The 72,089-nt window shown below is 37.4% G+C and overlaps 1 pseudogene; it reads left to right on the top strand.

Moving 5' to 3' along the window:
* The first annotated feature begins 34,455 nt into the window (after window positions 1–34,455).
* LOC145030823 (protein METHYLENE BLUE SENSITIVITY 1 pseudogene) lies at window positions 34,456–35,086 on the top strand (annotated as a pseudogene).
* Window positions 35,087–72,089: the final 37,003 nt, after the last annotated feature.

Raw genomic sequence — 72,089 nt, 5'->3', positions numbered from 1 at the left:
AGTGAGAGACCCTAGCCCCCATATTGTTCTTATGAGTGATTTTTACTTGGTGAAGGAAGTTTGGAGCTTAGAAGAAGAAGGAGGAGGTTGAAGAGTGCAAGGAAGGGAGTAGATTCGAAATCTACACTGTGAGAAGCTTCTATTCAGGTAAAAAAGTTCATACCTTGATCGCTAGTTCATTAGATACCATTTTTGTCCCAAATTGGTGGTTTTCAAGCCTTAAAACACCAAACTCCATGTGTTTGTGCTTAATGATCCCAAAGGACTTTAGATCTAGACCTTGTGGACGTATTAGAAGCATAAAGTTCCTATGGATGAAGTGATTGAGGTCCCCATTGCGTGTATGACCTCATAAAGAGCTTGGATTTGCCTTTTGAAGCTTGTAGGGCCATGCATGCACGTAAAGTTTGCAACTTTACGTGATAAGCATGCCCTAGGAACATAGATCTATGGTTGTGAAGCATTGCATGTCTCAGATTTGGTCTATATGGGAAATGGGTCAAGGGACTCGACGAGTCCCAAAGTGGAACTCGGCGAGTTCTTTGAAGACAGCCTTAGACTCGGCGAGTTGGATGAACAACTCGGCGAGTTATATGAAGATTGCCTGGTACTCGACGAGTTGTTCTTCAAACTCAGCGAGTCAGATGAACAGTTACTGAGTAAGAGGGGTTTAGATGTTGAAGGTCCAACCCTTCGTATTTACACGCGGAATTAGCAATCAAACGTGTTGCAATAGTCCCAGAAACCCAAATCCTCATAAGGGATGCTCTGGTGAGGATTTGGAAGCGAGTGGGAGGCCTGCTCGTATGGACTCAGCGAGTCGGATCGTGAGTCGGTTCTATCGTCCCAAGTAGTGAGTTAAGGGTGACTCCGTGAGTGGGAAGAGGGGCTTGTAGAGTAGGACCGGGTTAGTGGGAGAAGGACTCGGCGAGTCGGTGCCATGAATCAGCGAGTCCAGTCAACTGGAAGTTGAGTTTGACCAAGGAGTTGACCTTGGACCAAGGGTGGGTCAGTCATCTGACCTAAGGGTGGGAATGAGTGGCTAATCTATGTTTATGATTTATAACCAGAGGATTACCGATTCAACAGTCAGGAGCTTAGCAAGCAGGCTTTCAGCAACTACTTTTCGAGGTGAGTTACCTTCCAGTAGCGGTGGGTCTAAGGCCACAATGACGGCCTACCAGTAGGAGACGTATGATAAATGATTGTCTTTGTGATATCATCTAGGTTTGTTACTACCTGATATGTTATATGCTAGCATGATATGTTGTATGTGATAGTGGTAGAGTTCGATTGTTAGGACCGAAGGGTAGTCAGACACCCCAGGTACGTCTGCATGCTGGATCATTATGTTATATGCAATAGAGGTAGTAACAGGGGACTAGTCCCCAAGTTTGGTTGTTAGGACCGAAGGGTAGTTCAGGCACCCCAGATATGTTTGATAATATGCTTATGTTATGTTATATGTGATAGTAGTAGTAGGGGGTGAAATAGTCCCCGAGGTTCAGTTGTTAGGACCGAAGGGTAGTCAGTACCCCAAAATGGCTTGACATGGATAGCTAGACACCCCAGAATGGCCGTATGGGTAGGTCGGCACCCCAAAAATGCCTGACTGTATGTATGTGATATGATTGTATGGTATGTGGTACGATGGGGGGACTCACCAAGCTTCGTCCTTGCAGTTTTCAGTTTTAGTTTCAAGTATCTCTTCAGCGAAGGGGAAGGAGCTGGTGCGGTAGCAACACATCATACACACACACATTGGATTTCCGCATTATGAGATGTTCTGGGATCGTACTCTGACATTATTATTATTTTCATGTTTTGGGTTTTCAGACACAAAATATGTTTTATGAAATGATATGATCAGATGATGTTTTACTATAAATATTTTACAAACCACTTATTATAAATGAAAGTTTTGGGTGTGAAAATTTGGTCGTTACAAGTTGGTATCAGAGCCCTGGTTTGAGGGATTCAGACACACCTTCAGGAGTGTCTGAACTCAAATCAAGGGATTAAAGGATTTCGAAAAAAAAAAGTTTTCTAAAAAATTAAGTAAAGAGTTTTAAGAAAGAACGAAGTGTGTGATGTGCGTGACCGACTGAGCTCAAGTAAGTATTCCCCAAAGTACCCATACAATGTTATACTATGTTTATCAGTTTTAGTAAAACAACATGCTAGAATAAGACTAAGGATCTAGGAGGATGCCTTATGTGTATGCTTTATGTGTTCCAGCCTTATGTGAATTGCATGCTAGAAATTGAGTAGACAGCAATAGAATAGTCTATTTAGGTTATGCTTGATAGTATGAGTTCATCATTGTATGCTAGTACAGTTTCTTGATTATGAGAGTAGTTTGCATGAGTATGCTTCCTTTATCCGAATGTTGCTTGCTCTGTGCTTAGTGGGGACTCTGAGTGATGGGAGTTAGCCATGAGGTGAATACGCCACATCACATGTGATCAGTGTTGAATAATCTCAGAGTGCTGGATTTGGCCCTACTGTGCTGCTCTTGTCTAAGTCCAACCGTATTAGGGACGAGTCTTTTACTCGAAGGATTATCCAAGCCTCGTCACATGTGATGGTATTCAGGTGATGGCTAACTGGCATTACAAGGAGGCCTTCAGCAGCTGAGGATTGGTTTAAGTGGAGTCAAGAATTTTCCTAGGGTAAGCCTAGGATAAAGATAGCGGTGATCAGCAGTGGTAGAAAGGGATCTGGTGGAGTCAAGGCAGTCCTTGAAGAAGGTACGAATAGATGTGGAAGGTAGTATGGGCCCGTACTACTAAAAGCAGAGGATCCGTAACCGAACCAAGGAAGGCCAAGATAAGACCAGGGAACTTATAGTGGATGTGGTCCCTCAAGAGGTATCAGTATCGCTAACAGTCATTGTTTATATATTGCAGAATGGTGGTACTACGATCGAGGCCAACAGTTTGCAGTTCAGGTTCGGGATCAGGTTCCAAGCTAGGGATGAGAGGCTACGCGAGTTCATCGCGTCAGAGATCACCAGGGGCATCCTTGAGTCGACTCCCATTATCTTTGGGTCGATCAAGGAAGGGATAGTTGAGTTGATGGAGGATCGCCTCAGGGCATTCAGAAGCGACATGGCATCTAGTCGGGATCTCGCACACTGTCCTTTAAGGACTTCAGGGGCAGTGGTGCGCCAGAATTTCACGGGGCGAAGGACCCCATAGCTGCCAGGCGGTGGATTGCAGACATCGAGTTTGCACAGTTAACTAGCTTCTGCCCCGAGGGGTCGAAGGTGAGATACGCAGTAGGGTGTTTAAGAGACAGAGCTAGAGACTGGTGGGAGGCTGTCGGTGACTCATTGGGAGCCTCGGCTATCGAGGCTATGACCTGGTCGGACTTTGTGACTAGGTTCAGGGCAGAGTTTGCACTGGCTGTCGAGCTTCAACAGCTGGCCAGGGAGTTTTTAGATATGAGGCAGATGACGAAGACCGTGACGGAGATCACCGCCAAGTTCCGGGAAAGGGCGTTGTTAGTGCCCCAGTATGCAGGTGATGAGGATATGAGGCGGACCCGCTACCATGACATGGCACGAGTTGACATCCGAGAGCATGTTAGTTTTTCAGCTTGCAATACCCTGGATTCCATGATTGCCAGGGCTAGGGAAAGGGAGATTGATCTGGAGCATATCCGGAAGAGGAAGGCAGAGGAGGGACATGTTACAGGGGATTCGGGGAAGAACCCCAAGGGATCAGATGCTGGGCCGAAAGGCCGGTCAGGGCCCCGCCGCTGCAGGAAATGCGGCAGGACACATGAGGGGGCATGTAGACTAGGATCTTTGGGATGCTACAAGTGCGGCAAGACGGGGAATTTTAGCAGGGATTGTACTGCCCCTGCACCGATTATTCAGACGTCTGAGTTGCTGTGCTTCCACTGCAACCAGAGGGGCCACAAGAAGGCCAATTGCCCCTAACTGACAGCAGCATCAGCGCCAGCTCCAGCGACCCTGTGGATCACTGATGGCCGGCAGGGCAAGGCAGAGGCTCCAGTGGTGAGGAGCCGGGCATTCCAGTTGACTACCAAGGAGGCACGCGCCGCACCCTATGTGGTGACTGGTATGATTCTTTATTTATGGTTTTATATTATGCTGCTGTAATGTTGATATGTTATATGTATGTGCTCTGCTTAGGATCGTTCCATGTGAACGGTATCCAGTTCAGGTGTTGTTCGATTCGGGGGATACCCGATCATTTGTTTCTCTTGCGCTTAGCAAGAAGTTTCCTGAGTCTTCGTGTAGGTTGGATTTCCCTTTAGAGGTGGAGATTTCCGACGATCGATCGGTGCGAGCATTAGAGGTTTTCCGGGATTGTGTATTGAGATTGTTTGAGGAGCGTTATCTGGTGGATCTGGTTCCCATACCTTTGCGGGGGAAAAAGGTTATTATCGGTATGGATTGGTTAAGCCCCTATGGGGAAGTGATAGATTGCGCGCAGCAGCTAGTGCGAGTAAGAGCCCCAAGTGGGGGAGAGTTGGTGATTCAGGGTGAGAGACCATAGCGAGGGCCAGCCTTATGTTCGGCGGCGAGGGCAAGGCGCTACCTCCAGCAGGGTTGCGCAGGTTATGTCGTGTATGTTACGGATACCCGGGAGGCAGGTAGAGCGACGGTGGACGAGGTGCCCGTAGTGCGAGAGTTCGCAGACGTATTCCCCGAGGAGCTGCCTGGGATACCTCCGGAGCGTCAGGTGGAGTTCAGCATCGACCTAGTCCTTGGTGCGGCTCCCATAGCCAAGGCACTTTATTGGTTGGCTCCTCCCGAGATGCAGGAGTTGTCTACGCAGCTGCAGGAGCTGCTAGACAAGGGATTTATCAGGCTGAGCAGTTCACCCTGGGAAGCCCTGATATTGTTTGTGAAGAAGAAGGACAGGTCACATCGGATGTGTATAGACTATCGGGAGCTGAAAAAGCTAACAGTGAAGAACCGTTACCCACTCCCGAGGATTGATGATCTCTTTGACCAGTTGTAGGGAGCATCTTGGTTCTCCAAGATCGATTTGCGTTCAGGTTATCTTCAGGTCAGAGAGGGGGATGTGCAAAAGACCGTGTTTCGGACGCGCTATGGCCATTATGAGTTTGTGGTGATGCCATTTGGGCTCACCAATGCTCCTGCCGTGTTCATGGACCTCATGAACCGCGTGTGCAGACCGATGCTGGATCGGTCTGTGATGGTTTTCATTGATGACATCTTGGTTTATTCCAAGACGCAGGAGGAGCACGAGGGGCATCTCCGAGAGGTGTTGGAGACCCTGAGGAGAGAGAGCTTATATGCTAAGTTCTCCAAGTGTGAGTTCTGGTTGCGCGAGGTGCAGTTTCTTGGGCACCTTGTCAACCAGGACGGAATTTCAGTAGACCCAACCATGGTAGAGGCCGTAATGAGATGGGAGGTTCCGAAGTCTCCATCTGAGATTCGGAGTTTCCTGGGTTTAGCGGGCTATTATCGGAGATTCATCCAGGATTTCTCCAAGATAGTCGTACCATTGACCAGGCTAACAAGGAAGGTTGTGGTCTTTTGTTGGGGGCCTGAGCAGCAGGCAGTGTTCGAGATACTAAGACAGAGATTGTGCGAGGCGCCAATCTTAGCCCTGCAAGAGGGCATAGAGGATTTTGTTGTGTATTGCGATGCGTCCATATTAGGTTTGGGTGCGGTATTGATGCATAGAGGGCATGTCATCGCCTGCACATCGAGGCAGCTGAAGCCTCACGAGGCGAATTACTCGACGTATGACTTGGAGCTGGGGGCTGTTGTGTTCGCCCTCAAGATTTGGCGTCATTACCTTTATGGGGTTCGTTGTACCATTTACACGGACCGTAAGAGTTTGAGGTACCTCATGGATCAGCCGAATCTAAACATGAGGCAGCGTCGATGGTTAGACGTGGTAAAGGATTACGATTGCGAGATCCTTTATCACCCAGGGAAGGCCAATGTGGTGGCCGACGCGCTTAGCCATAAAGCAGTGCTGATCTGAGATATCTGCCTACGGATGACAGTAGTGACTCCGCTATTGGAGCGGATTCGGGAGGCTCAGCAGGAGGCCATGAAGGAGGAACATCGGAAGAGTGAGCAGATTGTGGGACAGGTTTCCTCCTTCGACTATGCTAGCCGAGGGTTATTGACTCTTCACCGTAGGGTGTGGGTCCCTTATCATGGTGGCGTGCGTCAGGTTCTGATGGAGGAGGCACACAAATCCCGGTTCTCTATTCATCCCAGGGCGACGAAGATGTATAGGGATCTTTGTCTAGACTATTGGTGGCCCTGCATGAAGCGCGATGTGCCTTGGTACGTTGAGCGATGTTTGACCTGCAGGAAGATCAAGGCCGAGCATCAGAGACCACACGGCAAGATGCAGCCGTTGGACATCCCATTGTGGAAATGGGAAGATATTACAATGGATTTTATCACAAAGCTTCCCAAGACCGCGCGAGGAGTGGATTCGATATGGGTCATCGTAGATCGATTGACCAAGAGCACCCATTTTATTCCAATTCAAGAGAGCATATCAGACGAAAAGTTGGTCGACATCTATATCAGGGAGATAGTGGCACGGAACGAGGTGCCAGTATCCGTGATTTCAGATAGGGATGTGCGTTTTACTTCCAGGTTTTGGAAGAAATTTCATGATGAGTTGGGCACTCGTCTGCATTTTAGCACCGCCTTTCACACGCAGACTGATGGTCAGAGCAAGCGGACCATCTAGACTTTAGAGGATATGTTGTGGGCATGCGTGCTAGACTTCGGTAGTAGCTGGGATACCTATCTTCCTCTAGCTGAGTTCTCGTACAACAACAGCTACCACGCGAGTATTGATCGACCTCCCTTCGAAATGTTGTACGGAACGAGGTGTCGGACCCTGATATGTTGGGGTGAGGTTAGCCAAAGGTTCATGGGGAGCACCTATGTAGTGCTCAAGACGACCAAAAAGATTCAACAAGTTCGGAGCAGGATTCAGACTGTACAGAGTCGGCAGAAAAGTTATGCCAACAAGCGCCGTTCAGACTTGGAATTCCAAGTCGGGGATATGGTTCTTCTGAAGGTGTCGCTATGGAAAGGCATCATCCGATTTAGAAAACGAGGCAAGTTGGTCCCAAGGTACATCGGGACATTCAGGGTTGTAGCCCGGGTGGGCAAGGTGGCATATAGGTTGGATCTGCCAGCCGAACTCAGCCAGATCCACAACACTATCCACGCCTCTCAGTTGTGTAAGTGTTTGGCGGACGACTCGGCAGTGGTGCCTTTGGAGGATATTCAGGTTGATGACAGCCTAAATTACATCGAGCGGCCTGTGGTAATCCTCGACAGGAAGTCGAAGGATCTGAGGAACAAGAGGATGGAACTCGTAAAGGTGCAATGGCAGCAACGGAAAGGATTGGAGTGGACTTGGGAGCCGGTGGAAGAGATGATGGAGCACTACCCCGAGCTATTTCAGGATCGAGCAACAGACTTCGAGGACGAAGTCTAAAATAAGTAGGGGAGATTTGTAGCACCTGGTTCCCGATACATATTTCTTGTAATTAAGAATTCTAAATTCATGCATTTTGCCTTGGACTCGGCAAATTGAAGGACCGACTCGCCGAGTAGGAGTGGGATAAGACGCGAAGTCTGAGCCTTGGACTCGGCGAGTCGGTTCCCCGACTCGGTGAGTAGGCCCTGTTGGGAAAAAAACCCTAACCTGAGTGTTGGCACCCTATTTAAGCACACCAACTCGGCCTCCCTTGTCCCTAACACTTCCAGAGAGCTGTAGTGAGAGACCCTAGCCCCTATATTGTTCTTGTGAGTGATTTTTACTTGGTGAAGGAAGTTTGGAGCTTAGAAGAAGAAGGAGGAGGTTGAAGAGTGCAAGGAAGGGAGTAGATCCGAAATCTACACTGTGAGAAGCTTCCATTCAGGTAGAAAAGTTCATACCTTGATCACTAGTTCATTAGATACCATTTTTGTCCCAAATTGGTGGTTTTCAAGCCTTAAAACACCAAACTCCATGTGTTTTTGCTTAATGATCCGAAAGGACTTTAGATCTAGACCTTGTGGACGTATTAGAAGCATAAAGTTCTTGTGGATGAAGTGATTAAGGTCCCCATTGAGTGTATGACCTCATAAAGAGCTTGGATTTGCATTTTGAAGCTTGTAGGACCATGCATGCACATAAAGTTTGCAGCTTTACGTGATAAGCATGCCCTAGGAACATAGATCTATGGTTGTGAAACGTTGCATGTCTCAGATTTGGTCTATATGGGAAATGGGTAAAGGGGCTCGGCGAATCCTAAAGTGGAACTTGGTGAGTTCTTTGAAGACGGCCTTAGACTCGGCGAGTTAGATGAACAACTCAGCAAGTTCTATGAAGATTGCCTGGTACTCGATGAGATGTTCTTCAAACTCGGCGAGTCAGATGAACAGTTACTGAGTAAGAGGGGTTTAGATGTTGAAGGTCCAACCCTTCGTATTTACACGCAGAATTAGCAATCTAACATGTTGCAATAGTCCCACAAACCCAAATCCTCATAAGGGATGCTCTGGTGAGGATTTGGAAGCGAGTGGGAGGTCTGCTCGTATGGACTTGGCGAGTTATTCTTGGACTCGGCGAGTCGGATCGCGAGCCGGTTCTATCGTCCCAAGTAGTGAGTTAAGGGTGACTCAGTGAGTGGGAAGAGGGGCTTGTAGAGTAGGATCGGGTTAGTGTGAGAAGGACTCGGCGAGTCGGTGCCATGACTCGGTGAGTCCAGTTAACTGAAAGTTGACTTTGACCAAGGAATTGACCTTGGACTAGGGGTGGGTCAGTCATCTGACCTAAGGGTGTGAATGAGTGGCTAATTTATGTTTTTGATTTATAGCCGGAGGATTACCGATTCAGCAGTCAGGCGCTTAGCAAGCAGGCTTTCAGCAGCTACTTTTCGAGGTGAGTTACCTTCCAGTAGCGGTGGGTCTAAGCCCACAATGCCGGTCCACCAGTAGTAGACGTATGATAGATGATTGTCTTTGTGATATCATCTAGGTTTGTTACTACCTGATATGTTATATGCTAGCATGATATGTTGTATGTGATAGTAGTAGAGTTCGGTTGTTAGGACCGAAGGGTAGTCAGACACCCCAGGTACGTCTGACAGTATGTGATGATTTGTTTGCATGCTGGCTCGTTATGTTATATGCGATAGAGGTAGTAGGAGGGGACTAGTCCCCAAGTTCGGTTGTTAGGACCGAAGGGTAGTTCAGGCACTCCTGATATGTCTGATAATATGCTTATGTTATGTTATATGTGATAGTAGTAGTAGGGGTGAAATAGTCTCTGAGGTTCGGTTGTTAGGACCGAAGGGTAGTCAGCTCCCCAGAATGGCTTGACATGGGTAGGTCGGTACCCCAGAATAGTCGTACGGGTAGGTCGGCACCCCAGAATGGTCGTACCGTGTAGGTCGGGCACCCAAGAAATGCCTGACAGTATGTATGTGATATGATTGTATGGTATTAGGTACGATGAGGGGACTCACTAAGCTTCGTGCTTACAGTTTTCAGTTTTGATTTCAGGTACCTCTTCAGTGAAGGGGAAGGAGTTGGCGCGGTAGCAGCACATCATACACACACACATTGGATTTCCGCATTATGAGATGTTCTGGGATCGTACCCTGACATTATTATTATTTTCATATTTTGTGTTTTCAGACACAAAATATGTTTTATGAAATGATATGATCGGATGATGTTTTACAAACCACTTATTATAAATGAAATTTTTGTGCGTGAAAATTTGGTCGTTACAGAGTGATTAAGGCTCAGGGTGGGAAACCCTAGCCATTATATTCCCTTAAATAGGGGCTCAAATTTGAGATTAGGGTTTGTCTTTACACATCGGCCACGCCGTGACACTAGCTTAGCGCCCATGAAATTTTGGCATTGGCCACGCACCGTGGGAATCCATCACCACGTCGTGGCCACCATAAATCCAACATCCATAATATTAAAATACTTAAAAGAAACATACCTGAAACTTAGCGTTATAAGGTCACTAAGTTACACGTAATGATGATTTAGGTGGTTAGTGAGACAAATTCTTATGGGTATTTTATGTGTTTAACTATGATTCTTTTGTTTCCTATTTAGATGAGTTTTCTCACTATAGTGTTTAGGACACTAAGTGTCATAGTTTGATAGCTGGTTTATTTGACATTTTGTATGAAAGATTATGGTAGGGCCATAACCAAAAAGGTTGTAGTGAGATTTTAGCAACTCAAGACTATTGTGGGGCTATAATAGGAAATATTACAATGAGACTCTAGAACAGAAGATTAAGGTGGGGCCATAACAGGAAAGACTACTGATGTGTGTAAAACCAACTAGTTTTAATCCTACTAACTTAAACACAAAGACAAACACACGAAAGGCAGTGTACCTATCGATTAGCAGTTTAGTTCAGGTAAGTAGGGTATCGAACACAGGGAACGGTAAACAATTAAAATAGATGCTAATATTATCTAAATAAAACAAGTAATAGAAAGGGAGTTTTCTCTAGTTTTGCAAGACTAGAAACTTAAACAATTAACTAAAACTTAAACTAAGAAACTAAGAGCTAAGCAAATAAAAATCAACTAAATTCAATAATAAAGAGGACTTCTGTTTAGGTACGACTCATTTGTTCACATGGATGATTTTAATGTATCAGATTAATTCTTCAATGGCTACCGATTAAGATAATTAGGTTCATGTTCGCTATTCCTAATTCTTAGAAAACAAATTAACTCAAGCAATGGCCAGTTGTCTAAATTAATGAATTTCCTAGTTTGTTGATTCGGGTTTAGAAAGACTTGTAATTAGCTAATCAAATTGGTGATTCAATTAACCTCTTGTTGATGGTGTATCACACAAGCTCACACATTAACTTACCTATCTTCAAGTTAATTCTAGTTTGACATTCGTTATTCCTAGACATACAACTATGTGGTCACGTAAATCATATGAAATTAGCAACTAAGAGATGTTCATACAACTTAATTACTGATTTATTAACAGAAGAATAGTTATTGTTAACACATAAGGTTCTTTAACAAGCTTAATAAAACATAATCACCAATTAAAATTAATCCTAATCAAATAATCAATCCATGTTCACAAATTCATCTACCTAAACAGAAGTTATGAGTTTTTAATTAGCTCATGATTACAACAGAAACAAGCACAAAAACGAAATCAATTGGTAAAAACATAGTTCAAACAAGAGATTAGGTAAGAGTAAACTTGATTTTGACTTGATTCTCCTTAAAATTGAATGTAGGGTTGATTCCCTTGCTTCCCACGCTCCAACAGCACCTTTTAATCGTTTCTCAGCCTCCTAGGGTTTCTCTCCATGCTATAATATCGATCTAAAAGTCCATTTATATAGATTTTCACAAAACAGAGGCTACTCGGCGAGTCCAGTGACCTACTCAGCGAGTCCGTCACTTAAAACCCGTGTGCGGCAAGTCAGCGCGTCCAGAATCGCGAAACTTCTGGCCAACTCGGCGAGTAATCGACCCTACTCGCCGAGTACGTTTGGAATCACCATTTTCTCAAAACACGAAAGTCGTCTGAAATTGTGTCTAGTTTTCATAACATTTTGAATCTCATCAATCGGAGTTACGGTTCATGAGATATGGCCAAAACACTGACAAGGGGTCAAGCTGTCCAGCAACATCCTTCTTTCTTCAAAATCCAATATCCAAGCTTCCAATAGCTAGTTCTGCTTCATTTTCCTTCCGAGCATGTCTTTGTTGTTAAAAATGAAATATTTAATCTAATTAAGCACCTTTTGTTCATTAAATGAGACAAAATCAACATAAAGTATTAAGATCATGCATGAATTTTATAACTAAATATGCCCATATCAACTACGGTGAATTGTAGCAAAGAAAATGAGTGCAAGATAATGGTGGGATCATAACATTCACAAGAGTATGTGATATCTTAGGTAACCCACTAATCTTTATGTTTACTCGTTTAATTTTAAATGTTTTCAAGTTGTTCTGGCAACAAAAGGAATGACATAGTTTGATAACATCGTATCCATGTATATGTTTTGGAGACTACAATTGTTGGGTCTAAATCATGGTTTATACTTTGCTTTTCTAGGCAATTGTAATTTCCCGTCTAGGACCGAAAAGAGTTTACGGCCCAATGGGTGTTTACGACCGTAAACCCATTTACAGCCCATATTGAATCGGTGAATTACGGTTTGAGTTCTCTTCTTGATACTCGTGAGTTTCTCTTTCATTGATTCGTTTTAAAGACAATTTTCTTTATTTTCTTATAGTTTTTCGTTAGTTTTGTTAATCGGGAAGTGATATCAAGAAAGTGATAACGGGCAGTCTAAAATATGTGTATGGGACAGAATATGAATTGTCTAGACTCTATGTTCAATATGATGGTAGGCACAAAGGATTTAATAGTGTGGATTTAGATAGGATTGTTTGGACTGACCGTACGACGTTAGGGTAGATTGAGCAGTGAGATAAACATGGGAACCTACGAGATAAACTAAATTAATACGCATCTAGAACAGTGGTTCAACTTTTCCTTGATGTATGGACTTATGTCCTTAATTTTGGTTCTAATAGGGCGACTGGGGGTTCTGATAAAGTTGGTTTGTAGAAATTATTTTCTAGCTTTCTATATGTCAGTCATATGTTGCTTCTTCTACACGATTGGAAGAGATCGGACCTGGATTGCAACATATGCAACTCTAATTCTACGCACGTCCTTATCTATGAAATTCTTTCTATCTGTTAGTCATATGTTGTCCCCTTTGTGTGATTGGAAGATCCGACCTGGGACACAACATATGCAACATTCTACCTCTCAATCCCTCTATCTTTGTTACTCATATGTTGTCCCCTATGAGTGATTGAAAGAGATCCGACCTGGGACACAACATATGCATCTATCTCTGAATTTGTTTTCCTCCTTAATAAATGTTTACTCACTTAAAGTAAGGAGTCCTTAGGATGTTCTTGATAACCAGGGTATATCGGGAAATGGGGAACACGTTCTAGTGCAACGAAAATTGAACCATTTAGAGGTTGTCAGTAGATCTTGCTGCTTAATTTAAGTGGATAAAAATACTCGTGGTTGTCGTCAGCTAAATGGTATATTTGGAAAAGTTTGTCATTATTCTTCATGTTTAAGTGGACCACGATACCAACAATTGACCAAATCTATTCATGAAGGTAAAGGTACTGATAAACAAAGTTAAGACTGTCTCACAACTTTGATCCCAAATATTTGTGTTTTTGTTAAGTTTGTTCATAGTTTTCCTCTACGCATAAATGTAGGGGGAGAATTAAAAAAAATTTCAAAATTCAAACAAAAATCAGAAAAATTAAGAAAATCCAAAAATAGTGTTATTTCTGTTTTATTTCTTGTTAAAAAAAAATCTTATTTCTATTTTTATTTTTCTAGAAAATATGAAAAATCCAAAAATATTGTGTGCTAAGTTTTCTTTTAGTTTTTGCTTTGTCTTGAAAAGTGAATTCAGATGTAGATGAGACTCATGGAGACTGTATCGAGAATTTATGATCCAAGGCTTCATTCGTGATCATCGAAGAATTCTCATTCGAAGGAGAAAGAAATGAAGACTATTCTTTCAACATTCAATCCTTCAACCCCTGAAGCAAGGTGAAGCTGTAATTGAAGATTATGTGATGGATTGCATTGAAGCCTCCTCAATCAGTCTGCTGCTATCTATGAACCTGCTGAAGTGATGCAGAAGATTAGTTCTCTCTGATGTTCTCTCTGAAGATTCTCAAACTGAAAGCGTCATCTTTTAAGAATCAGTACATCAAGCCTCCTCCCCCAATGTGTGTTCAGAGTCAAATTTTGAAAAAAAAACAAATTACTCAAGATGAAGTTATTCATTGAAGATTCATCAGGTTCATCTTGAAGTTGTGAAGAATTTGAAGATTAATGCTGAAGCCAAGCTCCCAATGAAGATTAACAAGAAAATAAAGCTATAAACCAAGGGGAGATTGTTGGGTCTAAATTATGGTTTATACTTTGATTTTCTAGGCAATTGTAATTTTCCATCTAGGACCGAAAAATGTTTACGGCTATAAACCCATTTACGGCCCATATTCCCCAAGTATATATAGGTGTTAGGTGGGTGAGGAGTGATTAATGAACAGAAGAGAGTTTACGACCAAGAGAGAGAAGAAAGGAGCTTAAGTGTGTGTAAGGTGTGTGTAAATATTGTATTTGGATCTTCATTCTAATCAAATCATACAAGATTCATCATCATCATCTTCTTCTTCTTCTTCATTAGATCTGGTATCATCCGTTTGATTGGGATTCCGCACCATCAAACAGATATAATTGATGCACAAGCAGATTTGGGACTTATAAGTGGTATCAGAATTTGGATTGTATCAATCATTTTTGTCAGATCTGGAGCATATTTGATCTTATTTTTGAAGGATTTTTGTGTTTTTGGATAGATCTTGGCAAAATAGGGGGGGTGTTCTTTGCAATTTTCCTAAAAACGAGTTTTGGAGCAAAAGGGGCAAAAATCATTGTTTTTTCATACCCAAAGCTGGTTTACGGCCTGGAAGAAGGGTTTACAACCACATAATCAATTTACAGCCCACAGAAATTTATGGCCCGAAGTTCACGGCACAACGGTGTGTTCGACCTATACTTAAAAAAGAAGGGGATTTTGGGGGTGCCTGGAGTCGAACCCGGGTCCCCTGCCTCATCCTTCCCTACGCCTTAACAGCTCATCTAGCTTGATAGATGATACATTCCTCCCGAATTTAATTTAAAAATACTCCTTTTCGAATCCAATTTTGCATTTTTTACACTGCCCAAAAATCAATTTCTTTTATTTTTAAATTTCATTTTCAATCTAAATAAAAAGGGGTAATAATAATAATAAAAAGTTCAAAATTTTTAAATTTTGACTTTTGACCTTAAAATTTTGACTTTTATTTTTTACTTTTGACCTTAAAACTTTGACTTTGACTTTCAAGTTTGACCTTTGACTTTCTCGTTTAACTTTTAAAATTTCAAATTTAGCTTTTCGGTTTGACTTTTAAGTTTATTTTTTTTAATTTGACTTTTAAGGTTGACTTTTGAATTTTAAGTCAAAGGGCATATTTTTAAAACAATGAGTTCCTCAAACATTCTAGTCAATGAAGTTTCATATTCTCAAGCTTGCATTAAAACTGTTAAATATTTACATAGACACATCAATTTATTAAAAAGAGAAAACGAGGAACTTAAATATGAGGGGTACCGACTTAGGAAAAGCCTAAAACCATTAAAATAACAATTAGAGGCCAAGACTAATGACTTTAATAAGTTACAGTCAGAGTATAGTGACAAATGCGTTCATTATAGATATCTTAAGAAAGATTTTGATGATGTGATTGCTGAACTTGATGCATTAAAAGCAAAATATAAAGATGTTGAATTCAACTTTAAGAAATTTGATGTGTCAAGTGAGGTAGTTGCATCGATGATTGAAAAACAATTAACATTTGTCACACCCCAAAACCAGAACGGTGGAAAAGTTCGGGGTGGAAGACGTCATGTTTAGTATAACAAGATATGCATCATAGTAATCAAAGTAATAAACAACCATTTCATTAGAAAGAAAGTGTTTACAAAGTTTGTGTTCACAAAACATAGAATACATAAGCAAATAACAAAACAAGACTTGAAGCTATGCTGCTCTATCTTCTGAATTCCCAGCGCGAGTACCTGTCTACTAGTTCCCTGAGAATACAAGTTATTTTGAAAGAGTTGATCAGGAATTAAGCTGGTGAGTTCATAAGATTTTAGTGATGTAAGTACATTGTAGAAAGTTGTAGTAAGTTGTAAGTTAAGTTTAGAAAAGTTCGCCTGCTCCTCCAGAAAGTCCTATATTTCCTGCTTTGTTGAAAGATAAGTAAAAATGACTCTACAATCCTTTCTATGAGTACTAAATGGATACAAGTTATATAAAACTCAGAGTAAACAAACAATCGATTATATGTATCTGCCATAAGCCCACAACCAAACAAGGAACATGGATTAAGGCGGATGGCACACATCCCATTGGTTGTTAGGTCCTTGTTGTATATAACCCTGGTGTAATCACTTGGTACTCACAGAGTTAACTGTAATAGTTGCTTTATATTTGATGAAAAGATTCTTTAAGAAAACCCTTATTTCTTATAATAAAATAGTAACCACAATGGTTCCTTCTATAATCACTTAGTTTATACTAGTTATATATAATCTAATATCGAATAGATAGTTAATTGTATGAATCTACCCTAAGCCCACAACCAAACAAGGAATAGGAAATGAGGCGGAAGACACACATCTAACTACCTATCAGGTATTAATTATATATATAACCCTAATGTATAAACTAAGGTATTATAGAATTAATCACCTAAGGTCCTTTAAGCTTTACTGGTTTAATAAAATGGATTAAACCCTTTACTAGTAAGTTTTTAGTTTTGTATACCAAAAGTTCTTACTTGGAAAGTATGTTTTGTACTAGAAAACTATGCATTGAATTAGTGTTATATGACCTGACCCATACCTGGTACCCCTTATGATGACTTAATGTGTACGGAATCCATATATAACTAAGATCAAATGGATAATAGGTTTGGTGAATCCACTTTAATCCCACAACCAAACAAGGAACAGGAAATAAAGCGGAAAGCACACATCCTATTACCTTTCAGATCCTATTAGTATATATCCCTTGATGTATACATTAAGGAATCATAAGTTTAGCATTATGGTCCCTTTCTACTGAATGTACTAGACTCGACTGTTCTGATTGTCGTTTGTAAAATGTAAGTTTTCCCTAGTTTATAACTATCTTGACTCGAAAATAGCTTGCATTAACTTTCAAGTGGAACTGTCACTTTATGAAAGAAATGGGAAAATGTAAGTACTCAGTTGTCTTTTAAATTGACAACCTGGCATACTGATTTCCTTAAAAACATGTTTGTTTTATTAAGGCCATAATGTGAAGGCTAGTACCCATACTATAAGCTCTCACTGTCAAGAGATTCTAGGAACCAAACGCGACTTCCGGAAACCAGTTGCTAGGTTGCATATTCCACCTTAAAGTTATGTGATCATGTATACCCAATTTAACTATCACCTTTTGTTTAGAACAATGAGTTAGTGATTCATTGGTATAATTAGATCATGTAGTAGTTCCATGTTATAGCAACTTAGTATGTTCGTTCTGTTATATTATCTTAGTATGTTCTTCCTGTTATCGTGTATTGTATCTAGTATGAACTGAACCTCTAAACTATACCCCTTATATTTTACTAATGTTTTACTTGAACAATTATTGAAAAGACTCATTTTACTACTAAGTTATGCTTGTACTTTAAAAATGGAGTTTTGTTAAACTAGACAGTAACATAACTTGAAAAGAGCTTTTGAAATGTTTTGACCACTTATAAAAGACATAAGAAATCTTTTGAAATATATTTATAACAAACATTAACACAATTATCATTGTGTTCAACTTGTATTCCCCCTTAAAGCATTTAAAACAGTTTAAAAGATTAATTACGAGGTATGAACTCACCTGATGTGGGTGATTCAAACTGAGATGTGTGTAAGGATGAGAAGTTCCACGAATGAACTCCCGAGACACAACTGAGTCCTAAATGACATATATGGAAAGTATTTGCATGAATATAGTGTTTATAAGTAACCAATATGCTAAGAAACACCCTTGGGGACTTGGACTAGTTGTTTAAATCACATGTGATTGATCAAGGGAAAGTAGAATGGCACTAACATGAGTTTACGACCATGGGTTTATGGCCAAGGGAGTTTACGATCATAAAGTCATGGTCAAACATGCATATGTGTGTGTTTTAAGATCCTACAACATCCATTAAGGGTTCAAGGTCTAAGGCTTGGTTATTAGAGGTGTGTGTGGCCAACATGGCACACTTATAGAGGTTTACGGCCATTGGAGATGGCTTGGCCGTAAACTCCTTTTGTTCTTGCATTTTTGATGGTTTCATGGTTGTAATCAGGTGTTTCAATTAGATAAAAAGCTAAGGAGAGAGTACTTACGATATAGAGGCTTGAAATGGTGATTAAGGTCCAAGAACACTAGTGTGTGTTCTTGGTGTTTCTTGAAGATCTAAGAAAAGATGATTTCCATGGATGAAATCATGAGATGGTACTAGATTAAGAGATGTATTAGTAAATCAAAGGAAGAACACTTACATTTTTGAAGATCAAGGGTGAAAATCAAGATGATAGTTGAGAGAGAAAGGGAAGTTCTTGAGGTGAAAGTGAACTAATGAATGAAAGTTGAAGGATATTAGCCTATAAGGAGGGAGTTTACGGCCCACCTTGAGTTTCGGCCGTAAACTCAAGTGTTGTGGTCGTGAACTCCATTTGATGAGGATTAAGGCTCAAATTTTGAACAGTGTCTCTAGCAGGTACTTCCTAACACTTTTTCCTTAAGTGTACCAAGCTAAAACTCCTTAGAATGACCTTTAACAAGGCTAGAACTCATTACAAATGAGTCTGACACTCAGCTGAGTTGACTAACTGAGCTTCCAAAGCAAAAAATTTCAGGTTGTCACAACATTCAAAGATAATCAAATTAAGGGGTTAGGGTATCACAGTGTACCACCTCCCTTTAATGACAACTATATCCCACCCCTTGAGACCAACAACGAAGAGACACCTACTCAGTTTGGCCAAACCCTTGAACCAGCTTCAATTAAGACTGAACGATATGGGCCAACTGAGGGTGTTGAGGTGAAGAATACCGATACATCTACTTTATGTGCAGGTTAAGTAGCGGAAGATGAGAACACGGAGAACACTATTGAACAAACCACTGTATCCTTGAACTCTGAATCTGTTGCTTTGAACTCAGTTGCTACTAATCAACCTATTGTTGGTAAATACATGCCACCAATTCAAGCTAAACAGAGTGCATGTTGCAAGTGTGCATGTGGGAACAGCCATAAATGTGGCAAGGGTACGCCACCAGGAGCAGGAAGAAACTGTTGGATTAATGTCTAAGTCCATAACTATAATTGGTAAGACTTGACTCGACCCGGCATGGTCCATTTGGGTTGCATGGCATCATGCACTTGGATAGACTATAATGAGAGAAATAAGACACTTACGGTTATTAATATATTATAAGTTCTAGTATATTAATAATAAGAATAATGAGATTATTTAATTAGTATTGATCAAGAATTAATCTAGAATTAATTAAGTGATCAAAAGAAGACTAATTAAATATATGGGTTGATTGTGTAAATCATTCATTCTTATATATGTGGGCTTGTGATCCAAGATTCCTTATGTTGGACTAAGTCCATGGGGTGACCCATGGATACTCCATGGAGGTTAAAATCCATGGAGCATAAGGAATGGGTAAAGTCATGAGTTACATGGTGTAACCCTAATAGCCACCATATAAAAGAAACCCATGGCTCAAGAAATCGACACTAACACTATGTGTGTGTATGAGGGCTAGACGATTTCATGAAGTGTTCTAATTTCTCTCTAAGTTATTCCAAGTGCTTATGGTGTTGTGTGAACCATTTGAGGTGTCACACTTGGGGCACTAGGCACTCAAGCTACATGAAGACAAGCACCATCAAAGAGGTATGTATTCTATCTTGTTATATTGATAGTTTTGTATGCTAGATTAGGATAATACCTTGGATGTTCATATTTGCATGTATAATAGAGAAAACATAGATCCAAGGTATTTAGGGTTGCATGTACACTTAGGAGTGTTAGAATGCTCATAACCCAACAGTGGTATCAGAGCCTAGGCTTGTTTTCTTGTTATACCTGCAATAGAAGCTGAAAAATCGAGTTTTGATGCTGTCAGCCCAGCTAACTCGCCGAGTCCATGAAGGGACTCGACGAGTCCAAGGAAAAATGCATCCAACTCACCGAGTTGTGTTCATGCACTCGACGAGTTGGACCCCAGACAGCATATCTTCGAGGTTTTTGGCTAGAAATGGACTAGGAACATTACCCTAAGTTGTTTTGAACTTATAAACTTGTTTTTAAATGTGGTAATGTTCATGCTAATCCATTTTCAAAGATAATTGTCAATAGATTCATGTTTTGTATTAGTTTAAAGGTTAGACTAATTACATGAAAAAAATTTGATTTGAATTATCTTGTTCTTATGAGTTGCTTAGATTAATAGAAAAGTTGAGTGAAAAGTTGTTTTCAATCCAAATTAATCTAAGAGTTGATTCTAAAATGTGTTTTTGTAACTTGTCCTCAAGTTATATGAAAAGTCACATTTAAGTTTCATAAAAACTCATAAAAGATGGCAATGGTTACAAAAGATGAAGAGTCTTGTCCTTAAGTTATGGAGGTTCAAGAGTCACTTCATTAATAAATAAATAAATAAAAATGTAACCTTAATTAATTCCATAAGTTATAAAATAAAGAAAAAGTTAATTCTTTATTATTTTAAAGTCTTCCATAATTTGTCCACAAGTTATGGAACTTGAAGAGTTTTTGGATTAAAACTACTTTAAATACATAAGTTATGGAATTAATTAGTTTTGAATAGTTTCAAAACTTGCCCTCAAGTTTTGGAATTTGTAAAGTTTTCTCTTATGAATACTTTAATTCCAAGTTAGCCCTTAGAATTTTAAAAGTTAAAATTCAACCCTTGTACTTTATAATATTATAAGTTAATAATATTTATATGTATAAGAGTAAAGTCGATCTTACCGCTAGTACGCCTCATTCACGAAGCCGGTCTATAAGGTGGGTATAAGGTTGTTGCCTATAAAATGGCAACTTAATGGGTGTCCACTCTCACCCACCGCTTGCTTGACTGGTGGAGGGTCGTTAGCCGAACGGGTTTGACATGACTATAATTCTCCCTTCATTAAAAGTATTAATGATAAATACTAAGTAACTAAACTCTTAATAATTCCCAATCTTAGTTACTTAGGAAAATGTGAATAAGGTGCTAATCCATGAAATTACACTTTGCACTTTGTTTAAGTCGGTTAGTGGAGCGTGTGTGGTTAACCGGCACACTAACTCGTATTTAACAAGGTAGGCAAAGGGTAACTTAATGTTTATCATAGTATCGATGGAGCGTGTGTGGTTAACCGGCACATCGATTGAGGGGTAAACACTTAAGGGTACCAAGTAATTTGCATGGTTACTTCACACCTTGTTTTGTGATCCTCAGCATCCCAGTCACAAAACCTGAAGGGCACACTCGAGATTGAAACATGCCATTGAACAGTTCAATGAATCTCAAAAGATCTAGGAGTTTCAAATCCAATTAAAACCTAATAATACATTTCGTTTATCTTGGTGGAAATTGGTGAATCGTCATTCACCTACCTTCAAATTGTTTTATAGCTTGGATTACGGCATACCTCTTCTAAGTTATAAAATAGTTTGTTGGGTCCTAGCCTTAATATTTCATATTGGGTGTCATATTAAGGACTTTAAAATCAACTATCTTGATTATCTCCCAAAAAGATGTCTGGTTTAGACATTTATGATCTTCCCAAATCTCTTGAAACAAGCTTTCCTAAATGAAGATGATGTCCCATGGAAATCATACTTCTGTCACCTCCTCCAAATTATTCTCCCTACCCCACAAGTTCTTTAAAAGTTTAAGGTCACTCAAGCCCTAATGGCAAGGCAAGGTCTAGGTGTGATCACATCTTGGAGATGTAGTCACATATTGACAAGCCGGGAGAGTTGGGTGTCAAAGTCTTGAGAAAGTTAGTGGCTCAACTACTTTCTAAGTCACATAGTGAGTTCTTTTGGAACACCTATGAAACAGACTATGACAAGACCCTTAATGATCTTATCTATTTGCTAAGATCAACTTCCTGAAACTTTATGAACATTGACAATGGTGACACTGGAAATACAGAAAAAGCATTCTCTTCCCAATGGAAAGGGATCGGCCATAGTCAACTCGGTTGAACAAATGGTAAAGAGAAAAGCTAAGTCTGTGATAGTCCCGTGTACCATTATCAAAGGGTCCATATGTTTATATTGCCAAAGAAAGGGTCATTATTTGCGAAGCTGCCAAATTTACCTAAGGGTGTTAAAGTCAATAAGGTTGACTCTACTTCAGGTAAAGTCCACTACTCTAACTCTGTTAAGTTTCTATTATGAGATTCTTGATGCATGATGTGACTGGGTCACATGGTAATGTTTTAAGAATCAAAGAAAAGTAAAGGAACTTAAAGAAAGAATATGCTGAATCTGATCGCATAGATGGATTTCTATCGCGTAGTTTGAAAAACGGATTCTTGAGCTACTTCTTAGGAGTTATGAGATATTGCTAAGGAATAGATAACAACAAGTTTTCATATGGATTGTAAGGATAAGTTTTCCGCATAGTTTAAAAATAAAAGAAAATTTTTGATTTTATTTATTTTAAAATATCCTTACAATGGCATTTGAGGAAAAATTGTTGCTTATATGATTCCATTAATAGCAAGAGTGGAAGTATGAAATTGATTCTTTCATTTGTGGTAATGTCTAAATTTATCAAATAAAGGAAACATTCTCATCACCCAAGTCTCAATTGGACCGGGACTTGGAATCATGCAAGTTGTATAGCATGATGAATGAGAACTTTTCAAGTATTGGAAAAATTAAGACTAATTACTCATTCACATGGATGTGTGAGTCAAGTAATGGACTAAGGGATCGAGTACATAGTGATGTGCACTGATTAAGTCCACCACAAAAGATATAAGGCTATTTGTCATATTTTACTAGAGTTCAGTAAATATGATTATACTTACAAGCTTAAGTGTAACTCTGAGACATTGGAAAAGGTTCCAATGTAAGGCAGAGCGAATAAGAAGAATCAACTTAGGCAGAAAGATAAAAGTTTCTCAAATCTGAAAAGATGGGAGAGTACTTTAGTATCAGTTTTGTGATCATCTTAATGATTAAGATACCATATCAAAATTAGTTCTCTAAGAAAGTCTTAGTTCATTCTTATGACTAAGAAGAAGGGATCTTGAATTGTTGAAATGGTTAAATCAAGAAGATGAGTCATACTTCGTTTCAATACAAGTCTTAGAGTCATACTCCAAGATTGTAATTTGAGTGACATGTCTCAAAGAAGGTTTAAAACACTTGACAAATGTAAGAGTAAAAGTTTTCTACTCTTGTACATTTGAAATTGGTAAGTTGTGATGTTTTGGATAAAACAAAGACCAACTAAGGCCAATTGTGTGAAGTGTTTGTCTTGATTAGAATCCGCACTATCTCTTAGATGTTTGACAAGGAAGTCTTATAGGTCAAGAGGACAGTGGGAGTCTTAAAGGTCTTGAAATTCTCAAGAACTAATCAAGAATGAAACCTGAAGTTCTTCACTAGCACACGACTTGAGGTTTATAACCTATCGTGTTGACATATTCTGTGCCCATTCTAGTTAAAGTTGGCTTTGCATATGAGTTCTTAGAGTTCTCAATGTGTTGCACAACAACTTGGAAGCAATGGTAGGCCCTTGAGCTGCCAGGTGGCAAGAAATTAAGATTGAGTTCAATCCATATGGTTTTGGATTTGTCATTATCCTTGTCTTGTGATTATGGTTTTGACAAATTCATATGGGTAGGAACTCATACACCAATAAATCTAAGTGTCATAAGGTTTCTCTCTGATTCATGAAAATGATGGTGAGGAAACACTTCCACTAAGTAGATTTTAGTTAGATAGCAATTGTAATATTTGCATTCTCAAAGTCATTAGTGGAGCGTGTGTGGTTTACCGGCACACTAACTTGGACTTGTGAGAAATGGCAAAGGTCAAAACGATCAAGACTATGATTACGGCATCCCTTTTCATAGTTCTTAAAAATTGTTTTGAGACACCCATGAGCTATCTAAGGGAAGGTGTATGTTTTTGATAAAGTCTTATCAAAACAATCTAGTATCAGAAATCTGAACTTTGGTAAGAAAGTCAATAAAGTATTGATTTCTAGAAGTCCAGTGATTTCTGAGTACATATCAAAACTAGTGGGAGCATAAGTGTTATGCTAATAATCATCATGTTAGTGGGAACATGATAATTACGATAAGTATTGCAAGCTAGCAATGTTAATTATAGAAAACAAAAGGTTTCAATTGGGAAAAAGTTGTTTTGCTATAATTAAGGGAGAGGAAATTATACTTCATCTCAAATCTATAAGCTTAGATCGTGAGGTTTTAATCATTTAGTCAAGGATATATATGAATTTCATGTTGGAATGGCTCAACATAAGGAAATTCTATATATGGGTCCATTATTTGCGTTCTAAAATTCGATTATGATTACGGCATCCCTTTTTCATAATCTGAATTATGAGAACTTGGCAAATAGAAATGGAAATGTTATAGCAAAAGACTGGTTTAGTCTTTATGTGAGACATCATGAATCGTGTCCCATATGCTTCGGATATAGGATCGATTACATGTGCTATATTCATCCTTTCTAAAAAATTTCCAAATGCCTGGGGCATTAAGAAGGGAAAAGGTTTAGAACTGGATATGACTAAAAGGATTAAACAATTGTCGAGGACAATCTAAGGTTTACCAAAGATTGGTTGCTCAAGGACAGTTAGAAGTATAGTGATAATTCTGGAAGGACCATATTGACATAATCTGTAAGGAGGCAACTCTTGTTCAGAAGTGATAGTCGAAATGGAATCTGGAAATGTTTCAAAGTTAGAATTTTCAATCTGTGTAAGATTAAGGAAACTTAATGCAAGAAGGATGGTTCCAAGGACTTGATCTTCTTTGGAATGCTCTGTAATGATTGTTGTTAAGTCTTTCTGACTTTGTGCATAATCATTACAAGAGGATCGATGCATATAAGTTTAGAATCTAACAAATTTCAGTAAATGACATGAATTTGGAATTCTTGTATTTACAGTAAGGATTTGGGAGTGTGAAAAGAGAATCATTGAAGCTATGTTCAATTGATCTAGTTCACAAAGTAAAGATCATAGACAAACATAGTATGCATACTTGGTGTATGGCATAACTAGTGTTTAGAAAACATAGTGTACATGCTTGGAGCATTGGACAACTTTTGTTTTAAATTCAAGAATAAAAGTTGATAGCTGAAGCAGTATACAATGAATAATGTGTAATCATATGGTGATAAATAAAAGGTGTTTTATTTATATTCATAAGTTCTGAGACCATATTGGATTCAATTATTATTGTGTTTCACTTTGCATGTTTTGACTTCCCGAATAAACTAGGTTATTCTTCCGGAATGACTAAGTTATTCAAACCATCCATAGTCGGTCATATGTTGGAAGTAGATATGAATTAAGACTGTCATGGGTTGGCTTGTAGAGGTCTAAGTTGTTGGACAAAGGGCTACAACACTCATGAGTGCTCATAAGTTCTGAGTATTGGATTCAACCCGCGCTCATTGGAATCACTTCATGGATTTTATCACGAGTGATCATGAGACGATAATATCTTATATTCTTCAAACCTAGAGATATGAGTTGTTACTATGAGTTGATAGTACATTGATTACACGAAACGCATTGGTAACTCGATGTTATAAAACGTGTCTTTGTGTATGATTCAACAAGTAGTAGAACAAGCCATATGAGTCGAAGTTTATCCATTCCTTTTACCTTCGGGATGAAAGCGATATCTGTGGGCCCCTCGATGATTTGATGATGACAAATGGAAGTGCTCGGCCGGGCCAGGACTGATTTGATTTGTTCAATTAGTCAGTCGTCATAAATCGGAAATTGGGAAACAACTAATGGACAGAGAGAATGATTATAATCCATGTCTCAGTCCATATGATATCTAGAATGGAGGAATATATGATCCCTTATCTAATGGACAAGTCATTGACAAGATCAGAGTTCATCTACAAGGTCAGAGTTCGACAGAAGCTTTTGAGAGCTACGATTGCCAGTTGGTTCCTGAAGTCATACGCAATAATAGTTTTAGACTTATCCAAGTGGGAGACTGTTGGATTAATGTCTAAGTCCATAACTATAATTGGTAAGACTTGATCCGACCCGGCATGGTCCATTTGGGTTGCATGGCATCATGCACTTGGATAGACTATAATGAGAGAAATAAGACACTTACGGTTATTAATATATTATAAGTTCTAGTATATTAATAATAAGAATAATGAGATTATTTAATTAGTATTGATCAAGAATTAATCTAGAATTAATTAAGTGATCAAAAGAAGACTAATTAAATATATGGGTTGATTGTGTAAATCATTCATTCTTATATATGTGGGCTTGTGATCCAAGATTCCTTATGTTGGACTAAGTCCATGGGGTGACCCATGGATACTCCATGGAGGTTAAAATCCATGGAGCATAAGGAATGGGTAAAGTCATGAGTTACATGGTGTAACCCTAATAGCCACCATATAAAAGAAACCCATGGCTCAAGAAATCGACACTAACACTATGTGTGTGTATGAGGGCTAGACGATTTCATGAAGTGTTCTAATTTCTCTCTAAGTTATTCCAAGTGCTTATGGTGTTGTGTGAACCATTTGAGGTGTCACACTTGGGGCACTAGGCACTCAAGCTACATGAAGACAAGCACCATCAAAGAGGTATGTATTCTATCTTGTTATATTGATAGTTTTGTATGCTAGATTAGGATAATACCTTGGATGTTCATATTTGCATGTATAATAGAGAAAACATAGATCCAAGGTATTTAGGGTTGCATGTACACTTAGGAGTGTTAGAATGCTCATAACCCAACAGAAACAACTCCTACGTGAAGAAGAAAACTTTCTTTCATTGTGGAACACCTGGACACATTGCCCGAAACTATCCAAATCATGCATAGATTCCCTACTATGCACAAGGCTGGCAAAATGCGCCAAGTGGGAGATTTTCCAAAAGAACCCCTTCAAGGTCACAATCGCGCAATGGTAATTGGAACACGCAGAAGGCGAAAAATCAAAATCCCAAGGACAAGGGAATGCCGACCAAGAATCCAATTTCAAGAAATGCTCCAATGAAACCAAAACTGGCTAGCTCAAAGTCATCCCGGTAGCCGACTTCAAGTTCAAAAGCAAGTACCGAGGCACCCATCGGATCGAAAAAGAAATGGATTAAACCCGACTATAGATAGGTTCCGAAGGTTTACTCTCCCAAATCACCTAATGATTCTAATATTTATTCATCTTCTGTTTGTGATAAACAGGATATGACATGGGAGAGAGTGCCTTGCAAAGATGACAAAGGTCAACCTAGTTTCAAAATGGACTGGGTTCCAAAGACCAACTAATCGTGCTCTGTGTCGGAACAGCTGTGGAGGCATATCATCAGACTTCAGTTTGTTGATAGTGACTGTTCCATGCACATGATAGGGGGCATCTCTCAACTGTGCAACACTCAGAACTTTGTTCGAGAGTATGTGTCCTTTGCGGGAAAGGAAGAAAGGAAGGGATCACATATGGGATTAGTGCTTAATGACATGAAGAATTTCCGGATCAGTTATGAGATTATGCGTGCTGTTCTCAGACCTTTTGGATGCAAATTGAATCCGTGACTTACGGTTTGAGTTCTCTTCTCGATACTCCTAAGTTTCTCTTTCATTGATTCATTTTGAAGACAATTTTCTTTATTTTCTTATAGTTTTTCGTTAGTTTTGTTAATCGGGAAGTGATATCAAGAAAGTGATAACGAGCAGTCTAAAACATGTGTAAGGGACTGAATCTGAATTGTCTAGACTCTGTGTTCAATATGATTGTAGGCACGAAGGATTTAATCGTGTGGATTTAGATAGGATTGCTTGGACTGACCATATGTCGCTCGGGTAGATTGAGCAGTGAGATAAACATGGGAACCCACGAGATACACTAAATTAATACGCATCTAGAACATTGGTTCAACTTTTCCTTGATGTATGGACTTATGTCCTTAATTTTGGTTCTAATAGGGAAACTGTGGGGTTCATATAAAGTAGGTTTGTAGAAATTATTTTCTAGCTTTCTATCTGTTAGTCATATGTTGCTTCCTCTACGTGATTGGAAGAGATATGACCTGGATTGCAACATATGCAACTCTAATTCTACGCACTTCCTTATCTATGAAATTCTTTCTATCTATTAGTCATATGTTGTCCCCTTTGCGTGATCGGAAAATCCGACATGGGACACAGCATATGCAACATTCTACCTCTCAATCCCTCTATCTTTGTTACTCATATGTTGTCCCCTATGCATGATTGAAAGAGATCCGACCTGGGACACAACATATGCATCTATCTCTGAATTTGTCTTCCTCCTTAACAATTCTTAATTCACCTAAAGTAAGGAGTCCTTAGGATGTTCTTGATAACCAGGGTATATCGGGAAATGGGGAACACGTTCTAGTGCAACTAAAATTGAACCATTTAGAGGTTGTCAGTAGATCTTGCTGCTTAATTTAAGTGGATAAAAATACTTGTGGTCGTCGTCAGCTAAATGGTATATTTGGAAAAGTTTGTCAATATTCTTCGTGTTTAAGTGGACCACGATACCAACAATTGACCAAATCTATTCATGAAGGTGAAGGTACTGATAAACAAAGTTAAGACTGTCTCACAACTTTGATCCCAAATATTTGTGTTTTTGTTAAGTTTGTTCATAGTTTTCCTCTACGCATAAATTTAGGGGGAGAATTAAAAAAAAAATTCAAAATTCAAACAAAAATCAGAAAAATTAAGAAAATCTAAAAATAGTGTTATTTCTGTTTTAGTTCTTGTTAAAAAAAATCTTATTTCTATTTTTATTTTTCCAGAAAATATGAAAAATCCAAAAATATTGTGTGCTAAGTTTTCTTTTAGTTTTTGCTTTGTCTTGAAAAGTGAATTCAGATGTAGATGAGACTCATGGAGACTGTATCGAGAATTTATGATCCAAGGCTTCATTCGTGATCATCGAAGAATTCTCATTCGAAGGAGAAAGAAATGAAGACTATTCTTTCAACATTCAATCATTCAACCCCTGAAGCAAGGTGAAGCTGTAATTGAAGATTATGTGATGGATTGAAGCCTCCTCAATCAGTCTGCTGCTATCTATGAACCTGCTGAAGTGATGCAGAAGATTAGTTCTCTCTGATGTTCTCTCTGAAGATTCTCAAACTGAAAGCCTCATCTTTCAAGAATCAGTACATCAAGCCTCCTCACCCAATGTGTGTTCAGAGTCAAATTTTGAAGAAAAACCAAACTACTCAAGATGAAGTTATTCATTGAAGATTCATCAAGTTCATCTTGAAGTTGTGAATAATTTGAATATTAATGCTGAAGCCAAGCTCCCAATGTAGATTAACAAGAAAAGTCAGCTACCTTTTTAAGGGGAGTTTGTTGGATCGATTAGAAACGAAAGCTATAAACCAAGGGGGATATTATTGGGTCTAATTTTCCATCTAGGACCGAAAAGTGTTTACGTTCCAATGGGTGTTTATGGCCAATATTCCCCAAGTATATATATATATATATATATATATATATATATATATATATGTATATGTATATGTATATATATATATATAGGTGGGTGAGGAGTGATTAATGAACAAAAGAGAGTTTTATGGCTGAGAGAGAGAGAGAGATGAACTTAAGTGTGTGTAATTTGTGTATGAATCTTGTATTTGGATCTACATTCTAATCAAATCATACAAGATTGATCATCATCTTCTTCTTATTCTTTTCTATTTTGATCTAAAATCATCCGTTTGATTTGGGTTCCGCACCTTCAAACAGATCTGATTGATACACAAGCAAATTTGAGAGTTACATCAATTGATTTGATTTTACTATCTTTGTTATCACTTTGGTTTTTTTATTATGGTTTGACATATTTGAACACATGGTTGGTTATCATACTTTTTGGAGTTAATTAAAGAAATGATCCCTATGGTTTGATCAAATTCACTGTTATGGTCTATAATTGAAATTTTTTATAGTTTGCATCCCTTTGGTTTTAACAGATTATAGTATATCCCTTTGTCCAAATAAAAAGACCATTACATTTTGTTCACTTGATTTTTTTTTGACATTTTGTTCAAATAAAATTTTCTAGTTTTTTTAATACGTTTTTTTAATATTTTTTGACGTTTTTTTTGTTTAAATTTTTGTAAATCATTTTATAAATATTTTTTATAAAAAGGTTTGTTAAATGTGAATATGATTAACATCGATTAGGAATAACATTAATATTTTAATAGGATTAATATAGAAGCTAACCGGAATCCAAAACAGGTGTCAAGTTATACATAAACTAATCTAATTCGTACAACTTGAAAACAAGTTTCAATGTTTTCGAGTTAATTTTTTTTTGTTTTAAAAAAAAAATGTTCGTTTTCGAGTTATACAGATTCCGATAAGCCTGCGTATAATTTTACACTTATTTTCAGATTCCAGTTAGCCTGTAAATCAAAACTGCAAAAATGGTCCCTATGGTTTTTCATTTAATATGGTTAAGGTCCAACCCTTTAAAAAGTTGTAGATTTGGTCATTTTGAACAAGTTTGGTTGTGATTTTGGTCCATCTTCCATTAACTTTATCAGTTTGGCTGTTAACTTTTTTTAAAATGACTACTTTACCTTTAGGGACCATTTCTGAAACCAAACTATAAGGATCATTTCTACATATCTTTTTCTTATTGAGTTATTATATATTAATAAATGTTATTTTTAATATATATTATTTATATATTAATAAATATTGTTTTATTAGATTATTAATTTTTTTTTTAATTTCTTTATTATCGGATATTTTAATTGGATTATTATATAGAATAAATATTACTTTTACTATATAACATTTATATATTAATGAATATAATTATATTGGATTATTAATTTAGTTTAGTTAATTTTGTTTATTGGAGTATTTCATTCTTAATGGATTATTATATATGAATAAATATTATTTTAATCTATAAGATTTAAATATTAATAAATATTATTATATTGGATTATTAGTTTATTTTAGTTAATTTTGTTTATTGGAGTAATTCTTTTTAATGGATTATTATATATTAATAAATATTATTTTTAATTTATAATATTTATGACCTAATAAATATTACATTATCCGATTATTAATTTATTTTATTTTATTTTTTAATTCCTTTTTTGGACTAATTCCTTCTTATTGGAATATTACTATTAATTTATTAGTTTTTATATAATAAATATTATTTTGTTGAATTATTAGTGTATTACTTTATTATTAGTGTATACTATTAATTCTTTTTAATTTTAGTAGTTTCACCATAAAATCGCCAAAACACGCAAAAGTGTCGCCTTTCATCATCAGAAATCATCGGGATTACCACAAAACATCTTTATCGGAGGTCGGACAGAAACCTACCAATATTTTCCAACCAATGATGACGGTAGTCACCTATAATAACACTACTACGATCACTCGATCATCACCGCCACTTTTTATAGGAGTTTGTTGTACATTGTGTAGGATTCAAGTGAATTGTGAAGAGGTTGTCGTATGTGGCTATTGGGGATGTTGGGTGCGAAAAGTTAGTGGGATTCACGTCAGACCTCCGATAAAGGGTTTTGGCGGTAATCCCGATAATTTCGTTGATGAGCAGGCGACACTTTTACGTACTCCGACAACTTTGTGGTGGAACTAATAGAATTTAAAAGAATTAGTATTATACAATAACAATAAATTAATAATATAAAAATAATATTTATTATATAAAAAATAATAAATTAAAAGTAATATTCCAATAAAAAAGAACTAATCTAGGAAAATGGAATTAAAAAAATTAACTAAAAGAAACTAATAATATGATAATTTAATATTTATTAGGATACAAATATTATACATTAAAAATAATATTTATTAATATATAATAATCCAGTAAAAAAATTACTCCAATAAAGAAAATCAACTACAATAAATTAATAAACCAATATATTAATATTTATTAACATAAAAATATTATATATTAAAAATAATATTTATTTATATGTAATAATCCAATTAAAATATCCGATAACAAAGAAATTAAAAATTTTAATTAAAAAAAATTAATAATCTTATAACATAATATTTATTAATATATAAATAGTATATATTAAAAGTAACATTTATTAATGTATAATAATTCAATAAAAATGAAAAGAATATATATAGAAATTGTCATTGTAGTTTGGTTGCAGAAATAGTCACTGAGAATAAAATACTCATTTTAAAAAAGTTAACAACTAAGTTGTTAAAGTTAATGGAAGAGGGACCAAAACCACAACAAAACTTATAGAAAATGACCAAATCTACAACTTTATAATGGTTTGGACCTTAACCACATAAAATAAGAAACCATAAGGACCATTTTTGCAGTTTTGTCTAATCATATTGAAATAAATAATTTTATACCTAATCTATGTTAATCATATTCACATTTGCCAAAACTTTTTGTAATTTTTACAAAAAATATTTATAAATTTTTTTTACAAAAATATAAAAAGAAAAATGTCAAAAAAAATTTATTTTTATTTTTTACAAAAAATATTTATTTTTATTTTATTATTTTTTGTTTTTTTTAAATATCAATGAAATTATAAAAAAGTTACAAATTTTAAGAATATAAAGTAAAAAAAAGATTTGGGATATCTTAGTATTTTTTTAATATATATTTTTATGATTTTTAGGGTTTTTTGTTTTCTATATATATATATATATATATATATATATATATATATATATATATATATATATATATATATATATATATACACTTAAATTTTAAATGTGTAATAATTTTAAATGTTTAATAGACAAACAAAATGTTATAAGAAAGTATTAAATCGTCTTTTAAAATTAGATAAGATGTGCAGTGTAATATCTTTAAATCAGAATGATTCATTCTTGTTAAATCTTTAAAAGTTGGAGAAAAAATATGTATCCAACCAAACCACATGGACTAAAATTGTAATTTGGCTCAATTGAGTTTTGGATTTTTATTATTTTAAAATTACAACTTATTTTTTGTAATGTTATTATCACTTTTTAATCTAAAAAGAAATATTTTTCATAATTATTAATACTTTTGTGAAATTTGTGTTTTTGTGGGCCTTAATTTTTCTCTCCCCCGGGCCCAAAATGTATTTGGACCAACATTATATATAAATTTGGGCTACGTCTAATGCCTCGTGTGTATACATATATAAAGACAGAATGTATTTTCTTGAGTTATTATGGAACAATGGTGGTTTAGTGTGGGACTTGTATATATGTTTATTGTGAGTTATAGTATAAAGTATGAGTTTGTTATATAATATTTATGTTTGAAATGAATATTAACTTGAAAAATAAAATTATTTATGATGAAGTCATATGAACTTCATGTTGAGACGGAAGGGTAATATGTTACAAATAGTTTACGATCGGTTGTGGTTTATATTTACGGGTATCAATTGTACAAGTACTTATAGTCAATGTATTAGTGTTAAGATAAAGATAAAGTACGGAAGATGGATGTTGTAGTATTAGATGTTTATATTAGTTCATATCTTTTTATACTCAATGAAATTGTAATTAACGATATAAACTAGTTGATTAAAAAGGAAAGGAATTCTTTTAGGTAAAAAATTTATATACTATAAACTAGGTGTAATACCTGTATATTATACGGGTTGATTAAAAAAAATTAAATATTAAAATTTAAATAATAAATATTTTTTAAGATAAAATTTTGAAATAAAGAATAAAGAAATATATTAATTATAATTTACTATTATATTTATTACATTCAATACTTTATATATATATATATATATAAATAAGTAAAAGTATTATGTAGCCTTTTAATTTTAAAATGAAAAAAAACCTATAAATTAACATGTAAATATTATTTATTTAAAAAATATGACAAAATAACAAACATCAAAACTCATAATAAATTGACAAGAACAAAATTATTTTCATTTATTAGGGAGGACAAGTATCAAGCTCGTATTTTTATAATTTGTTAAGTATGGGTGTTTTTGGAATTGCTTATTTACAGTGTTTATTAATTCATTTGGAGATTATTTATTTAAAGTGTTTATTAATTTATTCCGATTTGAATCATGTAATAAATATTCTTAGGCGTTCAGTTATATTATAACAATAATAAACTAATCCAAATATTTGTTTCTAAAACCTTGTTTACACATCGAATAAATTAATAAAACATATTTAAATAGCATAAAAGATTTTAAATAAGCAATTCCAAACCCCTCAATTTATGTTTTAATATTTTTGTTTTATCATAAATCAAATCCAACCTTTCTTCTAGTTAATTTTATTTCATTAAAACATAAACATAATTTCAATACTATTCTCAAACGAGGTCACAAATCAGAATCCAACAACTCAAACTCGATCCTATTTGCTATCATATCCGAAAAAGAAGAGAAAAAGAAAAAAGCTATGTTATTCTAATTATTTAAAGGCCACCAATTAGGGTTCATCACTTGTTCGCATTTCAATCTCTTGTGTTTATCCGCTTCCCCTTTTCTTCATTTCCTCTCTTCTCTCCTTGTCGTCGATCGAAACCCTAGCGTCCGTCGTAACAAGCAAAAATGACAGGAAAAGCGAAGCCGAAGAAGCACACGGCGAAAGAAATCCAGGCGAAAGTTGACGCGGCCACGACCAACAGAGGAGGCGGCAAGGCCGGAGTTGCTGATCGGACCGGTCAGGAGAAGGGAGGTCACGCTAAGTTCGAATGCCCTCTCTGCAAGATCACTGTACCGGATGTTAAAACGATGCAGATCCACCATGAATCGAAGCACCCTAAGCTTCCGTATGATGAATCAAAGATAACTAACCTCCATGCCGTGCTCGCACCCGTTGCGGATACATCCAAGGGTCGCCCTGGTGTTCGTGGTAGTCTCAAGAAGTGAAGATCTTCGTCGATTATCATGGGTGAATCGTCTATCTCCTCTGCCGATTCGATTTAGGTTTAATTTCTCAATCTCGTGTTCGTTAAATGGATGATGGTTTCTGTTGGTGTGTTGTTGAAAGCTAAGCTATGCTCTTATACTTATTTATATATTTCGATCCTAAAATCTATTATCTATCCTTTAGATTGCTGATTATTTTTCGTTAGGTAGTAGATAGTTATGATGATCTTGTTTGTTTAATCTCATTTCTCCAGCATCTTTCTAATAGGAATCATGTGTTCAAAGTTGCGATTTGAGATAAAACTTTTGTTCAGAGTTCTTGATTTCTACACCCGATGTATTAATCACCCCTAAATCTTTTCTATGGTATTAGATTTCCCAATTAACAAACGTGAAAGTTGCCATAAATGTAAAGTTTATACACCCAAAGTATTGATCATATTGAGATGTATGCTATCAGAATGATGTACAAAGAAACATACTTTTATATCAAAAGATAGTAAGTAATGATTTTCTTATTTGTTAGGATCAAAATTAGGAGATTTGGTGAACAGTGTGTGAATGAAAATTGGTTAATTAAGATGAAAATGGTTTTCTTACTTGAAAATAAAAATTACATAATTAAAATTAGAAAACAAAATTAGAACATAGTAATCTTCAAAATACATCACGCCAAATTTTCTTCCGAATCCTAAAATCCTTGATTTTTTAGCATTTTAATAAACTCGATTTATCTTTAAAGGACTCCTTTCTTGTTATAAAACATAAACTTTGAGCTTCTTGTTCTTGATAATATAACACAAAGTTTCTTGTTCTTGATAATATAACATTGTTCTTTTTTCTTAACTTTCTGATAAACGTTGTTTTCTGTGATGACATGACAACGTATCCTATGAAGTAGACAATAATGATGACGTGAATTTGGTAAAATAAATTTGAAAGTTGTGACTTGTGAGTAATTGTCTTGTGATGGAAAAATGAATGAGTGTTGGAATTCATAAGTTTGTAAAAGAAATTATATATAAAAATGGGGCAACTACTTGAGTTCTAGAGAAGAAGAAATAGGATGTGGTTTCTAACCTCTTTGAAGCGATCCTTAAAGAAGAAGAAATAGGATGTGGTGTCTAATCTCTTTGAAGTGATCCTTAAGTGTCGTTTGTTTTTTCGAAACGAAAATATCTGAAATTTGATGACCATCTTTGCAACCTTCTGTATTAGAAGATGAGTACCAAACGGATGCAGCATGTAATAAAAGTTTGTTTGTTTGTAATAAGTTAAAAGCTTCTAAAAAACAAACAACTGTTTGTATTTTAACCTCGTTTGAAACATAGAGTCTTGTGTTGCGCCGTCCAGTACACGTGCAAGTGTGCAACAGTTTTTAAGTCAAAAGTCTTTTAAAAAACAAACAGTTGCGAAGGGCTAAGTGTTATGTATGTGTTGCGTGGCGTAATAATAAATGATTAGAAAAGGTTTGTTAAAAAAAAAAAAAAAAAACAAACAACATCTTAATTATTCACATTTGGCACAACCACGTCACCCCATTGTGTGGTAGCTGTGGGGTACTCCTTTCAGTCTTGGGGTTTTTGTTTTATGTCATACTTTTTGATTGTCTAATATACAATTTTTGTTTTTCTTTTAATAATCAAATATTAAAAAATAAATAAAAACTTAAAAGATAAATATTATATTAAAGGTAATAACAAGGTTCAGAAAGACTTCAGGCTTGTCGTCGCGACAAGACCAATCGTAAAGCTTTATAAGCCGCATTAAGAAAATGATGTTTTTGAAGGGGTAAATGTTACTGTAGCATATCAAAGTTTCGTCAATTATCCGATTTGATCACTAAAGTTATTTTTTTTGCACTTGAGGTCATTAAAGTCATGTTTTACCTAATCCAATAAACCATTTTGCTCAAATTTAGCAGGTTACCAGGTTACAAGACTGATGTGATATTTATAATTAGTTTTTATTTATTCTTTATGAGCCACATCATATAATCCACTTAGATAAATAACAATATACTTTTAACTTTTTAAAATTTAAAGAAACCACCACCGTGAGTGTTATTTCTTTTACCCACATAACCAAGACTACCTTCATGAAACTGAAATCAATTTTGGTGGCTCCTCAATTAAATAAATAGTTAATTCGTAATATACTGATTGCACAGATGAATTAATACAAGAAAACGAAGAACGAATATCGATTTGGTGGCTAGAAAGATATGCTACTCCGCCATCGGCCTCTACAACCTCAAGCAAGATCGTGCTCCTCTGATACCATCTCGCCAACGAGATCCAAGCCGAAGAACTAGAATTCAAGGGTTAATGGTAGAGGAGGTTAAGTCGCCGAAAAGGGTTGGTGGTGGAGGAGGTGGAAGTTACAGGGAGATCGTGTTGTGATTGGGGGTTTGTTTGAGGCGACGATTATAGCTTCACCAGATGATATTTAGGCCAGCAACCGAAATGACCAAATCCTAAATCGGAAACCAATCATTCAAATACAGGCCCTAAATTCTGATTTCTTCAATCTATGTTCTTGAACAAATACACAAATATATGCCCTAAATTTCAATTTCGTCAATCTCCCACCACCACTTTCATCAACCTTCTAACATCACCATCTTCAACCTCACACTGTTGTCATCGTCCCTCTAATCCAAGCCCTAAATCGATAGATCATCGGTGAGAGTTCTTCATGTCTTTCATCTTCCCCTTTTCTTTCATTGATGAACACAATGAACATCAAGTGTTCTTAGTGTTTGTATGTATAAGAAAGATTGGTCCAAAACCAAATGATTTACGAGAAACAAACAGAATAAGCCCCTGCCACTTACTTGTATATAAAGCCACCATCCTTGTCTCTTCATTACAACCTACCCTTCAACAACAGACCATCCTTATTTTCTCTATACCAGTCACCATGGCCATTATCAACCTTTAGATTTCGATACTGAGAAGAAGAAGAAAAAGGGAATTTGATTCCTTGTCGTTGTGGAATCTCGCACATATACATAAAAGTTGTGAAGAAGATGTAAGTGATCGTTGATTGGGAACGAAGAAAAGGGGGTGTCGTTCAGTGACTAAGACGTTTGATCGATTGATAGATGGAGACAAAAGAGCAATGTTGATCTCTGGTTTGCTTGGGGTAAAGGCTACGAACGCAGAAGAAGCACAATCGGGATGCAGAAGCAAGCACAATCACCGGTTGATTTTTGTGGTGGGGGGAACCGGGAAGATGACGTACTGTTCTTCTTGGGTAAAGGGTGGGTTTTTTTTTTTTTTTTTTTTTTTTTTAAATTTTTAATTTAGGGTTTTAAAGTGGGGGAAAAGCCACATATTAGAAAAAAGAACAATAAAGCCACATAGGCTTGGTGTAACCGGGTAAAATTTGGATAATTCCCTTTTTTACCTGTTAAACAGGTAAAAAAAATGAGTTTTAATGGTTTATTGTGCAAAAAAATAACTTTATTGACCAAATCGGATAATTAACGAAACTTTGATATGCTACAGTGACATTTTCCCTTTTTTAAGTCGTGATACAAGACAACAATTTATATTAGTTTATAATTATATTATCATATAAATATATAGATTTATATCTATGGCACTTTACTATTTGAATAAAATCGAATTGGAAAATCTGCATTCAGACTATTTGGTTTGGATATTTGGATTTTTTAATTGGTTTTCAGCAAAACCGAATTATTGCTTTGGATTTGAAATTGGTTTTGATTTGCAAAACAAGAACCGAATAACAATTTATTATTTATTTAGTTATTAGGTGTGAGATCCGTATATTACACGGGTTGATTAAAAAAGTTATATATAAGGTATAAACATTAAGTATTTTATAAAAAAACTTTGGAAATAAATATAAATGAAATGATGAATAAGTAATTCAATCTATACTAATAAAAAACTATTATCATGTTTAAAAAATCATGTTAAATATGAATGTGTAAAAACTAAGTATTTTTTAAAGTAAACATTCAAAATAAATACAATAAATAGAATAAACCACAAGGATCATTTATGTAATTTGTCTTAATTAATCTATACTAATAAAACTAATTAATATAAATTCACAAATGGAATTCATTCAATAGAAATAATAACTCACAAATTGAATGATGACTATATACATTAATTTACATTAATTACCATAAAATGACATTTAATAGGTGGAAGTTGAATAAAAATGAAAAAAAAAATGTAAAAATGACAAGTAGAAAAAAAAATAATTTTAAACTTCTAAGAAAATAACATGTGTCAAATTCAATAAGAAATTGAAATTTGGCAAAATTATTTTTATTTATTAGGGTAGTTATTATTTATTTTTAATGTAGATCATAATAATTTATAAATTTACTACAGAAAAAATTACATAAATGGTCCTTGTGATTTACCAAAATTTGCAAAGTCACTACCTATTAATTTTTTTTTTGATGCATTTGGCCCTTGCGATTTGCAAAACTTGCAACGATGGTCCTTTTTCTTAACGTACAGCCAGTTTAGGCCAACTAAGCTAAAAAAAGGTGGGGTTATATTGGTCTTTTCACATCTAGCCTTCTCCATCCCCTTTAAAATCCCCTTGATAACGTTCATAAAGTTCAAACTGGACTATCTGAAAATATCGAAGCTCTACTCTCCTGAAAATGGTGATTTTTACATGTAGAAGCTTAGATGTAAGAGTCACATCTTGGATGGTGTAACATCCCGAATTCAGGTGTGTCTCTTAAACCCTTCTGCTTTTCCCAAGTTGTCAAGATAAGCCCCTTAAACGAATTGTTAGGCTTTTGAGTATGCTAGGTGTACTGAAGAGTACGATGCGCGTACTCGCGCGCTTAATTTTGGACGCGGACTCGCCTAGGTGCGCTAGGCGTACCCAGGGTTACGCTAGGCGTAGCGAGCCCAGGTGTAAACCCTATTTGGGGCTTGTGCACTATAAAGGGAATGTTATGGCCTTGACTCAACCCCATTTTAGAGAGTGAAACCCTAATAGAGAGTCCTCCTTCGTTTCTAGCTAGTGTGTTGGTGTTCTAAGCTTCAAAGTGTCATTTTAAGGTGGTGGAAGAGAAGAAGAGGCCATTTTGGAGGCTAGGAGTTGTGGGCAAGAGTAGATCCGAGCTTTTCAGAGGTTGGAGCTTCTTCCTGAGGTAAAAAGCTCAAATATTGACTTGTCATTTGTGTGGTGTGCTTCTTGGACCAATTTCTAAGGTTTTTAGTCCCAAGATGGAGACTTTATGAGCAAATGGTCTCCATTGGTCTAGATCTATCATATTTCAGGACTATAAGAGTTGTATCTTCATCTATACTCCAATAGATGACTGGATCATCAATAACATCTATAACGAGGCCTCTCTTTATTTTATTTTGTCACACAACAACTATTACATCTACCAATGTTTTACCTAACACATTTTGTAGATATAAAATACATATAGAGTTTAGATCATTTAAAACATGTATAAAATTGGTCATCCAACATAGATAGCAAGTATACAGATAATATGTACACACAGCACGTAATTTATATAAAATACTTCATATCTATGTGTAAGATGAAAGTAACTATGCAGTCACTTGGTAAGGTGGTGATTCCGAATTCAGACGGCACTTCGCTTCTTAAAAAATAATTTCCTTTGTCGAAATAGCGGGTTTTACAAAAAACCAGGCTTTGCTTGGAGCAGCGTTCCCGAGCCAAAAAAAACTCTTCTTATCGGAGCCTTCGAGCACTTCGGGGCTTCCGCCTCGTGCTAGGGAGGTTCCCTAGGCTTTTCGGGGGTTTCGGGCCTAAAGAGAGGTTCTAGAGAGAGAGTAAAGAGAAGAAAGAATGAGAAAAGTGTGAAGAAAATGAGGGTGGGAGAGATTATATTTATAAGGTGAAATGTGGCTGAACTTGGTGCCACATGTCACCATCTGGTGGCAAGACTTGGGGAGAAAGCAATGGCCAAGATTGTGCCACATTACCCATTTTCGCACAATACACTTCTGACTTCTAAAACCCGTAACTTTCACATACGACCTCCGTTTTTGATGTTCTTTATATCCACGCGTAGGTAAAAATAATATCTACAACTTTCATTTTGACTCCGTCAGCTAATTCTCGAGCGATCTTAAATTTAACAGTACGAGGAGATTATATTGTAAATGTCCGCATAAAATTCATAACTTCTACATACGGACTCTGTTTTCATCTGACTTTTTACTGTTGAGTTCCTATTAATGAGATCTTCAATTTTCATTTAGGTCGTGTAGGCCAAAAACCGCTCGATCTAAAATTCGAGTTTCGGGCTGTGCACTATTAAACCAAATCTTAGAGAATTCATAACTTCCTCATACGAAGTCAGATTTGGGCGTTTTCTTATATGTTCTCGGTTTAACGTATACTGCAACTTTTGTTTAAATTTTTAAGTCTAAAAAGTCCTCCATCTTAAATTCAATATTTACGTCTCCTGGTGTCGTGTCGGTTTTGCTGTAAAACTTTGACGGACCATAACTTCTTCGTTATGATTCGGATTTCAACGTTCTTTATATGTACGGAACCCTTGAGACGTATTGTAAAACTTGGTTAAGATTATTTATCCTAAATAATTTTTGTCAAAAATTCATTTTTGACCCCTATTATCTCTAAATTGACTAGCCTGGATCTACGAGCGTTACAGTATGCCTTCAAGACTTTTGCAGCTTCAGGATCTTCCAAGCATCTGAGGTATGGACCTACCATAGATTTTCTTATAAAGTTTACCTTTGGTTATTATGAATCTTGAGACTCTTATTCTGAATGATCTTTCTCTTTTTTCCTCTGTTGGTATCATGCCATTTGGGAGATATTCCATAATGGGTTGGATCCATGATCGTGGACTTCTTCCATGATCTTGTTCATCGAGATCCCTTTGAGGAGGTATCTGAGGGTCAAGATCCTTGATGGCTACTACGCTTTTTGGTTTCGGATTTATCGGAAAAGGCTTCTATAGCTTGAGTTATTATGCGGGTTATAGGGATCTTCATTTATGGTGGAATCCTTAGGGAGGATCCTAAGTTGGCTAATGCATCTGCTTTTGTGTTTTCTACTCTGGGAACTTGGGTTAGGCTAAAGTTTTCAAAATCGGAGGGTAAATTTTTTAGGATCTCCCGGTATAATGCTAATCTTTCACCTTTCACTGCATTAGATACATAGAAGTGATTACCTAATAATAAAGAATCAACAAATACCTAAAGATCCTTGATTTGAAGATCCTTAGTCAATTGTAGTCCCATGATGAGTGCTTCATATTCTGCTTTGTTGTTGGTTGTGTGGGTAGGATGTCCCCCTGTGGCGATTTTAGTATGAACCCTAGCCATGTTCCTTTTTGGTTAGAAGCTCCATCCTTGAAAAAAGTCCATTTTCCCAAGTGTTCATCTTCTAGCTAGGAGTTGTTTGGCTTCAATGTCTACTTCATTTTGTAGATCATCACTAAAGTCAACCACGAACTCTGCTAATGCGTGTGACTTTATGACAGATCTTGGCTCATGTCGAGTTTTCTCATCACGTTCTTAATAGGATAATTAGTTTTCACATGTATAGTATATGTCTCGAAATAATATCTTAACTTAGTAGAAGAAGTTACTAGTGCACGAATTAATTTTTCGGGATGAGAATACATGGTCTCAGGATCCATAAGACATTTACTTACATAGTAGATAGGATGTTGGACACCGTTAAAATCCATGGCTAAGACAACACTTAACACATTTAAGGATACAGAGAGGTAGAGGAGAAGTGGGTCTCCATCTATAGGCTTCACCAACAGCGCCGCGGAACTTAAGTATCTTTTGAGTTCCTGAAAAGCTTCTTCATGTTCTTCGGTCCATTCAAACTTCTTGTTCTTCTTCAAGATATTATAGAAGGGGTTACACCTTTATGAGAATCTTGAAATAAACCTGTTGAGTGCTTGTAACACCACGTTTATTAAATAAACAAATAAGATTAAATTAACTAAATAAATAAATGAATCACGAGATGAGAAGTGTATATTTTATATTATTTTATTCGGTCCTTAAATCCATAATAATTTAGGGATGTTAGCCATGGGAGTTAATTTTCATACTTGTTAGAATGGTGGGGTTAAGTGTAAAGTCTTGGAGCCACTTTGTAAAGATTTCTGAGGGCAAGTGCTAAATGGTAATTTTCGGATTTAATTTGAGGAGATTTTTGGAAGGCAGGGTACAAAAGGAAAATTTTGGACTGTGGTTGAAAAGATTCTCATGGGGAGGGACTAATTTGTTAAAGTGTGTAAAGGTTATTAAGGAGCGGGACTTTAACCTAGCGTATCCCTCATTCCTGTTACATTGCTCAAGCCTAAACCCTAAATCACCATTTTCCCCATCCGTCACTATCCTTTGAGACTCCTTCATCCACCCCTGCTTCGCCGGGGATTGCCGCCATCGCAGCTTCGCTACTGGAACCGATGTGTACAGCTGGGTTGGCCGCCAAGACCGACGACCAAGCTGAAAAATGTTGCTATGGGATTCATGAGTGACCGGAACCGCTGGTAAGCCCATCTACCACCTATCCCTCTCCTCTCCTTTGTTGTTCTTGGTGAATCGACGTGGTGTAAGTCAGGTGTTGCCGCCAGCAACCCTACAGCTGCCGTTTTAGCCGCCGCCGCTGTTGGTCACCGTCTCTATGGTTCCGGTCGTCGCCTGCCACCCGTAGTGACCGAGTTGGAGATGTCTTGCCCTTCAGACCATGTTTCCGAGTGTGCACATGGGTTTGATTGATTGGGATTCAAGAGAAGCCGTCGACTATTATCGCGAAACCACCACCTGCCGCCTCTCCGGGGTCCTACCATCGCTAAATGCCACCAGGTGGGTGGCTGTGTTACTGTTATGAGAATAAAGTAATTGTGTGTGTTATTCAATGATGTACTGTTGGGTTTTTTTGGCCGGAAAAGCCACCGTTGCCACGAGCCACCGCCGGCCACCACTAGGTTGGATGTGTGTGTATTATGTTAGTTAGTGTGTGTGTGTGTGTGTGTCTATTTTTGGTTTAAAGCATTGTATCTGTAATTAGCAAAGAATAATGAAAAAAAATAAAAATAATAACCACTACCGTAAGGTGGCCGCTGCCGCTGTGAACCGCCTTTAACCACCACTACTCGAGGTGGTAGTGGGTGGTGCCTCACTAGCAAAACCCTAATGGACCTAGCAAAACCCTAATGGGCTTAACAATTAGTTTTGGGCCTATTGGGCCATGTTTGGGATCAAAAACCCTAATTAGGGTTTAGAAAACCCTAATTCTTGATACGTGGGCCTTGGACTCATTGGGACCCACTTTTGGGCCATTGGGATTAGATTGTGTATTAAGCCCAAATTATTCCATATCATTTATCTAGTATAGCAAAGGACTTAATGGATTAAGTCCTTAATGGGTTAAGTGAGAAACACTTAACTCTAATCATCATTTTATGTGAAACCTTAATTTCACTTGGCTTTATGTTGGGCCTTTCTATTAGGCTTTGGTGTTTGAGCTAATAATAGGCCATCCAAGATCAGTCACTGGACTAGAATATTTAGATGAGCTTTAGGGTAAGGTCTATATGGGGGTGTGGGCCCAATTTGGAAAATTGGGCCATAGTTTGGGCCTTAATGGTTATATGATATTAGGCTATTAGAAATACCAAATGTTTGGACTGGACTAAGTAGTTGGGCCTTTAATTATGACCATGTAAAGGTTTGGGCCCAATTTGGAAAATTGGGCCATATGTTGGGCTTTGACTCATAATTGACTGTTGGGCCTTTAAATTGGGCCATGGGATTGGATCAAGCTAAGATTGGGGTAAGGCAGTCTTTTACCCCAAGCATGGACTTATGAGTATATGTGATGGAACCCAATTATTAATTGGGTGTTATTTTGATGTTGATAGATTCGGGAATCTGTCATCCAGCATCTAGGGTTTTGTCAACGGGACTTCAGCAGTGTGAGGTGAGTTTTCCTCTGGTAGGAACGGGTCTAAGGCACCACTGCCGACCCATTTAAGTTGTTATAATATGTCGGGGTAAGCCCGATTCCAGGGTTATCCCGATGCAGTTTATATGTTTTCGGACTTCGGTCCGATGTTGGGGCGGTCCCGAGAAGTAGCTATGCATGCTTGATGTCTGTGTGATTCATGCATGTGTATGTTATGTGTTATATGTTCTAGACTCCGGTCCTATGTCGGGCAAGCCCGATGCAGGATATGTGATTATGTTATATGTTATGTGTTATGTTATATGCAATATGTTATAGGTTCCAGGCTTCGATCCGATGTCGAGGCAAGCCCGATGCAGATTATGTGATTATGATATGTGTTTATGATATATGTTATGATGTGTATGTGCCGGGGTAAGCCCGATGTCGGGGTGAGCCCAATGCCCGATGTAGTCGGATGCCGTGGTGAGCCCGATGCCATACAGGAGTCTGATGTCAGGTAAGCCGATGTCGGGATTCGTCCCGATGTAATTGGGAGTAGTCTCAGAGTTATGTTATTTGTTATATGCTAAGTGTATGGAATGTGGTAGTTTGGGGAGCTCACTAAGCTTCGTGCTTACAGTTTCAGTTTTGGTTTCAGATGCTTCAGCTAGCAAGGGGAAGGGCTCGGGTTGATGGCATGGCACACACCACAGTTCTTTAGCATGGGAGATTACTCTGATATTTTATATGAGATTGTGAGATGTTGACATATTTTATGAGACTTTAAGATACATGGTTTATGATTTTATACTATGATGATGATGTTTATGTTTATTGAATGATTTTGAAAATGAAATTTTTAGACAATATTTTTGGGATGTTTCAGTGCTGTTACTCTTCTGGTTATCATTTGGATGTCTTTTGTTGAAGACGGAGATTTCAGCTCGATGATTGCTTTGATCTGCACCGGGCTTGATTCTATTCTTCTCTTGGTTACCATATACCCAAGGAACTTGCACGAATTCATCCCAAAGTGGCATGTAAACGGCTTCAACTTCATGTTGTATTCATCTAGAATGTCAAAGGCTTCTTTGAGATCCCTGAGATGATCTTCAACTTTCATGGACTTAACCACCATGTCGTTTATGTAGACCTCCATGGTGTTCCCCAATTTGTCTTTAAACATCCGGTTCACCAGTCTTTGATATGTTGCACCTATATTTTTAAGACCAAAAGGCATTGCGGTGTAACAATATATACATGTTGGTGTTATAAATGTTGTATCTTCTTGATCAGATGGTTCCATCTGGATTTGTTGGAAGTCTGCTGAAGCATCTATGAAAGTTAACAGTTCGTTGCTAGCCATTGCATTTATCATGGATTCAATGTGTGGTAGAGGGAAAGGATTCTTAGGACAATCCTTGTTAAGATCCATGTAGTCTACACATACTCGCCACTTCCTGTTCTTTTTCTAGTACGACAACTACATCAGCTAGCCATCTCGGGAACTTCACTTTATTGATCATCCCTGTCTTGAGGAGCTTTCCCACATCTTCTTGGATAATCTCATTTCTTTTGGGTGCAAACTTCCTTCTCTTTTGATGTGTCGGTCTAAAAGAAGGATCAATATTATGTTTGTGAGTGATAATACTCTTGTCTATACTTGTCATATCTTCATGTTTCCATGAAAACGTCTTGCTTCTGGTTCGAAGGAAGTTTAACAGGTCTTTTTCGATTTGATCATGTATTAAAGATCCTATGAGGACTTTGGCTTTAGGATCCTCGATGCTCAGGGGCACTTCCTACACTTCTTGCTCCTTCATTTCCAAAACATGTCAATTTCTATGCCTGTTGGGGATTCATGGTAGGCTTCATAGAGGCTTTATAACATTCCTTTGACTCTTTTTGATCTCCCATTATCTTCATTGTCCCCCACGGAGTAGGCATCATTACACACTGATGATATGTTGATGGAACTGCTCTCGTCTCGTGGATCCATGGTCTACCTAATATCACAATATAGGAAGATAAAGTGTCAATAACACAAAAATTTTGTATAGAGTTTACCCTTTCTATGTATATTGGTAGCTTTATCTCCCCAATAGTGTGTTTCGTTTCTCCGCTAAATCCTATGAGGACCGAGGATGTTTTGATTATCTCTGATTTTGAGATGTTCATCCTCTTTAGTGTGTCCAAGAGTACGATGTTGAGTAAGGATCCTCCGTCAACAAGGATCCTTCTAACAAAGCGGTTGGCAATGTACGTTGTTATCACAAGTCCATCATTGTGAGGATCTTGGATCCCTTCCTTGTCCGTCTCGTAAAATGTGATTTCCTTTTCATTGCTAACCAGGGTATTTTTTTTGCATGGTCTATCCTTCTTTGGTGTTTTAGAGATCCTGGCATGTCTTTTTGCTTGAGAATAAGAAGTACAACAAATGTTTGATCCACTTAAGATAACATTAATTATTTTGGCGTTTGGGGGTGGAAATCCTAGTTTCATCGGGATCTTGTGACTATCCCGTTTGTTCTCCTTGGACTTATATCTTTTTCTTCTGAGGTTCTCTTTGAGATGCCCTTGCTACGACGGTAGCTAATCTCCTTTCTTAGGGCTATACAATCCTCCATCATGTGACCAAAATCTGCGTGGTAAGCACACCATTTGGACTTGTCTTTCCAACTGGCGGACTTTTTATCCTTCTTTGGCTCCCTTTCTTTTTCTCCGAGATCCTGCATGACATGGATTAAACCTGAAACATTCACAGAAAAACAATAGTCAGTGATCTTAGAAAGTTCCTCTTCATCTCCTTCATCTTCGAAGGCATTAACCTTGTGATGATTTGTTTTGGAATAGGGCTTCTATTTGTATGATTTTGGGGCCGAGGATTCGGCCTTCCTATTGGGATTCTCGTATTGACTTGAAGGGTTGCTCCTCTTCTAAACTTCTTTCTCCTCTTCAAGTCTTATGAACCTCAATACTCGGCACCTAACTTCGTCTAATCTGTTGCATGGGGTTATCACAAGATCTTCATAGAAGGGTGAATCCTTCCTTAGCCCCATCTTGAAGGCCTCTACAGTCACCATGTCAATGTTGGGGATGCTTAGAGCTTCCCTGCCAAACCTATTAACAAAATCCCTAAGTCATTCATTGGGATCCTGAACCAACCAATAGAGATCCCTAGTGATCTTATAGAAGGTTTTGCTACAAGAAAACCGGTTATTGAAGATATTAACTAAGGTGTTGTTTGTTTTTTCTGAGGCAAAATGACTGCAATCTACAGACCACATCTGTACACCTCTGCAGCAAAAGAAATGGACCAAACGTCTGCAGTCTGAAAAAAGAAGACTGTATTTTTTTTTTTTTTTTTTTTTTTTAAACATCTGCGGGCTATTAAAATAAGCTAAAATCTAAATAAATTGATTGTTCTAACTACAAAGTGATTTTTAATGTTTTTATGAATTTATTATAAATAACTAACAAATCTAGATCAATTTTTATATATTATTATTTAAAAAGTGAAAATAAAATAGTACAAATTAACATATATATTTGATAAAAACCAACAATTTTGGTTGCAAAGTTATACCTAAACATTGTAATTGTGAATCAAAGAATTTGATATATAAATGGATGGAGATAAACTTCGATTTTTTCAATTAAATCTTTTTCAATTAAATCAATTAAAATAGTGCCATAAATATTTTTCCAAGAAAATTGATGATACTGTATTACATAATGTTTTATAAAATTTAGCACAAAAAATATAAGAATATATTATGATTTTTTTTTTTCATATTTATATAAACAACTTCAATGACCATTATTGTAATAAATTTTTATTTATAAATTTGTCAAAAATATCATGTTTGTATTGTCGAACTTTTTTTTAAAGTATTGTAACTTTTTTTTTTCAAATATAAATTCAAAAAAACTAAAAAAATAACGATATATATATATATATATATATATATATGTGTGTGTGTGTGTGTGTGTTTTAGGCTAGAAGATGACTGAAGATGTTAGAAGACTCTGGTCCACATCTGCGCCAAAAAGAGGGCGTGCAGATATTTTTAGGTCTGCAGTCTTCAAAAAAAACGAACAGTCTGCGAAGACTAATGTATGCGCGTGGTCTGCACCGCGCAGACGGAAGAGGCTAAGAAGATCTACGGGCAAAAAACAAACACCACTTAAGTGTTCAAATGAAGTAATAGAATAGGGAAGAATGCTTAGCAGCCATTTAAGAGTTGATCCCGTAAGGGTTGAACCAAAGCCTTTACATAGGCAAGCTTCCTTTACGTGCATTGGGATGGGAATGATCTTAATCCTTTCTCAGTATTGTGCTACGTGCTCTTCAGGATCTGTAGTTCCATCGTAAGGCTTCCTTATAGGAGTCTGGAAGTGTTTAAGAACTTTGGTATCAGCTATCACAGGAGCAAATCTCGAGATCTTGTGACTTTTTGGGGGATGCTTCTGGTATGGGTTAAACTACTTTGGGTACACTTGAGATCATCTGTCTAGACTACTAAAGTTCCCTAGCCATATTTGGACCTATTCATGCATCAACGTTTGTAAAGTTAGTATTGATAGTATTGGTGCTTAAGAAGTTACTAGAATCGAAGTTTCTAGGAGTATTGAAAGGCTCATTGAGATTATTAAGCATAGATGCTCGATTGTTCATAGTTGTCCCCCAGGGTGATACAATAGTAGTAGGAGTTGTGTTCTCCTGATGATTTCCTGAGGATCCTACATTGTTAAGATTCAAGATCCTTGGTTGTACAAATGTGGGTATCGTTTCCTGGTATCTCTAAAATTCCACCTTCATCCTCTACGTTTCTCTAAGTGGTGTTCTATTCTCATCATGCTGTTGAGCCATCTGTTGCGTCATTTTCCTCATCATAGCGAAGAATTCACTAGTAGTGACTGAAGTAGTCATATCCTGTAGTCCTGAAGATCCCAAACTTCCTTGGTTAGTGACTGGAGGGGAATTTTTCTTAGAAGTATCAGATGTTTTCCTCTGGCTAGGGGTCCACTCGAGGGAGGTGGTAGGATTTTGGTTGGGATGGAATCAGCAGATGATGAAGAAAGGATCAATTGTGTAGACATGATCTTTCGAGGATTTTGAACACCACGACCCCATGGTGGGCGGCAAATTGTTATGGTCAAAGATTAAACAAGTATAAATCAACTAAATTGAATGAGAGGTTGTGATGTTTGAATTATGCAATAGAGAAAGGTAAAGAGAATGACATGATTGTTTACAAGGAAAGCCCTTGATCCTTGTTAGGATCTTCGGCACAAAACCTTGGGAGGTGATAATGATCACCTACCTAGATGATTTTATTAGTATAAAATGATGATTACAGAGAGCATTTTCGTAAGAACAAGTGAAAAAGTTTGTAGAGTAAGCTAAGAGTAAGTAGAGTGTGTCTTGTGCGAGATACATGTGTCAAATTATAGTCTAAAATAGCTAACAAGATGTCTGATATTCCTAGGGTCCTCCATGACAAAACTTTGTAGATAATAAGTCTTCTCTTGACTATTTCTACTCATGTGTTAGTTAAGAACAAAATATAACCGTTATAAATATTATTAAATAATAATAAGGGTAATAGTCAGGACCCTGAGATAGTTGAGGATCCTGAATATTTGATGAGGTTTGAGGATCCTGAACACTTCAAGGATCCCTACCCCTAACAACTAGGTTTAATTTAAATTTCCGAAATTAATAATATAATTTAAAATAAACCAATTATGATTTTAATCTTTATCTTTTAACTAATCAAATAATTAAATGTAATTAAAACATAAGGATAATTCACAAATTTAAGATAAGGATATCTGATTACAAAGATAATTACTCATTTTTACATAATTAAAGACATTATCTAAAGTAATTATCCTAATAAATTTTGAATTAAGCAAAAAACAATTTTCACTTATCGGAGGGTTCACCACGTTGTGGCGGAAGTACACCATGATGTGGCACCGCAACATAATGAGGATTTTGTTTATCCTCTAGTTAGGGTTTTTTTCAAGTTCAAGCAATATACATTTAATTGTTAGACAACCATACACTATAATACCACCGATGGGTTTCATATGAAATAACACGGATAAATCCTTATACACTTAAGGGTACATGCAACCTATTAGATCTACTCATAACCTCATTGAAGTAACAAGCTATTGAACAACAAGTACTCTATAACCCTAGGTAATTTCAAAATTATACGAATTACATACCTTTGTGATTATTGTAGTAAACAATCAAATAATCCTTCTTAAAATCACTTGGAAGGTAACACCAAAAATCTCGTTCCTCTGATGGTTTACACCCAACATTAGCAATCAGGATATTTGAAGAAAGAGGAAAAGGTGCTCAAAATTTCAACCTTGTCTTATCATAAAGGAGTGTACAAAATAATGAGGTCAGGGAGGTGTTTATATAGCTGAAGGAAACTTGGGGCCAAAGCCAGTTTTTAGGATAAGGCCTAGATTAATTAAAATAATAATCAACATGCCTTATCACCTCATCCTAAGCCCATGGACGAAAATTTTAGGCTATTGCTAGCTAATTTTCATCAACCCCATCCCATACGGTTCCAGAGTCTTTCTGCTTCAACTTTCTATAAATAACAAAACAATCCATGCACTTTTAATTAATCCAAATATTAATTCTAATCAATTTCTGATTAATTATTAATTAAGTAATACAATTTCTAATTAATATATTATTTTCATAACATATTAATAAATTCATTTTAATTTCTAATTAATTTATTAATCACATAATAAATTAATAAATCAATCTCTTTCTCTAAAAGTCACCCTTTTCAATTACTAGGTTTGAGGGCAGCCCAAAAGGACTTTGCTAATAATTTAAGATTATACTATTTTAGTTATTGGCTAAGACACCTAATCCAACACATTATTACTTTACTTCTGGAGTAGATTCGGGAAGCACAGGTTGAGGTTATGAAGAAGGAGCACCAGAAGACTGAGTGTATAGTAGGTTAGGTGTCTTCATTTAATTATGATAGCCATGGTTTATTGACACTTCATCGGAGGGTGTAGGTTCCATATTGGGGTGGCACGCATTATATTTTGATGGAGGAGGCACACAAAGTCGTGGTTCTCTATTCATCTCGAAGCAAAAAAAAATGTGTTGAAATCTTCGGTTTGATTATTGTTGGCCCTACATGAAGCGGGATGTAGCCTGGTAAGTGGAGAGGTGCTTGACTTGTAGGAAAGTCAAGGCCAAATACCAACCACATCATGGAAAAATGGAACCATTAGGTATTCCCGTTTGGAAATAAGAAGAGATCATGATGGACTTCACTATGAAGTTGCCACGTACAACACATGGAGTGGATTTGATATGGGTCATCGTGGATCGGTTAACCATGGGTGTACACTTTATTCAGATCCAGGAGAGTATCTCGACTTAGAAGCTAGTCGACATCTACATGTGGGAAGTTGTGACATGATATAGGGTGCTAGTTTTGGTGGTTTCTGATAGGATGTTCGGATTACTTCCAGGTTCTAGAAGATATTTCATGAGGAGTTGGGTAGTCGTCTGCATTTCGACACGGCTTTCGATTGGCAGACTGATGGTCAGAGTGAGCAGACTATCTAGTCCTTGGACGACATTCTTCGGGCATGTGTACTGGATTTTGGCGAGAGTTGAGACACGTATCTTCCCTTGGCAGAGTTTTCATATAACAATTGTTATGATGCTAGCATTGATTGGCCTCCTTTTGAGATGCTCTATGGGAGGAAGTGTAGGATCTTGATATGTTGGGGTGAGGTCGGTCAGCTAGTCATGGATAGTATGGAGGTGGTACTTCAGATGACTAAGTTGATTTAGCAGGTTTGTGGTAGAATTCAGAAAACATAGATTCGATAGAAGAGCTATGCAGATAGACACTAGTTGGACTTAGAATTCCAGGTTGGGGACATGGTACTCCTGAAGGTGTCACCTTGGAAAGGTGTCATCCGATCTGAGAAGTGGGGTAAGTTGGGCCCCAAATATATTTTTCATTTCAAGGTTTTATCCTGAGTGGGCAGGGTTGCATATCTCTTGGATCTACCAAAGGAAATAAATCAGATCCATAGAACTTTCCACATCTCTCAGCTGCAGAGATTTCTGGTCGATGATTCCATAGTGGTTCCATTGCAAGACATTCAGGTGGATGATCACCTGAATTATAAAGAGAGACCAGTGTCAATCCTCGAAAAAAAGAGGAAGACTCTGCAAAACAAGATGGCGGCTTTGGTAAAGGTGCAGATGCAACACTGAAAGGGTTCAGAGTGGACGTGGGACCCTAAGGATGAGAAGAGGAAACATTATCCGGAGTTATTTTCAACAGGGAACATCAAGAACAAAGTCTAACTTAAGTAGGGGAGATTTTTAACAATCGATTTTCAGGTACTCTTCAATATCTAGATTTAGTCTTAAAAGTTAAATATTTTTGGTACCTATTACATTGGGCATAACATGGAGTGCACTAGGAGTACTCTCTTAAGTTGGACGTGGGGGTTAGTGGAGTATGTTGGGCGTACCCATACATATGTTGGGCGTATGTAAGCAGGCCATAAACCCCAATTTTTAGGGTTTGACCCCTATTTAAGTGTCATTATGGACCTTGAGGCTGCCCCCTCATCAACCTCTTTCCCTCTAAAGACTCCCCATAAAACCCTAGCCTTTCCTTGTGTGTTTGTTAGCTTTAGTATTAAACTATTAGTGTTTTGTGCATTGTGAAGAAGTAGAAGCTTAGTGATCAAGCATCGGTTGTAGTGGAGCTTGAAGATCCAGAATCTTCATCATCTTGGCAAGTCTCAGAATGTATAAAGTTTCAACCTTGTTGATTTATCTCTTAGATCTAGATAGTTTAGAGTTCTTGTCATATTTTGGTCCCTTAAGTTGTTTCTTATGATTATAAGGTACTTTAGAAGCTTAAGCTGGTAGATTTCGGTGTTTCTAAGGTCCCTTGTGTATAAAAATGCTAGCTTTATGGGTTTAACTCAACTATGCAAAGGTTGATGTTCATTTCATGAGGTTAGGGTGTTAAAATAAGGGTTTGGGGCTTATTAAGTCATGCATAAGCTTAAAGCTTCCAAATTTATGGATTAAGAACTTGTTTTGGAGTAGATATGAAGTTTTGAAAAAAAGGTCTGAAGGGATTAAGCGATACATATAAGGATTGGTTCACAAACCAGTACATCGAGCGTACTTCTATGTACGTTGTGCATACTGGGTTTGACCCCGTATTCTGGTTGGTGTGAGTATGCATAGCGTACACCAACTATCGGTTTAGAAGGTTTTGGGACATTTTAGGCTTTAGGTGATTTTTGGTTTGGGCTACGGTTATTTGAGCTAATTGAGGGGAAAGGTAAAACGACCCTTCTTCCCTAGGAGTTGGGTTTAATGAATTAGATTCTTAGTTATGGTTTATGACCTAATTATTAATTAAGGTATTATTTTATTGATTAGAGTAGGGATTCTCTGGTTCAGCAGCCCAAGCATCTCTTTATTTACCAACGGTTCGAGGTGAGTTTGTTCACTATACTATAAGATATTGATGTTGTACATGCTTGTTGTCTTTGTGACTCTTTTTGTATGCATGTATGCCTATTTTCTATATGTATGTGGGGTGAAATAGACCCGTACGGTTGAAAAATACCGATTGAGTTGAAATAGACCTGGGGCAGAAATAGACCTGGTACAGCCTTGAGCAGACATATGAGTTAAAATAGACTCAGGGGTGAAATAGACTCACTACAGTCTTGAATTTAGAAATATATGTATGGCATGCGGTACTTTGGGGAACTCACTAAGCTTTGTGCTTACGGTTTCTAGTTTATGTTTTAGGTACTTCCGGTTTGAAGGGGAAGACCTCGGGATGATCACATCGTACACACCATGATTTTATGCCTTATTTGATCCTGATGTATTTTTGGATGATTGTTGACATACTCTGATTTCCCTTATGTAATTGATTTTTGGATGATGTTATTAATATAAAAATGAATTTTTTGGTCATAAATGGATTTTACACTTTCGTGAGAGAGAGCTCATATGTAAAGAGGACAATAGGAGTATAATTGACCTCGAAGAGAATCTAGGATCAACCAATGAAGGAATCTTAGAAGACACTGGCTCTTAACCAGAGGATGAGACTCCTATTGAGCCCATTAACAATTCATCACCTCTTCGCCAATTCAGTAGGATTAGCATACCACCTAAGTTTTATTGTTTCCACATAACTACAGATGGTGAAACATTTGGAAGTGATCATACACTCATAAATTTGGATGAGCCATCAAAATACAAGGAAGTGATGGTAGGCCCTAAGGATGCCAAGTGAAAAGAAGCAAAGGACATCGAGATCAAGTACATTGTCTGATAACTATTTTGGTCAAAAAATGATCAAGTGTAATTCGACCAAATTGTATGATAGGTTGTGGTGTTAGTGTAATATAAGTATCAAATAGTAATGAAATTGAGACAAATGAGTTACAAGGAAAGCCCTCGATCATTTGTAGGATCTCCGGCATAAAACCTTGGGAGGTGATAATAATCACATGCCTTGATGTGTTTTATTCATTTTAATATGAGGTTACAAAGACTGCAAAAGTAATACGATTACAAGAGTAATGCTAGGGATAATCGTGTGTGTTGTGTGCTAGATACAAGTGTTATTTATAGTCTAGTGTAAGTAACAAGAAGTCTGATAATTTCGGGATCCTCTAGAATCATCATATGAACATTAATTGACTTGGTATTCTAGGTTTTTTGCATGGTTGAGATGATACTTTATTGTGAATGGGTCTTGTGTTGACTAGTTATGCACATATGAGAAAAATAAAGAACATATAGCCATTACAAATGTTTGAAGTATAAGTGGTAATAGTCAGGATCCCAGGATATGTTTAAGGATCCCGAGGCTTCAGAAATAATTATGGATCCTCAATATGAGTTAAGGATCTTGCCCATAACAATTGCCCCTAAATTATACCTGCAAAATATTAAGGCTAGTTTTCCCATATTTAGAGGTATAATTGAAAAATAATAAATGAAAGAGATAAAAGATTTGCCTTTTAAATTCTAATCAGATAGGGTTTATTCGCCCAATGTTACTCATCATGCAGTCAAATCTTACCCTCTCTCTTTTGACATTAGATTAAATAAGGAAATCCTCTTAACTCCTTTTAACTTTCCCAACACGTCTCCGACCACCTTCATAAGTAATTTCTTCCCCTTGTTTTTCTTTTGTACTCTTCTTTTCTTTGATCATGGGTAAGAAGGTGGTCCTTTCTCGCACCAACATTACAGATCCTCTAGAGAATGAGTTTGTCGATCAGGGGATTCTGGACCATGATGAGGTCTGCTTCTTCAATGACAAGGACATGCGGTCCCTTAAGACCAATGGAGTTTTTCCCTCTGATGCAATCTTCAGGTCCTTTGATCCTTCTATTCAACCTAATTTCGTTTATCCTTATTGGGTATGTTTTCCTGAATATCCCTTTTCTTTGGGATTTAAATATCATTTTTTAGGTATTGTTTCTGATTTCTTTCAAGCTACCAAGCATTCATAGTCTAAGTAATGCCCATTATTTCGAATATTTTGTACTCGATCGAGTGAGTGAATCATTCCCATAATCTAGACATTGGTCTTATTAAGTTATCCTTTGATTATGATCTCTCTACTTTTGGGAGTTCTTGTTTTCTGTTTAGGGTTAAAAACAACAAATCCCATCTTATCTTGAAAACCAAACACAACGATGGAGCTTGGAAGGAAAAGTTGTTTTTTTTGTGAGGCGAGACTCTATCGATGGTGCGAATGTCTTGCCTAAAGCTTGGGTTGAAAATGGTAGGATCTTATTTATTGATCTTGAGGATCCAAGGATTTACGTTTCTTATCTTGTTCATTTTGAAGTAGGTTAAAAGTTTGGTGAAGCTTTTCATGATGTTGAGGATACTGAGGATAAGGTGATGCATTTTCTTACTTTACCTGCAGAAGTCAGATCATTCAAGCTTAAATCTCTTAATCATCAAAAAGGTTCATCTACAACAGCTTTGATGGCCACTGGTAAGGATCCTCCATAAAGTTTTTATCTATTTTATCATTAGGATCCTAACTTTATGGGGGTCCTTATTATTGTATAGGATCCAAAAGCACTTGTTCTAGTGTTTGATTCTTCTTGTCCGAACTTGAAGATGACATGTCTAGTGGTTTGCTCATGGTGAAGAAGGAAAAGGTCCCTCCTTTTTCTTCCTCCTAAGAATACTGAGCTCAACCTCACTGTGAAGACCTCGACATATTGCAAGAGGTAACCATCTGATGCTTGGGATCTTGAGAATCTTGGAACAAAATAGGCGTTAAAGAAGTTGGTCTCCTTCTCTCAATATTTGAGCATTCATGTGTTATTTTCCATTCAGTTTTTCTACCTATTTGCCATGGTTCCTTTTAGGTTGTTGATCATATCTCTCGCTCCAGTAATGATCTCAAAGACAAGCTCGCTTAAGCAAAGCATGCTTTAAGGGAGCAGGAGCGAGTCAATAAGGAGCTCGAGCAGAGAGTGGATAATCTATCCAGGGAGAAAGCTGAAAAGTAAAAGGAGCATGTGGCTGAGATGGATGACGTGATTGTTGAAGTGAGGATGATTGCTATTATTGTTATTTGGGAGGCAAAAATTAAGCTTGCAGAGGATCTTGAGAATGCGGGATACTAGATGTAGCAGGATGGCGTGAAGCCTTGAGTAAGTGGACTGGCGAGTCTGCTGGTGCCAATCAGGATCCTGCATCGCTGTCGAAGGAAGGAGGAGTAAGTGCGGAGATGGCTCTGGGGGGTGGTGAACAATCTACAGCTTGATATTGACTTATTTTAAATACAATTTGAATATATTTGGGCCTGTAAAACAATATTTCACTCTTTCTTTTGTGGGGTTGGTTGGAAACCCCTTTTATGCTATGGTTGTTTTATATTTCTTCTTGTTTGGTTAATTTGCTAGATATGATTGTTGGATTTTTGAGGATCCTTACATAGTCAGGATCTTGGAAAGTTCAAATCTTACAAGAACCTTTTAAGATCTGATTAGCCTGAAACGATTAGTCATCAAACTGGGATCTTACAATAATTAAGATCTTTTAGGGTAATAAACCTTTTTATGCAGGAAAAAATAATTTTAAGGGATATATAAGACTTGGTTATCCTTAGGATTTGCGACCATTTGACTCATGAGAAGTCGTGAAGCTTCTATATGGAAAAGATATTTTCTTTAGGAATTCATCATGGAGGATCCTCAACTTAGTGAACTAGGAAGGATCCCATCTTACAAATCAATTGGAAATAACACCATCTTGGAGAAAAAACCAGGAAAACTCTTGTTTTTGTATGACAATGTCACAAGCCTTGCATATTTTCAGGGAAATATCCCAACTCTAGTTAACATGTTAATGTTAGAGTTCTTAGCAGATCACGGGGAAAATCCCCATTTCAAGGCAACACTTTGGTGTTATAGGCTTTAGTAAATCATTGGGGAAAATCCCAAATCGGATGATAACATAAAAATGTTATACATATTAAGTTTTTTTTTTCTAGGGAAGATCCCAACTTTGGATAACACATAAGTGTTATTAACTTTAAGAAATCACTGAGGAAGATTCCAACTTAGGATAACATGTAAGTGTTATAGACCATATATTTAAACATTAGGATCTTGACATATATTCAGCAATAAAAGGGTTGCCAAGTCACTGTTGAAGATCCCAACTGTCACCTTATTATATGTAAACCTGGAAACTTTATCCATCTAAACATCATATTGATTCAGATATAAAGTTTTGAGACTTGGACTAAGTGGATTAAGTTGAAAAATATGCACTTTTGGTCCCTTTGAGACTTAAAGACTAGATATTGGTTGTTTGGACCATTCTCGTTGGAAACTTTATCCATTATGGACTATTAGGAACCATAAAAATGTAATCTTGGACCTTAGTTTCCTTCCATGCATGATCTTGGATGTCTTAATGAGTTAAGAAGTTAGGGTTTTTAGTATTGATCACTTAATGGCCATACAAGATCATAAATTCGGAAACTTTATGGTTAAGGACATCATTTGAGGACTAGATCTAGAATTTAGATGAAATAGCTTAAGGGATTAAGCTCTTAACAGAAGGAAATGATGGTTGAACCTACGTTGGGTGTATGTTATTGTACACAGGGCATACGAGGTCAACACCTTGTTTCTAGTCCAAGCTTGAGTATGTTAAGCGTACAAGATGAGTAAGTTGGGCGTACTCAGCTGAGTTGACTTGATTGACTTTTTGACTTTTCAACATTGACATGTTTTTGACCAAGTTGACTTAGGTGTATCCTGGGTATTTTGATTATAAGTTAATTTTAGTCATGTTCCAATGAATAAGTGACCGGTAGAGCTGATATTTGGAGCAGTGACATGTTTAACGATCTTTCAAACTGAGAGGTGAGTTTACTCACTTTACTCTAGGACACTAGGGATTGTATGTTCTTGTAGTCTTCGTGACTCGTGTTGTATGTATGTATGTATGCCTATGTGCATGTTTGCTATATGTATGTAGGGTGAAATAGACCTAATATAGCCTTGTGATGACATATGAGTTAAAATAGACTTGAGGGTGAAATAAACCTGGTACAACCTTATGCTGACATATAAGTTGAAATAGAATCGGGGGTGAAATAGTCCCGGTATAGCCTTGAGCTGACGTATATGTATGGTATGCGGTATTTTTAGGGAACTCACTAAGCTTTGTGTTTATGGTTTATGCTTATTGTTTCAGTAGTTTCAGTTCGAAAGGGAAGGGCCCAACGTGATCGCAGCGCATCCACCCATGTTTATGCAACTTTATGATTGTAGGACTGTACTCTAGATGAGCGTCTCGGGGCTTTTCGGGCCAAGATTTAGGAACGTGAACTCCCTCATTTTTGTGAGTTTAAGGTTTGTAGAGCTCCATGGTTCTTTCGGGCTAAGGGCCCCATTTCTAGTTGTTGATGGATTGTTGACATGGAAAATGCTTAGCAGGCGAGCTTCTGCCTGGTGGGGACGAAGGTGGGTTTTGCATCTTGTCTTTGAGGGACTGAGCCTGTTATTGGTGGGAGGAGGTCAGTAGGGCATTAGGATCTGCGAATGTGGTGGATATGTATTAGGAAATGTTTTTCATAAGATTCCAAGAGGAGGTTGTACCATCGATTGAGGTGTAATAGCTGGCGAGGGGGTTTAAGGGCCTTTGCCAAATTACTGAGACTGTGGCAGAGATCACTGCTAAGTTTCGAGAAAGGGCTTTGTTAGTTCTGCAATATGCAGAAGATGAGGATATGAAGAAGGTGAGCTATCATGATATGTTGAGGGATGACATTAGGGAGTTTGTGAGATTTTAGGGGTGTAAGACCCTAAATGATATTTTTACTAGATCCTGGAAGAGAGAGATTGATTTAGAGCACCTCGGGAAGAGGAAGCCAGAACTGGTGTAGATAGTTAGGGGTCCTACGAAAAGGCCCAATATTTCTGATCAACAAGTGAAATTCCAGCATCACTGAGGTGAGTGTAGCATGTGCAGGAAGCATCACGATGGAGTTTGTCGATCTAGGGGTTCGGGTTTCTACAAGTGTGGTAGGCTTGGTCATGTCAACAGAGATTATCCCTAGGGGATGGGTTCATTATGTTTCCACTGCAACCAATTAGGCTAAAAGAAGGGCAACTATCCAGAGTTAATGATGGGAGTAGTGTATGCACCTGCTTTAGCCACTCTGAGTATTAATGATAGTCATGAAGGCAGGGTGGATGTTCCCATGGTGAGGAGTCGAGCATTACAGTAACAGGCCGAGGAGATCCAAGTTCCACTAGTTGATGTCACAAACATTTTATTTTGAGAATATACATATGCCATTTTTCATACCAAGAGCCATGCTTAGAGAATATTTGAGTGAGCCAGTTTTGGATTTCGATGTGGGAGGCATTGACCATCGTCAGAGCAAGCTTTAAGTCATAGAAGAACAACAACCTGTTTGATCTTTGGTGGTATCAACAAGGAAATCAAGGATTCCGCAAGGTGGGCATGTTGGGTTTGAATGCAGGATTTGTAAGGGTCTTTCGTGAATATGAGGTAATAAGGAATTGGTTTGATCGTGGGTATAAGATCGATAAATTTCCAGTTCATACATTCGAAGTGTGGTCAGTTGCGGGTTCACATGGGAATTACTCTAGCTTAAGTAGGATGTTGAATTGACTGGGTACCCGTTTCGATAATTGAGATTTTCTTCTTTTTCATCTGATGAAGTCAGCGAGGATTTATAGTGGATTCAGTGGAAAGTACTCAAGAATATTGAGCTCGTTGAGATTTCGGGGAATATTCATTCAATTTTGGCAGGTATGTGTTCACTAGGATTGGCTAGTAATGGAACGCTAGTACTTGTGAGCTTAGGTTGTTGACAACTTCAAGTAGTCAGGTTGCAAGATAGATTGGAAATCTGTTAATTTTGTGGTTTCAAGAGCGCAGTTGAATCCAATTGGGGGAGAACCTCTTGGACTAAGGGATTTCACAAGGAATGATATTACAGGTTCTTTCACGCATCAGTGGTAGTGCATGATGGGTATGTGGTTAGGTTCGGGTTGAGGGTTGTGTTAGAGCCTCTGCTTATTCTTGTCTGATAAAGGTTTAGGGTTCGAAGCATAACCTAAGCACCAACCTGATTACGGTATAGTGGGATACAGGTCTGACTCATGATGATTATGATTGGTAGGTAGTGATGGAAGTGTTGTAAGACCTCAGGGTGGCCATAACATTCAGTAGATTGGCAGATAATGATAGAGGTGTTGTAAGTCTGTGGGGGTGGCCTTAGCATTCACTAAGTTGGAAGGTGGTGGTAGTGTTGTAAGACTAAGTGGTGACCTGTGGCATTCACCTAGACCATGAGCAGTTTTAAGAGTGTGGTGAATGTACGATTTGGCTCGTAGTTTCCCCTATGTGGGATTAGGACATGGCAGGATGGGTAGTGAGACTGTGGGGAGGCCACAACAATCGTTGAATCATGGAGGGTTGTAGGTCATATAGGGGTCAGTCATGATGTAAGACTGTAACTGGGCATGTAGAATTTATTTAGAGAAAACTAAGTTATGTTGCATCAATGTGATGGTTGGTTATGATATCCCTGGTTGGAACAGGAGGGTTTTTGAAGCCTTATATACAAGTAGGTTAGGGTTGATGGGTTTTGAGCATACTAACACTTCCTAAGTGTACATGCAACCCTAATAACCTTGGATCTATGTTTGTCTAATTTGTCATGCAAAGTTGAATTCCAAGGTTATATTCCTATCTAGCATACATGGGGAACAATTTTAACATAAAGTATAGATAGAATAACTTACCTTGTTGTTGCTTGTGTTCCTTGAAACCTTGTGAGCCTAGCACCTCAAGTGGTGATGCCTCAAATGCTTCACACAACACCAAATGCTCTTGGAAGAACTTATGAGAGAATACACACTCTTCAAAATCGGCCAAGCCCCCTTATTACTTAGTGTGTAACCGATTTGGGAGGAGATCATATTCCTTATATAGTGTTGAGACATCTAGGGTTAAACCCTAATGTGTCATGACTCTTCATTTCCATGACCCATGGGTTTGTAACTCCCATGGAGCATCCATGGAGCATCCTATGGGTGGAACCCAATTTGATGATCCATGGAGCCTTTTAGCCCACTATACAAGATATGGATGATTTAATCAACCCATATATTTAATTAGTTATCTTTTGATCACTTAATTAATTCTAAATTAATTCTTGATCAAACTAATCAAATAATATTATTAATATACTAGAACTTATAATATATTAATAATCTCCAAGCGTTATTTCTCTCATTTAGTTTATCCAATTGCATGGTGCCATGCAACCCAAATGGACCATGCCGGGTCGGGTCAGGTACATACCAGAAATAGTTATAGACTTAGACACCTTATCCAACAGTCTCCCACTTGGATAAGTCTAGTAACTATTACTGCAAGTATGACTTCAGGAACCGATCGGCAATCGTAGCTCTTTACAAGGTTTCTCGAAACTTGAGAAGATGATGGTACGCCATTTAAGATAAGTGATCATATAATCCTCTGTTCTAGATATCAGTCGGACAAATACATGGAACAATGTCTTACTTATTGTCCAACATTTGTTTCCCGATTTCCGATTTGTTTGACAAAGAACTTTATTGAACACATCAATCTAGTTCTGACCGGGCCCGGTACATAGGTCAAAACAAAATCATCGAGGGGCCTAGATATCAGCTTCTAATCCAAGAAGGAACAGATAAACTTTGACTCATATGTTTGTTCTACTACTCATTGAATTACACATAAGAGCACGATTTTATAACATCGAGTTACCAATGCGTTTTTCGTACAATCAATGCATAACCAACTCGTAAGTAACAAATCATATCTCTAGGTTTAAAGACTTATATGATATTACCGTCTCACGATCACTCGAGATAGAATTCCATGAAGTGATTCCAGTGAGCGTGGGTTGTGTCCAATGCTCAGAACTTATGAGCACTCATGATTGTTGTAGCCTTGTCCCAGACCTCTACAACCAATCATGACAGTCTTGATTCATACCTACTTCCGACATATGACCGACTGTGGAGGTTTGAATAATATGTTAAACCAAACAAAATTATTCTGGAAGTCAAAACATGCAAAAGAAATATAGTAAACGATCGACAAGAGATAGCAACACTTTACTCATAAATAAAACACTTTTATTCATCATCAAATGTCAATTACACTTTACAAATTTCAAGATTATCTAACTACTAAATCTAATATCATCCTTCAGCCCTATGCTCCGAGCATGCTGGAGATGCTTAACCCGAGTCAGTCCCTTCGTGAGGGGATCTGCTGGGTTCTCATCCGATGATACCCTCTTTGCCACGAGGAGTCCTTCTTCGATCCGATGTCTGATGAAATGGTATTTTCTGTCGATGTGTCTGGATCTCCCGTGATCCCTTGGTTCCTTGGCTAAGGCAACAGCACTTTCACTATCACAGAAAATTTCCATTGGCTCTTTAATAGCTGGTACAACTCCAAGGTCTCCAATGAAGTTCCTCAGCCATAACGCCTCCTTTGCCGCTTCGCTAGCTGCAATATACTCTGATTCACAAGTAGAATCTGCCACTGTCTCTTGCTTGGAACTCTTCCAAGAAATTGCTCCTCCATTTAGGGTAAAGACCCAACCCGACTGAGAGCGGAAGTTATCCCTATCAGTCTGGAAGCTAGCATCACTATACCCTACAACTCTCAAGTCATCACTCCCACCGAGGGTAAGGACCCAGTCCTTAGTCCTTCGTAGGTACTTGAGAATATTCTTTACCGCAATCCAGTGTGCCTTGCCAGGGTTCCCCTGAAACCTGCTAACCATGCTCAAGGCAAAGGCTACATCAGGTCGAGTACACGTCATAGCATACATGATCGAACCTACAGCCGAAGCATAAGGTATTCGACTCATTTCTGCTATCTCAGCCTCAGTGCTAGGGCTTTGTGTCTTACTCAGCTTGGCGCTACTCTGGACGGGCAACTCTCCTTTCTTGGAGTTTTGCATTCTGAATCTCTTCAGAATCTTCTCCAAGTAGGTACTTTGACTAAGTCCAATTAGTCTTCTACTCCGATCTCTCAAGATTCTTATCCCCAAAATATAGGCAGCTTCACCAAGGTCCTTCATAGCGAAACACTTTCCAAGCCAGGACTTTACTTCCTGCAAGGTTGGAATGTCGTTTCCTATGAGTAGTATGTCATCCACATACAATACCAAAAAGCTAACTATACTCCCACTAGCCTTGACATATACACAAGATTCATCTTCACTCCTACAAAAGCCAAATTCCTTGACCTTTTCATCAAAGCAAAGATTCCATCTGCGAGGTGCTTGCTTTAATCCATAAATGGATTTCTCAAGCTTACACACTCTATTAGGGTACTCGTTACTGACAAAACCCTCTGGCTGACTCATGTAAACATCTTCAGCCAACTTTCCATTAAGGAAAGCGGTTTTGACATCCATTTGCCAAATTTCATAGTCATGAAATGCGGCTATGGCTAACAGAACCCGAATAGACTTAATCTTGGCTACCGGAGAAAAGGTCTCATCATAGTCCACTTCAGGAATTTGAGAGAAGCCCTTTGCAACCAGCCTAGCCTTATAAGTGTGTACTTTACCATCCATGTCGGTCTTCTTTTTGAAGACCCATTTGCACCCTACAGTCTTTCGACCTGGTACATTCTCAACCAAGTTCCAAACTTGATTGTCATACATGGATTGTATCTCGCTATCCATAGCCTCTTTCCATTTAGCAGACTCGGGGCCTGCCATGGCTTCCTCGTAGCTGTTAGGGTCATCTTGACTTACTAGTGTCTCATCACTAATAAGTGTCTCACCTTCTGCAGTAATATGGAATCCATAGTAATGCTCAGGTGCACTCCTAACTCTCGTGGAACGCCTCAGAGGTACAGATTCGTCAATTGGCTCAACAGGAGTTTCCTCCTCAAGTTGAGGGCTAGAGTTTGAAGTTCCTTCACCACTTGACTCTTGAATTTCTTCAAGATCAACTTGCCTCCCACTGTCTCCTTGGCTTATAAACTCTCTCTCTCGAAAGACTCCTCTTCTTGCTACAAAGACCACGTTGTCACTAGGTCTGTAGAAGAGGTAACCAAAGGAATGTTGTGGGTAGCCGATGAAAATACACCTCTCGCTTCGGGGTTCGAGCTTATCATGAGTCTCGCGTCTCACGAAAGCCTCGCAGCCCCAAATCTTGATGTGGTCTAGTTTAGGTACTTTACCAGTCCACATCTCGTGAGGAGTTTTGGCAACTTTCTTTGTAGGGACTAGATTAAGGATATGGGCGGCAGTCTCCAAGGCATACCCCCAGAATGAGATTGGTAGCGAAGCTCGACTCATCATGGAACGAACCATGTCCAACAAGGTTCGATTACGCCTCTCAGCCACACCATTCAACTGCGGTGTCCTGGGAGGTGTCAATTGTGAGACAATCCCACATTCCTTTAGATAGTCGAGGAACTCTGAACTAAGATACTCACCACCTCGATCGGATCGAAGCATCTTAATGTTCCTGCCCAATTGATTCTCGACTTCCTGTTTAAATTCCTTAAACTTCTCGAAAGTCTCTGACTTATGCTTGATTAGGTAGACATATCCATATCTACTGTAATCATCGGTAAAAGTCAAATAATAACGATTAGCATCTCTTGTGGCATGTTTGAATGGTCCACACACATCCGTGTGTATAAGGTCCAACAAACCTTCACCCCTTTCACATGAGCCTGTGAAGGGTGACTTTGTCATTTTTCCAAGTAAGCATGATTCGCAACTATCATTTGACTTTAGGTCAAACGACTCCAAGACTCCATCCTTTTGGAGTTGGCCTATGCGTTTCTTGCTTATATGTCCAAGACGACAATGCCATAACGATGCTTTATCCAAGTTATTATTATTAGTAGAATCAATACACAAAACATTATTTCCTAAGTTATCTACAATAGATACAGCTTCATACACACCATCACAAGGTAATGCTTTAAAATAAAGTACATTATTAAAGAAAGCATTAATCGAACCAACTTCATTATCAAACGAAAAGGTGAAACCTTGTTTGTACAATGCATGAAAGGAAATAATATTTCTTGCCATTTCTGGCGAATAACAACATTTATTCAAATCTAAATTTAACCCACTACTTAGCGATAAAGTATAAACTCCAATCTTGGTGACAGGTGTAACTTTCCTATTCCCCATGATTAAGTTTATTCTTCCTTGCTCCACATTCTCACTTCTTCCTAGTCCCTGCAAGTCACAGCAAATATGAATTCCGCAACCTGTATCAAGGACCCAAGATTTCGAATGGGGTGAGTTATTAGAAATGATAGTGTAAATACCTGGATGGTTGGGTTTGACTTTCCCATCCTTTACATCTTGCTGGTACTTTGGGCAGTTCCGCTTCCAATGAGCTTTTTCGTGGCAATAGAAGCATTCAGCCTCTTTTGGGTCAGAAGAAGGAGTAATGAAACCTTTCTTGGTTCCACTTGAAGAAGAGCCATCAAGGGTCCGAGCCTTGGTACCCTTTGAAGATCTCTTTCTCTTCCTCCCTCGACTTTGCCCGATTGCCAAGACCGGAGTTGTTTCTGGAGTAGGAGTGATAGCAACCGACTTCCCCTTAAGACCTGTTTCTGCGGTCTTGAGAAGTCCCTGAAGTTTGCTGAGGGTGACCTCTTCCTTGTTCATGTGATATGTCATGTGGAATTGATCATAGCACGATGGTAAGGAGTGCAAAATGATATCTATTGCAAGCTCCTCAGGGAAGTTCACATTGAGCTTCAGCAACCGATCCACATACCTTTGCATTTTCTGCATGCGGCTCGTGACGGACTCTCCGTCCTTCATCATGGTTGTTATCATGGAGCAGATGAATTCGTACCTCTCTTGTCGTGCACTTTGATGGTATCTTTCCATCAAATCTTGGTGCATTTCATAAGGGTAGAAGTCTTCATAAGACTTTTGGAGTTCAGCTGTCATGGTGGCTAACATGATGCAAGCCACCTTGGTTGCATCTCTTTCATGAGTATGAAAGTCAGCGATCTCCTGGGGAGTTGCAGTGGACTCGTCAATTTCCTTAAGCTCCTTGTCAAGGACATATTCTTTGTCCTCGTAGCGGGTAATCATCCTGATGTTTATGATCCACTTATTGAAGTTGGATCCATCAAAGGTGACTTTCCCACACAGACTCATAAGAGTAAAGGAGCCATTAGGATTCGAGCCAGAAGCATTAGTTGAAGACATCTGAAAAAGAAGAACAAGTTTAGTTTAGATTTAAGAGAGTCCTTAATAAAACACCCAAATGTAATATTAAGGCTAGGATCCAATCACAATATAATATAACTTAGAAGAGGTATGCCGTAATCTAAGCTATACCATATTTGAAAGGTAGGTGAATGACGATTCACCAATTTCCACCACGAAAACCGAAATATTAAATATTTAGTTTTTATAGGTTTTAGAAATTCCTAGATTCTTTGAGATCCAATGAACTTTTCAAAGGCATGTTTCAATCTCGGGAGTGCCCTCCAGGTTTTGTGACTGGGATGCCGAGGATCACAAAACGAGGTGTGAAGTAACCATGCAAATCACTTGGTACCCTTAAAGTTTATCACTCAATCGATGTGCCGGTAAACCACACACGCTCCACCGATACTATAATAAACTTTAAGTCACCCTTTACCTACCTTGTTAAGTCCAAGTTAGTGTGCCGGTTAACCACACACGCTCCACCAACGACTCAGACAAAGTGTAAAGTGTAATTTCATGGATTAGCACCTTATTCACATTTTTCCTAAAGTAACTAAGATTGAGAATTTAATAAACATTTAGTTACTTTATATATTCATCATACTTTGAATGAGAATTTATAAGTCCTTGTCTTACCCGTTCGGCTAACGACCCTCCACCAGTCAAGCAAGCGGTGGGTGAGAATATACACCCATTAAGTCACCATTTTATAGGCAACAACCTTATACCCACCTTATAGACCGGCTTCGTGAATGAGGCGTACTAGCGGTAAGACGACTTGTTCTTATACATATATATATATAATTATTAAATCATCATAATATAAGTATAAGGGTTGAATTTTAACTTTTAAAATTCTAGGGGTTGGAACTAAAGTTTTAACTTAACTTTACTTGTTCCAAAACTTGAGGGCAAGTTTTGTAACTTTCAAAACTTTTCATTTCTTGTAACTTATGAGTTTAATAGAGTCATAAAATGAAGACTCTTCATTTTTATAACTCTTGTGTTTTCTTAATGGTTTTAACTCAAGTGTGACTCTTGGTTTTCCATAACTTAAGGATAAGTTATGAACTCCATTAAAACACATTATGATCAAGAATTAAACTACCAAATAGGTTACAAATAATTCCTATGATCATCTAAAACATCATAAGAACAAGAACATGAATATGAACACAATCAAAAATTACATAAAACTTTGTAATTTTGATAACTAGTTGTTGTAAATGAATTAGCAAGACATTACACCACCAAAAACAAGTTTACATTTACTAAAACAGTTTAGGGTAATGTTTCTAATTCATTTTCCAGCAACTGAATCGAAATTCTGCACTCATTCGACCCTACTCGCCGAGTGCATGAACATGACTCGCCGAGTTGGTTGAAGATACACATGGACTCGACGAGTCCCCCTTATGGACTCGGCGAGTTCGATCGCAGACAGCAAATTTTCGATTCTGTTTTCAACTTTTAAGAACAAATAAGAACAAACAAGCCTAGGCTCTGATACCACTGATGGGTTTTGAGCATACTAACACTTCCTAAGTGTACATGCAACCCTAATAACCTTGGATCTATGTTTGTCTAATTTGTCATGCAAAGTTGAATTCCAAGGTTATATTCCTATCTAGCATACATGGGGAACAATTTTAACATAAAGTATAGATAGAATAACTTACCTTGTTGTTGCTTGTGTTCCTTGAAACCTTGTGAGCCTAGCACCTCAAGTGGTGATGCCTCAAATGCTTCACACAACACCAAATGCTCTTGGAAGAACTTATGAGAGAATACACACTCTTCAAAATCGGCCAAGCCCCCTTATTACTTAGTGTGTAACCGATTTGGGAGGAGATCATATTCCTTATATAGTGTTGACACATCTAGGGTTAAACCCTAATGTGTCATGACTCTTCATTTCCATGACCCATGGGTTTGTAACTCCCATGGAGCATCCTATGGGTGGAACCCAACTTGATGATCCATGGAGCCTTTTAGCCCACTATACAAGATATGGATGATTTAATCAACCCATATATTTAATTAGTTATCTTTTGATCACTTAATTAATTCTAAATTAATTCTTGATCAAACTAATCAAATAATATTATTAATATACTAGAACTTATAATATATTAATAATCTCCAAGCGTTATTTCTCTCATTTAGTTTATCCAATTGCATGGTGCCACGCAACCCAAATGGACCATGCCGGGTCGGGTCAAGTACATACCAGAAATAGTTATGGACTTAGACACCTTATCCAACAAGGGTACCTTTGCCAGACAGACTCTTGGATAAAGTCTCGTGGTGTAATTGTTTGAAAGGATGTAGGTTTTATCGACCGGTCTGAAATTTGACACTTCAGATAACTGGTAGATCATATCGGAGCTCAAAAGAACTTGGATAGATCGAAAATGCAAATGTTGGTCAGCAGGATAATTTAGGGTCGTAAGGATTTTGTTCAGATTAGATTGCGAAATGGAGCCATATTGGTTGTGATTCAAAATGGTTTTGTATTTTCAGGAATTCAGATAAGGTATTGGATTCCCTGTTTTCAGCTGAGTAGTGATGGTTGGCCTTTATTGGATAAGGTCAGCGGGAACAAGGATTCATTCGTCGTCATTATGTGATTTCTGCTAAGGATGGGTTTGATTAGTGGTAGGTCATCGTATGTTAGGGTTGACTTTTATCAAGGATCTGGAAGATATGGTCGGACGTCTAATTGCCTGGAAAGTAGCACAGAGTGATTTCGAGGATGAAACATAATTTAAGCAAGGGAGAGTTGTAACACCCTGTTGCGAATCACTTCATAATTTGGGGTCGTAACCCGAAGATCAAGTATCAAAAGGCTTCAGGCTTTGGGGAAGAGAGGTTTAAACATATTTAGACGTGTGTAATGTAGATTATGAGATCCAAGAGTTCGTTTTGTGCCTTGGAGTCAAAGGGTAAAATGAGAAAAGTGGTGTTCTAGGCTTCTTTTACAAATTAAGGATTTTAGTTCGATATTTTTTAAGTTAAAAGTAATTGGATAGGGTTGTAGAGCTCCTCAACACATTTACGTGGATATAAAGATCATCAAAAACAGAGTAGGAATGAAGAAGTTATGACTGTTAGAAGGTAGGAAGGTTTTGGACTTAGTCTAGTATGCTGAGATTACAAGAAGTATGTGTTGGATTAATGTCTAAGTTCATAACTATAATTGGTAAGACTTGACCCAACCCGGCATGGTCCATTTGGGTTGCATGGCATCATGCACTTGGATAGACTATAATGAGAGAAATAACACTTAAGGTTTGTTAATATATTATAAGTTCTAATATATTAATAAGGTTATTTAATTAGTATTGATCAAGAATTAATTTGGAATTAATTAAGTGATCAAAAGGAGACTAATTAAATATATGGGTTGATTGTGTAAATCATTCATTCTTATATATGTGGGCTTGTGATCCAAGATTCCTTATGTTGGACTAAGTCCATGGGGTGACCCATGGATACTCCATGGAGGTTAAAATCCATGGAGCATAAGGAATGGGTAAAGTCATGAGTTACTTGGTGTAACCCTAATAGCCACCATATAAAAGAAACCCATGGCTCAAGAAATCGTGACACTATGTGTGTATGAAGGGCTAGACGATTTCATGAAGTGTTCTAATTTCTCTCTAAGTTATTCCAAGTGCTTATGGTGTTGTGTGAACCATTTGAGGTGTCACACTTGGGGCACTAGGCACTCAAGCTTCATGAAGACAAGCACCATCAAAGAGGTATGTATTCTATCTTGTTATATTGATAGTTTTGTATGCTAGTTTAGGATAATACCTTGGATGTTCATATTTGCATGTATAATAGAGAAAACATAGATCCAAGGTATTTAGGGTTGCATGTACACTTAGGAGTGTTAGAATGCTCATAACCCAACAGTGGTATCAGAGCCTAGGCTTGTTTTCTTGTTATACCTGCAATAGAAGCTGAAAAATCGAAATTGGTGCTGTCAGCCCAGCAGACTCGCCGAGTCCATGAAGGGACTCGACGAGTCCAAGGCAAAATGCATCCAACTCGCCGAGTTATGTTCATGCACTCGACGAGTTGGACCCCAGACAGCATATTTTCGAGTTTTTTTGGCTAGAAATGGACTAGGAACATTACCCTAAGTTGTTTTTGAACTTATAAACTTGTTTTTTAATGTGGTAATGTTCATGCTAATCCATTTTCAAAGATAATTGTCAATAGATTCATGTTTTGTATTAGTTTAAGGTTTAGACTAATTACATGAAAAAGTTTGATTTGAATTATCTTGTTCTTATGAGTTGCTTAGATTAATAGAAAAGTTAATTGAAATAGTTGTTTTCAATCCATT

The sequence above is a fragment of the Lactuca saligna genome, chromosome 2, assembly GCF_052625555.1.
Source record: "Lactuca saligna cultivar CGN05327 chromosome 2, ASM5262555v1, whole genome shotgun sequence".
Classification (NCBI taxonomy): Eukaryota; Viridiplantae; Streptophyta; class Magnoliopsida; order Asterales; family Asteraceae; genus Lactuca; species Lactuca saligna.
This window is presented reverse-complemented; position numbering and strand designations above follow the sequence as displayed.